This window comes from Halichoeres trimaculatus, unplaced genomic scaffold (genome assembly GCF_033239565.1).
Source record: "Halichoeres trimaculatus isolate MK-OKI-2021-1 unplaced genomic scaffold, fHalTri1.1 fHalTri1_scaffold_16, whole genome shotgun sequence".
Classification (NCBI taxonomy): domain Eukaryota; kingdom Metazoa; phylum Chordata; class Actinopteri; order Labriformes; family Labridae; genus Halichoeres; species Halichoeres trimaculatus.
The window spans coordinates 13,441,194-13,502,141 of record NW_027437194.1 but is presented as its reverse complement, the minus strand read 5'-3'; the positions used below and the strand labels follow the sequence as shown (position 1 = coordinate 13,502,141).

The 60,948-nt window shown below is 38.1% G+C and overlaps 3 protein-coding genes across 4 annotated transcripts; 1 reads left to right on the top strand and 2 right to left on the bottom strand.

Moving 5' to 3' along the window:
- Positions 1-302: 302 nt before the first annotated feature.
- On the bottom strand, positions 303-9,479 carry nars1 (asparaginyl-tRNA synthetase 1). Of its 2 annotated transcripts, none has more exons than XM_074691065.1 (15): positions 9,263-9,479; positions 7,964-8,046; positions 7,751-7,816; positions 6,939-7,031; positions 6,633-6,722; positions 6,165-6,243; positions 5,946-6,016; positions 5,252-5,338; positions 4,212-4,433; positions 3,764-3,963; positions 3,393-3,528; positions 3,023-3,136; positions 2,383-2,514; positions 1,953-2,084; positions 303-1,475 (listed from the first exon to the last, which is right to left on the bottom strand). In XM_074691065.1, exons 1-15 carry the CDS (start codon positions 9,303-9,305, stop codon positions 1,344-1,346), a joined length of 1,680 nt encoding a protein of 559 aa, XP_074547166.1. In that variant the 5' UTR covers positions 9,306-9,479; the 3' UTR covers positions 303-1,343. The 2 variants fall into 2 exon arrangements, with proteins under 2 accessions (XP_074547166.1, XP_074547167.1); XM_074691066.1 differs by having other exon boundaries at positions 9,284-9,479.
- A 759-nt stretch (positions 9,480-10,238) lies between these two features.
- Positions 10,239-14,864, bottom strand: txnl1 (thioredoxin-like 1). The gene is made up of 8 exons (XM_074690499.1): positions 14,566-14,864; positions 13,622-13,718; positions 12,705-12,875; positions 12,092-12,214; positions 11,730-11,799; positions 11,402-11,574; positions 10,619-10,723; positions 10,239-10,519 (listed from the first exon to the last, which is right to left on the bottom strand). The coding sequence occupies exons 1-8, from the start codon at positions 14,661-14,663 to the stop codon at positions 10,490-10,492; spliced, it is 867 nt and encodes a 288-aa protein (XP_074546600.1). The 5' UTR covers positions 14,664-14,864; the 3' UTR covers positions 10,239-10,489.
- Positions 14,865-17,264: 2,400 nt separating this feature from the next.
- Positions 17,265-45,490, top strand: atp8b1 (ATPase phospholipid transporting 8B1). The gene is made up of 30 exons (XM_074690425.1): positions 17,265-17,557; positions 28,076-28,248; positions 28,553-28,650; positions 31,335-31,448; positions 31,527-31,625; positions 31,822-31,883; positions 32,183-32,255; positions 32,633-32,703; positions 33,272-33,354; positions 34,188-34,346; positions 34,756-34,844; positions 35,056-35,246; positions 35,408-35,492; positions 36,086-36,209; positions 36,868-36,911; positions 37,023-37,179; positions 37,363-37,551; positions 38,395-38,507; positions 38,610-38,774; positions 38,973-39,084; positions 39,337-39,412; positions 39,529-39,661; positions 39,885-40,013; positions 40,097-40,253; positions 40,348-40,571; positions 41,832-41,915; positions 42,424-42,669; positions 42,846-42,984; positions 43,388-43,518; positions 44,060-45,490. The coding sequence occupies exons 2-30, from the start codon at positions 28,095-28,097 to the stop codon at positions 44,276-44,278; spliced, it is 3,720 nt and encodes a 1,239-aa protein (XP_074546526.1). The 5' UTR covers positions 17,265-17,557; positions 28,076-28,094; the 3' UTR covers positions 44,279-45,490.
- Positions 45,491-60,948: the final 15,458 nt, after the last annotated feature.

The following is a 60,948-nucleotide window of genomic DNA, read 5'->3' as shown; positions in this document are numbered from 1 at the left end:
ATAAATGTATATTTTTTCTTCAGTTTTACTTGAGCAGCATCCAGTGGTCAGTCAATAAACTGCAGATGAGTTCATTTTGACAGTTCAGCATCCAATTGCTGATTTCTGATACAACAAAAAAATGCCATTTAGATTCTCTTAGAAAAAAAAAAGAAGTTTCCAGGGCAGAGGTGGCCAAGTGGTCTTGGTCTCAACCCATGAGGTTCACCCTTGAGTATGTGACCTGTTTCCTGCATGTCATTCTTCTTTGGTCAAAGGCATAAAGGCGTGTGAAGGAAACTCTCATACAACCATGTGTTTGATTCAGGTTTTATTTAAGTGCAGTTTATTGAGTAGTCGTGTATTTTTACATGAAGAGGCAGAACACACAAACAAGATGATTTCTTAACCACCACAGACTGAAAGAGTTTTTTTTGTTGATGGAAAGGTGGCTCTCTGTGTTTCTTACCTCAGGTGACACCTCTGCATGCTTACAGTAAGAAGACAAAATCCTGCAGAGGTTTGAAAACAGTGGCTGTATTTAACGTCCCCAAACCGTGTGTGTGTGTGTAATTGTGTGGCAGCACTGCAGGTATCATGATTCAAATGTTACAGGCCTTTACTGTTTCTGCTTGTAACACACATTCACTCACCAAAGAAACAAAATGTAAACCTCATCTTTTAATAACTTCTTCTTGGTAAAAGGATAATTTCCTTCTCAGTGGTAGGTATTGAATAAGTCGGGGATATGACATGCGTCAGGTGATCTAAATTAATCCTTAAAATTTTAATACAAATTTGTGGTTTCTTTCTTTAACCCCATGACAGTTTTTGTAAAATTTATGTGAAATTTTTCTTTGTCTGCACTTTTCAATATTTTCTAAACTCTCTTGGCTTTTTTATGAACAGATGGCATTGTAGAAAACAGATTTAAAGTGGAACAAGCTGTTACTGAGTAGCAATCAAGACCACGTTTACAACATTTTGGCATTTTTATCTTGACGTGCAGACACAGTGTACAATTACTGGAAACTACTATTTACTGCTTTGTTACTTATTAAATAATCAGCCAAGAGCACGAGCAGAGGCAGAACACGATAAATGTTCAGGTTTTAGAACATGAAATTGTGACTGTAACATTTGCAGGTGAGATCTGAAGCTCTCTGTAAGAGACTCTAAGTTCAGTCAAGGATCTGAACTATTAAGAGCTTAAAACAGCTAAAGGTAAAACACGGATTCTTTGACTGGATAATGCTGACACAGAGCGCTGCCATATGCCAAGTCCAGACATACTACCAGAATGTGAATAACAGAATGTTTGTAGATGTTTTATTGCGCATGTAGGTTTGTGTGTGTGTGTGTGTTCATGGTCGGCAGCGCTGGATGAATCGAGGGTACAGGCAGACGTCCCGGATGTGATGTCTGTTCAGTAGCCAGGTGAGGAAACGCTCCAGCCCCAGACCGTAACCACCGTGAGGACATGTGCCATATTTCCTCTAAAACACAAACACAACATGTTAATACACACATGAACCAAAGATCAAAGTCACAACAAGAAACAGGAGATGACATCTAAGGTCAGTCAGCCTCTGTCCAAGTCTACACGGTCACAATTGTACAAGTCTTTAGTTGAATACTCTTCACATCTGTTGCTAAAACTTTTAATTTCCTTAAAGTTTCCTTTCAGTAATTTGTCAATAAGATGTTCATGAAAAATGGAAGGAGCTCTGTACACTCTGAATATTTAAGTGATGCCACTCTTACACAAGTGTCAACAGATACAGTAAAGGATTAATTCTTGCAGTAAATTTCACAGAAAAGTCAGACATTTAAATAGAGAAAGAAAAATCTATAACACAGAGGTTCAAAAAGCCTAAAAACATGGCTTTGCATTGTCTTTTTTGTGTATTAAATGTGAAAATAAATAAATAAAAAGATAATAGAGGGGAAAAACATGTACAAATTCTTGTTACCTGGTCAGTGTACCAGTAGTAAGGGGTTGGGTCAATTCCCTCTCTCTTGTAACCCTCCAGCAGCTCTTCGGCATCCCAGATACGCATCGAGCCTCCAACAATCTCCCCCACATTTGGCATCAACACGTCGACCTGATGCACACACACATAAGGGAAGATGTCATGACAGCTTATTAGTGAAGCTCTGATGATTTCAAAAAGTTTAATTTTTCTTTTGATGCCAAATAATGTATCCCGGAGGGGGTCAGCAGGGTTTCCTAAAATATAAATCCTGGGTGTGAATATTGCAATGGTTAGGCAATTTAAAAAACTTAGTGTGGATATTTTAATTTGCACAGGACAGCATTGCCAAGACATTTTGGTGGTTTGTCCCTTGACCTCTGCAATGTAATGCCGGTTTTGTGTACAAAGTTCAGACTTCTGTACGTACCGACTCAGTGAGGCGTCTGTCGTCAGCGCAGCGCTGCATGTAGAAGGATTTGATCTCAGCTGGAAAGCGGCAGAGCAGGATGGTCTCGTTGATGGTGTCGGTCATCAACCTCTCGGGAGCCTCTGGGATATCCTGAGATTAAGACAAAACAGAAAAGTCAACATTCAGCTAGCATTTTGATGTTCTGGGGAAAAACAAAATAGTATGATGTCATCGGGGTAAGACCTGGAGATATTTGTGTAAAAAAAAAAAAAAAAAAGAAAAATTGCCAAACTGAAAAGTGCGGAAAAGTTGCATTGTGGGAAATACAAGATTACTTGCTAAGGTCTGAAAATCCATATATTTCAGCCTCTTACTCAAACATTTTGAAGATTAAAGTCACACAGAGAAACTTAGTGTTACAAAGAGCAATAGACCAAAAAGTTCTTTTTAGCTGAGGCTAAAACGTTTTTTTTTTTCATAATCTGGTGATTTTGAAGAAAAGGTTTAAACCGTCTGTTTCTCCTGAACATTCAGAATTACAGGAAAGAGTTTATGAAGTGACTGCTAACAACACTGGAATTAATGATGTGAGTTCAGCAGACAGTGACTCATTTAGAAAGAGAAGAATGTGTTAGATATCCGGATGTGTAGTGGTCACCTCTCCAAACTCATAGTAGGTGCCATCATCCTTCTTGATGTCGTGCTCCTTGAGCCACTCGATGGCTTCAGTGTAGTTCATCCTCTTGAAGGGCCTCTTGGGTGGCTTGAAGTTCTAGAGACCAAAAAAACATCAGAAAACTGAATCAAAACTTTTATCTTCATTAGAATAAAAATGATGAACTTCATTTGCTCATGTGGATCATTGGATTACAAAGGTCCACTAAAACAAAAATCTACTGTTAGCTACAAAATTCCTCCCAAAAGGTGACAAAAAGGTGAAACCATTAATATTACATTTGATGGAGAATAAAGTTGATGAAAGATGAAATCTGTGATATTGCAGCGCAATTTCACAAAAAGGGACGTACGGGGTTGATGTCGTAGAGCAGCTGAGCAGCGGGGGATTTGAGTACTCGATCCACCACGTCACACACCAGATCCTCCAGTCTGTTCAGCAGGTCCTCGAAAGACATGAAAGGACACTCTGCCTCGATGTGAGTGTACCTGAACAGGGAAACATGTTCATCTCATTTTAATCTGCTAACAAGATTATTTTCCTGTGACTTTGTTGGTGATACATTGATAAATAAAGCAGACGAATTCAGTTGTCCTTACTCTCTTTGTTCAAAATAATGATTTAAATGATCAGTGATAAGCTGACAAAATATCACAAGCTAAAGCTGTATGATAAAAGCTGAGGATGACTTTTATTTCTCAACAGAAAACAAAGCTTTCTCACTCAGAAAGATGTCTGCGGGTGCGAGACTGCTCAGCTCTGTATGACTGGGCGATACAGAAGGTGTCCCCCAGAGCAGGTATGCAGGTCTCCAGGTAGAGCTGGGAGGACTGCGTCAGGTACGCCTGCTCACCAAAATAGTTGAGGTTGAACAGCGTGGAGCCACCCTCCACCTGAGTCTGCACCAGGGTCGGAGGAGTGATCTATTACAAGAAGAAAGAGCAAAATGGGTTAAAGAGCCCATAATGTGGCTGAGGCTTTTTCATTTGAAGTCATAGAATTTTGTATTCACTGACAGAAAATCTGCAGTTTCAGGGTTGTTAAGCTACACCAGAGTAAATTAGTTTTCATTGTATTCACGACTGGATCTGTTTCAGCTGATCCAGCAGTACGTCTGATCATACTACTAATATTACTTTGAGTCTCAAACTTTTCTCATTCCATTCTTCACCTCGTAGTATCCACGGCTGAAGAAGTGGTCTCTGAAGCACTGCGTGACAGTGGATCTCACTCGAAGAATCTTGGAGACGTTCTCTCCTCTGATCAGCATGTGTCGGTTGTTCAGCTGGATGTCTACGTCGGACTCTTCATTCAGCAAGTTGTCAGCACCACCTGCTGGAGCTAAACCAATCAGCTCCCAGAAGTCACAATGCAGCTCATGTCCTCCAGGTGCCTTTGAGATGAAGACAAAAACTCACTGAGCACCTTCTGCAAGTTTTAACCCTCTGCTCATCCTGCAGTGTTACTCTGTGCTTCTTTCAGAATGTCTTACTATGATTTCTATAGATGCTAAGATTTTATAGCAGGTAATGCTGTGGTGCTAAAAGAGAAGTTTTGGATCTCTGCTGCTACACTGCCTGTGTCATGACCCGTGCTATGACTGAAACTGTCGAGTGGCCAAGAGGAACCCCATTTAAGGAAATGCATCATATGACAGAACCAAACGACGACAGAAGAGAATTAGAGAAGAATGAAAGGTTCACAGAGATACACTGAGTACAGCCACTCCTTCTAGCAAGACATCTTCAGCCGGTAACGAGCAAGGTTTCCTGGAAAGTTTGAGGTTGATTCTAAATTAAATCTAACATGCTACTAACTCTTTAGGTTGAAATTTGTTCAGTGTCTCATGGTATTTTTAAAGAGGGACACATTTTCCACAGGTCTCTTTCTCAACAGGACATGAGAAGAAAGATTCACAAACGTAGACATAAAAATCTAGACCAAAATAGAGCAAATCAGTTTCGCAAAAAAAAAAAAAAAAGAAAAAAAAAATAATTACACCATGGTAATCTGTAAGGACCTATTAGGTTAAGTGATAGATGTGCTAAACAAACTGTTGACAGACATAGTAAAAACAGTGGGTACATTACCACTTCACATGTAAATTGCTGTCTGATTTCCTGTGTAACCTGATATCTTCCAGTAACCTGTTTTCTTTTATGCATGTTGACCTACTACATGATTAAAATGTTGTGCAGCAGGTGTGTTTACCTGTTTCCCCTCAGGAACTGGAGTGACAGTGCCGTAAAGAGCTACAGTACTCTCTGTGGACAACACCAAGCCGTTGTAGCACTGGCACTAAATGGAGACAAGAAAACAAGTTAGACTCAGGTAGTATTGGAAAGAAAAACACAGTTTAAGGATTGCTCCATCCTGATAACTTTTAAGCCTGAAAAGTTATTTCACACTGGTTCAAACAAGTCTTATTGCTAACATGTTGGACACTGTCAATGCATTCTGGGATGTGTACTTAAGAGAACTAACTCAAGCTCCATTATCACAGGTAATCAGTCTCACTAACAGGTTCTTATGTTTTGGCCCTGTTAGGATTAATAATCTTGTTTGGTTCAAACAGCCGTAGTTTCAAAAACTAGATTTCAGCAAATACGTTAAATAATTCTATCAAAATTATTGCAAAAAAACTCCAATCAGAGACAGGAGTGGATTTGTATACAATCATTCTTGTGCAACAAAACAAGACAATCCAAATTGAATTCTTCATCATCACTTAGTCACCTGTTTGGTTAACTTTCTACTTGTATCAGCTTTATTTATCTCAGAGGAAAAACCATCCATCTATCATTTTACTGTCTGTAAAAAACAAGGCCTTCACTTTGAATTAGTATTACATATGGCATCAAATAAATAAAGGCCAAAAATGAAATAATAAGTTTATCAGTTGTACCAGTTTATCAGAGAGGACACACTGTAGAAAACCAGACCCATCTCGTAGCACAATAAACATCAAGTTCTTCCCTGTAGGAGACAAAAATATAAACTTTTACCAAGTTTCACATTTCAATTTAAATATTTGGTTAATTCATTCAGTAAAAAAAAAAAAAAAAACAATTAGAAAATGGACAAAGCAGGACTTGGTACTACAATCCTGTTTCATGCTGCTCACCCTGCCTCCTGAGGCGATGCACCCATCCAAAAACTTTGACCCTCTGACTCCGTTTGGCCTCCAGAAGATGGATTTTTACCTAAGAAAATTACAAAATAAGGGTTTGAAACTTAAGGCAAAACTCCTGAATCTACTTCATGAGTCAAAGTAAAAATGAACCTCATTTAGACTGCTTCTTTACGGGCTCAATTTATGTTTAAAATAAAGTGCTAGTGCGAAATTAATTGAGCCAATGCTTGAGTTATTCATTCATTTTTACCAGTATAAATGAATGCGTGCATACTCAAGGACAGCTGCAGATTACCCTAACTTATACCCACAATTTCCTGCCCACTGGTGAAAGAATGACTATTTCAAGTAACTATCATTTTCTTCATTGCCCCCCAGTAACTGATTCATAAACATCAAATTATGACTGAGTAACACTGCATAACGTTGTAGCCACAATATAAGTTTTGACAGACTTACAGCATCAGGCTCAGGGAGGCTGGAGTCCTTCTCAATGATGATCTTCTTGGCTTCTTCCAGGTTCTTTTCTCTTCTCTCACTGTCTTCTGCCTGCACAGCAAAACAGATGAGACATTTACATCGGCTTCTTTTGATTCATTTAAGTCCAACTCAAACAAAAAGTAAACAAATGTACTGGGCTAAGTATATGACTTAATGAATATATAGAGAAAACAAAAACAAGCCATATTTTAACTATCAAGTCGGTCTTGGAGGTGTTAGGTAGGCAGAAGACACGCAGACACACAGACAAACACACAAACAGACCTCTTTCTTTTCTTTGGCATCACTCTTTGATTGTTCCCGGTTAAAGGCCTTCTTTGCATTTTTCATCTGCGTCTTGGAGATCACAGCCCAACGCTGAAAAGGATCAGGAAGAGAAATCAACATTCGGTATGTGAGAAAAATTAAAAGCCATATGAAGTCATTTTCGTCCTGGGAATGACCTGAGATGGGTTCCTTTCACGTTTGAAACAATAAGGTACCGATACCAATTGGTATTGAATCTCAATGGTACCAATTTTCTGTACTTTAATGTGTGTTTATATGGTAAAAAAATATTAATTTGTTTAATTCAACATATTTACTTTTCAATATATAAACTTGCAATGCTGTGTTCATGTCCAGCATGGAAAATCACCTACTTTTCCACTCCCTCACAGTCACAACAAAGCGTTTAGGGACTGAAAATGGTACTGGATGGAATTCGGTCAGTACTAATAAAAGTACCTAATTCAGAACCCATCCCTAGGAATGACAAAAGTTAAAATGACACAAAGGTGTGGTTTTAAGGGGGTCAAGCTTTGTTCCTCACTGTATTGGACTGAGTGAAGCTCTGAAGCATTCTAGTTGAACCTTGTATCTACAGTATCACAAAGTATTATGGTCTGACTTTTTGTCTCTTGGAGGAAGTACATCTATGTTACACATTAATGACAACAGACTCTGCAGCTCTGGTGAAATGACTGCTTCAAAGTGCAATTAAGTGTTGAAAATAGAGAACAGGGGATGTTGATATTTTCTTATGTTCAACAAGAATAGTATTTTGCGTATGTGATGTGTGGATAACAGGGACTAACCTCTCCTTCCTTCTGTGATTCTACGTAGATGGTGGGGAACGGCTCCTTCCCAACAGACATAAGAGCCTGTGAAGTTAATAAAACAAGTCTGATGACATGTTGACAGATACACTGATGAAACTGGATGAACTGGTGAAGATAATATTTACAACAACCACTTGCTTGAATTTGATGATACACATCTGAGGGATGTTGAGTTTAACGACGGCTTACCTTAAGGGGAGTTTTAAAAGGCTTCTGCTCAGTCCCATCTCCATCCTGATCACTGCCACATTTGTCCGACACATACAGCTCAACTGAGGATCAGAGGCAGAGTGAGAAATTGTGAGTTTTAAAATACTCTTGTGATGAATACATTTTCTTAGCATTAACTCCTGAATATGTCCTTAAAGCTTAATCTAAGGTTTATGGTCAGATTAGTATTTTCAGTAAGAGCAGTTGAACTAACAAAGATCAAGTGGATGGCCCAGTGACACTAGCAATATTTGGCTTGCAGTGTTCTTTTCCTCATAATCTCACTGGAGGTTGTTAACTGAGATGGACTTTTGTCAAGTTAAAGAAAAGGTCGGTGATCCACCCCTTTCAGGGACATGAAATAAAGAATGTAGGAAATGTTAGAAATTGGCCCTCTATGCACGGCCTGTTCAACAGAGGAATGTTATTTGGGTTTGTTAATCTGTAATAAAAGTACTGAGACAGACCACCACAGCATGTAAAACAGAGCTAAGATAACACCTTTGTAAGAGAGGAAGCCAGCATGATAGATTCTAACTTTTACACACATGAAGCTGTGGTTTACTTGTCACACCTCTTCTGCTCTCATCACTGCCTGTAAAATTACTCTGTGAGATAGCAAAGCCTGCTGTCTTCACAGCATTATGAAATTTGAAATAAATAAAAATCTGCATCTGAGAAATAGACTTTGGTCTGCACAATCTCTACCCAAACAAAAGTAAACGGGTGTGTTTATTAAGAATACCATATTGAAATGCATGGCATTATAGAAAACTGACACTAGCATCTTCAGGTGGATCCAGCCCACTTTGGCCTCTCCGGCATAAACAGTCAGGTGTCCAACAAAGACGAAAGCGAAAGCGTAAATAGTAAATTGAGAGGAAAATACCGAATATGCTTCAGAAGATGCTTGGATAACGACTGAAATAGTCACTGAACTGAAATATGACAAGCCAATGTCAGCGTCTAAGATCGGGTTAACTCAGCAACACCGCCTCTTAGCTGCTGTATTACAAACTGACAGCTGTCATGAATGAATTAACTGGGCTTTTTAAAATTTCCTCTGCGACACCAATACGTTTTTTTTTACTTGTTACATTTACTTATCAATTTACTGCATATAAGTTTAATGACTGTTAAGGCACGCACCTTCACATTTGGAAAAAATAGTTAGCTGGCATGCTAACTGCTAACATCACTGATGCAATATTCACCACACACATGTCTATGGCAGCTAGCTGACCTGGCTAGCTCCAGCTAAGCTCACTTCTTTCTTACCCACTGAGACCTGTTCCACACCTTTCGTTATCTCCGTCGCCATAGCAGACACCAGATGCAGCGACAGCCAGCTGGGGAAGGGAAGCTAGATATATCCTATGAGGGAAATAGAAATTTAAACCCCAGGAGCGATCGCCGGTGGCGTCTCTTTAGCTGAGAACATGCAACCTTACGTCAACCAAGCAAGCCGCTGCTCACAGTCGTCGAGACCGGAAGAGGCGAAGGCGGGTCGAAGCGCTGATTGGTTAATTCTCACACGTCACTACAATAATAGCAAATTGTATTCGTCGAGTCCCATGTCAGTCAAATTCAAGAATTAGAGTCAGGTTCATTACTAAGGAGGTTTTTTGCCGTGGTCTGATGGTGCAAACAATTAATAAAATAGCGTAAATATAAATATATTTAACAGAAGTCTTAGCCTATAAAATGCATTGGTTCTATTTTGTATTCCCTTTTATGCAAGCAATAATAAACTGTAAGAAGTCAAATATGCACTACAAGTAAAACATGCTCTTGTTTTCAAAAGAAGATGAGAAGGTTTAAGTGAGGAGAGCAGGAAGTGACTGCAGTGGATATAAAGTTGACTTTTGGCCCCATTGTCTGCAAATCAAAGAGGATTCCAGTCTTATTTGAATTATTATTCCTGCACACATTTTGTTGTGAGTTTATGGCCTCAATCATAGTTTCAAGTGGATGAACCAATGTATGACATCACTATTGTTACCTCGACAAAAGAATATCTCCACAAAAAGGAAACAGATTCAATGTAAATTGCCAACATACCAAGACATGTGTGTCTGACAACTCACTATTATAATTTCTTATATTTTTATTATAGATGCTTGTACTACATTATGGATGGGTTTTTAGAATGTCCATCATACATCTACTTGCACTTCATTATGTATCCCTGTACTGCCACTTCCTCTGAAATATTTCCCAAGATACAGTCTTGACGCACATGCCTTTGAAAAAGGATCAAGTTTTATTTACAGTGAAGCTCATCAGAATTACAATACAAACAATTTATAGACCAACTCTTCTCTGATGAAGAATTCATTCAGATTTAGAGAAGTGAGCGGGAGGCTTTGTGTGTGTCTGTGTGTGTTTGTGTAAGTGTGTGTGTGTGTAAAAGCAGTGTGTGGCAACTTTGGCTGAGGGAAAGTCCATGGGTGTATCTGCAGCCTCTTTTTCCTCTTCTTCTCATTCCCATTACCGTTTCCTTGCTCAGTGGCTCTCTCCTTTCTTTCCTGCAATCTGCATGGAAATGTGATGAAGACAGTTAAACATGACAGCAATGATCAAATAATCAACGCACATCATGCTTGAATTTTGAGGTGCGATGATGGTCTTTACCCTCTTGAAGTCATTCATATTGGTGGCCTGTACAGGGGTGCCTATGAATGTCAGATAGTTGATTTTTGTTGTCTCCTCATCACCTTGGTTTGACTTAACAAACAACTGGCAAGAAAAAAAGAATCACCAATAAATCATTTAAAATTCAATTTTATGAACTAATACATTACTTTTTCTATTTACAACAAATATTAATGGCATGAGAAAAAAATATATGCATATAATTTACATGTGCCAAGTGTACATCTGTGCAAAAACAAGATTGTTATACACCAGCGTACACATTAAAATGAAAATCTAAAAAATAAAATAAAGGACCTAAATGATAAGAAAAAAACATGTTGAACTCAAAAAACTTCTGCATGTTGTGTCACAAAATTAAACAGATTTCTGTTTTTATAATTTAACAACTCAAAAGGAAATATAATGTAATGTAATAGGTTTTACATTGTAATATATCACACCTGCATACTTTCTTACACTTTTTAATGAGTTTGTTTCAGATCCTCTACTTTCAAACCAAATATTGTGACAGGATGAAAACTACAGAATGCAAGCTCTCTGCAGCTTTGACTCTTTCTTGGGAAATATGAGACAGTTTCTGCAAATTAGAGGCAGGAAAATGGAATTTCTACAATTCCACAATTATAATATGATTTTTACTTGTTGATATTTAATGTATCGGCCATCTTTTTTGTGTACCCAAAAACATAACAGGATCACTTAATCCAGACCAAGTTCATGATTAATGTCTGATGCTTCAGCAGTGACGTTGGTCCTTACCGTAACACTTTGTACGTTCTGAAACTTGACATAGCGCAGGGGAATCAAACAGTCTTCTTTGTAATCTTCCTCTGAAAGCTCCAAAACCTGGGTGGCTTCACTCCGCTCAGCATCATCAAACCCCATCGATCGGGGGAGATTTATGAACACTTTCATCACCTTAGGGGCTTGGGCTAACACATATGAAAGAGAATGAAACAGAAAAGAAGGTAGAGGTAAGTATGGCGAAGAAAGATTGGAACAAAGTAGGAGGAGAAAAATGATATGACAACCATTGGTGTAAATATTTTCCCTCAACATCTAGTCGAGCTGTTTGATCAACACTCACCAAAGTCTGAGGACAGAAGCTTCATGGAGAAAAGCTTCACGGGCTGGTTGAAAGCCATGGTTATCAGCAACTAAACAAAATCAAAAGACAGAAACGTGTGTGAAAAAACCTACAAGCATGTGGTCAAACAAAAAAGCAAGGTTATAGTCATCACAGCAAAAAGCAAGCACTTTTTAGAGTTGGTGCTTACCAGGCAAGCCATTTCTGATTTGTTAAGCACTGCTTCATTTAAAATGTAATGGGTGCGAGTATTTGCTAACTAGTTTTATGTTCTTTTATATTTGACACAAGTTCATGAGAGAGTAAGCCACTGGAAGTAAAACTATAGTAACAGTAAGAGTAACAGTAACAGTATCTCATACCTGTTCATCACAGTCAGACTCCAGGTATGAAGAGTCTTTGGTTAGGCAGTTATCAAACCCACAGTCGTCACTCTCGTTGAGGCACTCACAGCCAGCTTTGTTGACAAAAGGCATGAGATCCATCTGAAAACAAACAGGACAAAAAAACACTTATATGTCTATTTGAACATCATCATGTCAGCATGTCTTTTAAAATCATCTGCTAGAGAGAAATTTTCCACAATCAGCATGAATTCTGTGTGCTTAATTCTTAAACATTGCATTCCAGGAGAGGATCATGCAGACAACTCTTAAAAATAAATACACAAGTTCACATGAAACAATCACAGAGTGCTTTATGATGCTGCTATTTTATTTTAGTGTCACTCAGAAATACAAAGATTTGGAAGGATTTATCAGGAACCTTAGTTGGCAAAATGAAATCAATTCCCTGTCAATTCAGGCAGATATTCCAAAAAAGTGCCAAGAATAATATGTCCACAAGAATGCGGGACAGGAAGGATGCCAACATAGTGCCTTTGGGAACTGGTAAAGTCACTCATGTGGAGATATTAAATGGGACTATATGTAAGCTATAACAAAGTGGACACAACAAGGAGAATTGTCCACTTACGTATCCCTTTGGAATGTCAGAGTCCTCATTTCCCGGGTCGTTCTCTGTGTGGTGTTTGATCCTCTCCTCTAGACCTGCAGGGTCTGCCCCCTGATACTGTTCCAGTCGGACCCGGTTCCTGAAGAACAAGAATGTTGGCGTGGCAGTGATGTTGTTGGCTGCTGCAGTTGCCTGGGAAAAACAGGAAGAGCGTAAATAAAATTTATTTCAGAATAATCAAAACGTCATCTTATATCAGTCAAAAGCTGGATGCAACAGCTTCAGGGTGATCTATTTCAGCTTTCTCTGCACATAAACCTCAGTCAAATTAACTTAGCCCCTCTTGGACCTCTCACCAGCTGTGACAAAACTCGAGTGATAAATGCAGCAGACCAGCCATATCGGTGTGTCAGACATCAGTTATCTGTGTGTTTTTGGGGTTCAAATTCCAGATGCTTCAATGTAAAAAATTGTTGCTCATTCCTGCTTAAAATAATGTTTAGGGGGCTAGCAGTGCAGTGAATCAGCCATACTCCCCTGGGGACTTTTGGTATTACTTCACATAAAACAGTAGTTAGAAAATAAGATGTAATAGGGTCCTAAACGTAAATCCTCCTTAGGTAATAATAAAGGATTTCTGAATCTGAAAATAGAATAAGTGATAGATATACAATGAAAGAAGCAAGAAGTCAACAGTAAGTATCACAATAGGCAATAGTTATTAAACCAGATAAAAACTATTAACACTCAGAAGTTAGAAAAGACAAGACAAACTGCATTAAAGAAAATACTGCATTCTGGAAATACCCACAGAAAATAAACTACTACCACAAATTCTTCTTTTACTACCACTAATCTATGCTTTCACTCAGTTTGGTTTCTGTGTTTTATCCTGCATGGAAGAAGTAGGCAGCAGCTTTGACAAGCCAAAGACTTACTGGACAGACATGAACATCCACATCGAGGAAGACGACCTGTGGGTACTTGGTGCTCAACATGTTGAAAACGGGAGCCATTCTGACACAAGGCTGACACCTGAAGAGGAAGCACAGAGTCTAATATGAGTGACACACATCAATTTCCTGTGTATTCTTTCGGGAAAATTCAAATTCCAGCTTCCTCAATGTAAAACATTCCTTCTCATTTCTGTTTAAAACAGTGTTGTTAAAGGGGTAACAGTGCCCTATTACTTTTGACTCATTGAAAACCAGATACAAGATTAGAATCAAACATAAATCTGACAATACACACTGTCATTTAATAAAAAGTATTTAGTTCTGATGGAACTGAGTAAAAAAACTCCGTATTAAAGAACAATGATATGACGCATTATCAATTTACTGTGTAATATAACTACATTCGTTGCAGTATTTTTGAATGTCATCATGAATAATAAAAAAATGAACTGCTTGGCCTTCATTTCATCTAAGTACTGGTCCGATCGGGAATAATGACAATAAAAAATCACAGGGAAACATAACTGGGGTTGGCCACATATCACAATACACTTCACTGTAAATACACTTTTGTTATATTTAAATGAGTCGTAATTTGGCAGCTCTCTCCTGGGAATGACATCAAAGACTATAAGATTGTCAATTCTCCATCTGTTTGTTCAAAAGTTTCATAAACTGCCTGACATCCCAGCAGCCAAAGAGCTGTAATAACTGCTATGTCATTCTAAGCACCATGGCTAGTTAGCTAACAGCAGCTAGCATGATAACCCAGCTCCAGAGAGGCAACAGTGGTATCTGGATCTGTCAACTTCAACAAACACCAAGACAAAGAGCTTTCGATGTTTTTAAATTATCTGTCACGATAAGAGTCTAAAGTGCTGACCCGGGACAGTAATATGTCCAAGAAGCCTGTTTATCGATCTTACCCAGCCATTGTGAACTTCACCACAGCTAGCCTGGAGCCGGCGGCCGCTAGCTCCGGCTGGAAATCTGGGTCGCTCCCGATCGCTTTTACGCCGACCATGGTACAGTCTGAAGCTGTGGTATGAGCTTCTTATCTTGCTGATGTTCAGGAGGGGACACTGGGTGGACGAATGGTTAAAAAGTCTTGTGTTTTTAGCCTTCTGTCAGAGTGTTAGCTAACTAGCTGTCCTATTTTGAAGCCTCACAGTTACAGTGAGCTGGCTCGGGACGTAAACGCTGATTGGTCAACACATCCCCGGAGAGGTGGAGCCAGCTCTTCTTCTTCTATGATAGATTTTTACCTTCTGTGCGCTCACTGCCCTCGGCTGGAAACAGCTAAACTATTCTACGAATGGAAATGTATTGCTGGTTCTGTTTCACAATTTACCCTTTTCAATTTCCATATTATCAGAATGTTTGAAAAAAAAAAAATCGCTCCATAGATTGATTCAAACTTTAAGAGTAAAGCTATTGAAAATATGTCACTGGTAGTGCATTGTATCGTGGAATATCAAAGTGGAAATGAAAAGCAGTGTGAACAGAACTCCAGGGTCATGTATTGATATATTAGAAAGATACTGTTGAGTATTACTGACACTTTAAATAGTAAGAAAATGCTTTTATCCGTCAGGTTTTCAATATTGATCTTTCAATTCAATCTGATTGGAACAGAAAAACTCCAGTGACCTCATAAAGTCAATGTATATTAAAGGCTTATATTCATCATCCCAAGACCAACCAAACTTTTGACACATAGCGCCACATTTAATATGTTTATAAATGTTAACAATGACTGGATCAAAGTTTATGATGAAGATGTAGATGAAGCACATGACATATTTCTGTCCACAATGACTGTTCTTTATGAAAACATTGTCTCTTGTGAATTAACAAAATAGTTAGTCAAGAAACAACATTAAAACATTAGTTAACTAAATCATTGTTGAACAAATGTAAGAAGAAAAAAATATATATATTGTGACTTTTACAGGAAAGAACAGCAAGGTGGAAAAGAAACATAAGAGACTTATGACACATTGGTTATTAAAAATCCATTATGGCATGACTTTTCATTCCTTTCATATTAGCTTCCTGTACAGGTACATTATTTTACATGAAAGTATTTGCTTAAAAGAATTCCCAATAGGTGGTGCTGTGGGTCAACAAACAGTTCAATTCTTCAGAACTAACCAAACAGAATCAGAAACAAGTTATCAATCTGGGGGGATATCTGACATTACAGTACAGTAGTTGAAAAAAAAAGAAGAAGATGTAATAGAGTCATAAAATAAAAGGTACAGATATACAATAAAAGAAGCAATAAAGTCAACCATAAGTACTATAATAAGCTACTTTTCCGGATAAAAAAAGGTAAATTCAGAAGTAAGACAAGGCAAGATTAACTGTATTAAAGAAAATATGGCACTTGGCGTACTTGGATTAAACAGGTATTGCACATAGTGAATTGTACTAAACAGATATTGTACTTGAAGACAGGTATTGCACATTAAAAACAGATATTGTAGTGTATTAACCAGTGTGCAGATGGATTTTCCAGTTTTAATTTGAATGAATAAGTAACATAAAAGTTATCAGTAAGGAGCAGAATTCATGCCTGTCCACAGCTGAGATGTGTTATCCTTAATCTGACATTGGAAACAGGTCACTTCCAGTCAGCAGATGAGGACACAGAGTGTTCTCTTTGTGGTGTGGAAGTTTGGCAGATAATAAAACTTTTTATTTCTATCTCTCGTTGATTTGTTTAGATACCAAAGAGCTCATATCTGAGGTTTTGTAATACGTTTTGGTCATTGTTTGACTTTGTGGTAATGAAGGTGGCTTTCATTTTTCTCTTTATGTCGCTGCTGTCATCCTTTTTTTGTCATATTTTGTAAGTCCATGCAGACTGGGCACCATTCTGGTGCATAACCCACTGGAAAATAAACTACAAACTACCAATAAACTACAACTTCTTTGTCAACTATACGCTTTTACTCACTTTGGTTTCTGTGTTTAATCCTGCATGAAAGAAGTAGGCATCAGCTTTGCTGTGCGAAAAAAACAACTTCAGATCTTAGCCAACCAGTTGTCAAGGGCTCTCATAGAAGAGTTCAGCTAACATGTAATTTTCTGATTGGTGGGAACCAAAACGCTAAAGAAAACATGCACAATTTGCATGCAACTCTATCATTAACTCTAGCTCAAGTCAATCTTTAAAACCTAAAAAGCGATCACATCTCATAATCTTTCATATGGCTTTTGTTTTCTTATGTCAGCACAGAGTGCAAAATTTCAAATCTCTGTTAAAAAGAGGCGATGAAGAAGAAGAAGAAGAAGAAGAAGAAGAAGAAGAAGAAGAAGAAGAAGAAGAAGAAGAAGGAGTAGAAGAAGGAGAAGAGTTGTAGGAGGAAGAAGGATAAATGGCAGAAGAAGGAAAGCTAGGCCTTATAGTTAAAAAGTGAAATTAAACTCATTTTGTTTTTCTCTTTAAAAGTTCATTATCAGTCTGGTTTTCATTGGAAACAGGGTTAAAAGGGGTTGGATTTACAAGCAAATGCAGGTAAAAGTGGGCATGTTTGAAAACCAACAGCCAATAGTAGCGCTCACTTTGTAAAGCTCACCTGGTTTAATTAAGAATTCAATTACGTCCCTTTACCTTTGCGTCACGTGACCAGAACACCTCGAGCCCGTTTCCGCAACTGCCCCCCTAAATGCCACGCGTTGTTTTTAGCCTGCTTTTTATTGTTGTTTTAAGGCCTCGACGTGTCGGACCGGTCCGACAGGTTTGTGCGGGGCAGAGCAGGTGAGGCAGCGGGGGCAGGAAGGGCGGGGAGCCGTGGAGGAGCGCTCAACAAGCAGGAAGAAGAGGAAAACATGGTGCGGTGACAAAACGTCCGGACACCGACCAAGAATAGGATTCACATCGTTAAAAAAAAAGACTACAAAGGAAACAGAGTAAGTTGAATAATGTTTTCATGTCCACGTAGGTGCCTGAATGTTTTCATTTTAGTTGTTTGACGTTTTCAAGGTGTAGAAATAGAGAGCAGGTAAATGTCTCACCTGGGCGGCTACTTCGAGCTCTCTTTAAGGAGTCTTGGCTGTTTGAAGTCAAAACGTTCACTATGTAGTGTTTGCTGTCAAATTGACAAATTCTCAGCCGCTGATTCTGTTTAAAACTTTAGTTCTTTTATCTGAAATTAGAATTAACTGGCCATCACGCTTTAAACTTCAGCTCCTCTCAACAAACATATGAAAAGTAATTGGAAACGCTGTCAAAATAAGCAATGAGGAAGTCCAGTGGTCAGAAGTCTTTGCAATGCTAAAAATGTTTTTTGGGTCTTGCCCAAATATGTTCTTCAGAATTCAAAACCCTTAGTTTTGAGTTGTAGGCAGGAATGATGACTTTTCACTACACAGGTGTCATATTTGAATTTGAAGAATATAATACAAACTCTTATTTACAAATAGCCTTTCTATCCAAGACATTCCCCTTTGGATTACCTATAGAATATTCTTTGGTAATTTGTCTTTATGTCAAGCAGCAGGAAGTCTGAAATCTGAAATACATTAAATAAACAACTTTAATCAGATAAATAGTTGCTGATATAGAAGTTATCCCTGAAATATGACACTAAGCCAGCACTATAAAAGTCTGTAAAAACTTATTACAAACAACATCCACATCATTCATCACTCAATTCAGGTCCCAGTACTGTTTACCGGATCCCTTTTTGTTTATCTTGTATTCTTCAATCACAGAAGTTCTAGAAAAAAGTTATATCATATATCAATGGGGTCAAATTGTAAATTTTACTTAGCTACTTTAAGACTTATTGACCCACACATGTGATATGTACAGCTATTAAACCCATGTGTTCTGTTTTTGATAATAAAAGATAAGTGAAGGTATTCTTAAAACTACTTGATGTACAAAGGAGTTATCTTTATATCCTTTGCAACTACAATCAGATGTAGCTAACTTAATTGTTTTTAAATGGAAAAAAGATCATATTTACTGGAAAATCAGTTGTAATTGGAATTGACTGCAAAAAGAATAAGAGTAAAAAGGTGTATAAAATTAGAGAGAGCACGTTTGAAATGATAGCTGGTTACTCCATGTTCTCACATTCATCATAGAGCATAATTAGCATGTGTGACATGTGAAAACTAGGCTACCTGTTAACATGCAGACAAGCTTTTAGAATTGAGTTCCAAAAATCATTCCAAAAACGTTTGATTAAAAAGTAAGCAGATAAATAAATACACAAACTAATGTTTGACAGTCCATAATACAGATATTTCTCATGTTTTTTTGGGTTACAGGTAGGTGTAATCATGTCTTGCTTGTGTAGACATAGAGATTACTCTTTTTTTATATTTGAGTGAAAGTGTAAATGTTTTTATAAGAAGTTTCAGATACAGGATCTGCTGAAGGAATGGTTTTCTGGAGTTTTTTCATGCGAGTTGCAAAAATTCAGGTCAGATGATGATGAGACAAATGGTCTTTACCAATATTTTCTTCTGCTCCAGAACAAACTCAGCACCTTTTATAGCTGCTCCACAAGAGAAACAATTCTTTGACAGTACAAAGACTTTGTCTATGAAACACCCGCACGCAGTGTGAGCTGGTGTTGTGCTTTAACACACCGACAACTCCTGCACGCATGTGTTACACCAGCCTGGGTATTTTTCCATAAACACAAACTGAAGCTCTCTTTCTACAGACGGAGCAGGTTCCTTTGATTATGGAAATGTCTGCCTTCTCATGGAAATATCTGACATTCACAACACAGACTTCAGATTTGAATCGCATCTTAAGACGCAAATCAATTGAAGGTGGAACTGAGATAAAGGAGATACTAAACTCCTTCTTTACAAAACCATCTCTGTGGATTACTCCATTAGTTCAGATACTGGATCTGTTTGGGACTTCATCTTCTGCTTACCTAAGGCTCTTCATTTTTGATATTGTTAAAGGATATTTGTTGGGTTTGGCACTCATTGACCAACAAATGGGCAACATTGTTATTTGACAGATTTCCAGATAATGAGCTTCATGGCTGCTTGACATAAAGGACAAACTAGCAAATTGAGTGCAATGAAAAAAATTCAAATTATGGTTAAGGACAAAGATAATAAATGTAAAATGACTAAAAGTTGCTTAAGGACTTAGTTTTGTTGTTTTAAACAAAGTCGGCATGCAGAAAAAACAAATGTCTGAACTCAAGATGTTGGGAGGGAGTGGATATCAGTAGCATTACAAACAAATTTGAGTTATTTGAATCTACCCTGCCCCAATTTTTCAGCTAGGGAATTTATGAAGGGAAATCCTTGAGGTTGAAAGGGTAAATTTGACCTCAATCAAAAGTGTGTACGAGAGGCCCAATGTCAAAATCAGGCTAGGACTGCACAATTTATCTTTTCAGTATCGTCATCACGATGTGTGCTTGCACAGTATTCATATCGCAAGGTTATGCAATGTATGCAATTTGTTAGTTTGTTCTAAAAATGTCTCTAAACATTACTTTTCATTGATTCACATCTCTGGTAAAATATTCAAGCCTACAAAAAAGGCAGAATGTGGGAGTAAGATAAATTTGGGAGCCATTGCGTGTCTGCTTATATTTATTGAATATTTGGTTGTGGAGGGAAACTTAAAAGATGGATCTTTGTGAGGAAGCAAGTTTGTAAAAAGCCTGACCTGATGTGAGGGGATTCACTTGCAGGAAATTTGATTAAAACTTTTTGCTGACATATAGCTTTTAGAGGCAAAAAGAGACAGAGGCAATTAGGTGAAAGTCTGTTATCATTTCAGGGGAAATTCAGCTGAACAGAGTGAAGCCGTAAACTTTAGAAAATATCGCAATATATATCACAGGAAACAAAACACAGATAACTCTCAGATACAGAATATCAATCATTATTTTATTGATACAATTTAATTGCCATCTTTAAAAATTAACGAACAACAGAAAGACTCATGCCAGGTGTAAGGTCCAGGGGACAGTATTAAGAGGGTAAAGTGACCTGTGGAGATGCTCTGAGAAAGTTTTATTTGTCAATAGAATTTGAGTCATTAAACAAAACTGTTCAAATAAACAAACAGCGGAAACACGTACGCCTTTGTCCAGTCACAAACACTGCTTTCAGAAATATTTTGCACCTGAGGCTCTGCTGAGTTTTAAGCACAATATAGGAAAACTACAATCAAGAAAAGAATTTGAGTACACAGGAGAGGGCAAGGATGTGTGTTTTTTGTTGGCAGAGGATGATGCTATTAGTGTTCCTGATAAATGTGTGAGATTCCTGTCCTGGTGAATCTTTATCTTTAGACTAGAAATAGAAGAGTCATTTAGAAAAAGTCTAACAACCTCCTCTTTTGGCAGTATTCGTGCCTTGCTTTAGTCCTCTGGCAGGTTGCAGTCAGTCAAATGTTGCAGTTAAGCTGCTGGTGTCTCTGTGGACTGACTGACTGTCTGTCTCTGGTTTCATTGTCTGGACTCCAGCTGTGTGGAGGACTCGACTCATTAGCTTTCATTAAACTGTGCTAACAGCCAGTGTACACACAGATGCACACACGCGCACACACACACTGCTAATAGAGAGAAGCTGATCAAGTTCAAGTATGTACAGATCCAAATACTGATTTGCTGCCATTGCTTCTTATTCTTATGTACAGTGAATGGACATTGTGAATAGTTTTGAGATAGCACTGTTGTTCCTCTGGAGTCAACAGTGACCAGATTCTGAGTGTTAAAAGGTTGTAAATGTTTTCTGCCTGTATCCTTATCTATTAGCTGATTAACATTGTATGTTTCCCTCAGGATGAGAATTTATTAGTTGTTTAATTGGCTCCAAGGAAAAGTACTTTGTTCTCTGTATCTGGCTTCTTGTATCTACTTTATTTTATTACTTTTTCACATATTTACTCTCAGTTAAACCAACTGACCAGTGGAGGTCACCTGGTTTATGTATCTTTACATACAGAGTTACGATATTAAGTGGGGATTCAGCAGAGAACAAACAGCCGTTGTTCCCCTTGTCTCCCACCTGTTGATTACAGACGGATCAGCTTGGAGGGATTCCCCTCGGGGGGCTGCAGAAACCCGACCCTGCATTAATCTACCTGATAGCATCTTTTCTCGCCAGGCCTAGGTCGTTCAGTAACTGACACCAGCATGTTCCCCTTAGCTGTGGTCCAGATCTCTGTCACATCAAGAACTCTTCCTGAAAAACAACGAATGCTTCAAATAACTCTCACAACTGAGCTCTTTTTCATACATGATCCCTTCAGAAATGCCATTGAGACTGTAACTTCTGCAAAGAAAGTTTTCACTTTGGTTTAAGGGTGCAGGTTGTTGGCAGGATATTTCTAAAGGTTTCACAGAGATGTATGCAGTTACATCTGGTAGGTAAACATTGCTGACATATCTGAATCTGAATTTGGTCAGATGGATTGAATACAAAGAATTTACCCTGGAGTTTTTGCAAAGAGTGACAATTTTCTGGTGGGAAAATGCCTCCTGGAACCCTGACATTTTTGACATGTGTCTGCTTGTGTTTCTGTTTGAGCTTTACCAGTTTGTGAGTCTGGAGACAGAGATTGTTACTTTAATTTACTACAGCTGAGGTCAAAGTTATTAGCCCCTCAGTGAAGTTTTAAGTTTTTTAACACAGCTTTTCTAAACGTCCTAGTTTTATTTTGGAATGTAAACATTATTTTACTTTCCACACAGAAAAAAAATTATATCATAAAAAACAAAATGTAGCCCCTTCAAAATACAGGGTGGGCCATAAGTTTCCATAAAAAGGAAAATTGAAAATTTTTTGTTGGACAACCATTTTTATTTACATAATGTGCTCTATATGATTACTATTGTTTCACGTATTGATTTGTGTTTTTGAAACAGTGGTAATCATATAGAGCACGTTATGTAAATAGAAACCGTTGTTCAAAATGAAGCGTTCATTTTTCTTATGGATGGAAAGTTATGGCCAATCCTGTTATTAGCCCCCATGATGCTAATGGTCAGCTGTGGATCCTTATTTGCTGGTCTACAACATGCTGTCATTTGTTGTTGTATGTAACAAGTCTCTGAAACATCTGAGAAATCCTGGACCATTCTTCTTTGGCAAATCTTTCAAGCTACTCCAGATTTGATAGTCTTCTTAATGTGTGTTTTGTCGTGTTGTCATGTTGGAAGACAAAGCCACGACCTAGACCCAGTTTAGCCCCTGAATGCTTGAGGTTTTCATTCAGAGCCTTGACACATCCGTCTTTCTTCATGATTCTTCAACCTTGTTAAAATCCCCAGTTCCAAAACAGGCACTGAACCATCCTCACAGCATGATTCTCCCACCACCGTGTTGAACTGTGAGGACTGTGTTCTTTGGGTCATACGCCTCTCCCTCCTTTCTTCAAACATGAGCAACGTCCCTATGGTCAAAGAGCTCCAGTTTGGTCCCATCAGACCAAAGAACACACTTCACGTATGCACAATCTTTCTCTGGGTTGTCCTTGGCGTACTTCAGTCTGCTAGCTTGAAGGTGTCTCTTCTGTAGAAGTGGAGTTTTTTTTAGCCTGCATCCTTGCGGTCCATTTCTCTGCAGGACTCTAGTGATGGTCTTCTTTGTCACTTTGATAACACAAACTTGTGTTCCAGTAGTTGTTCTCGGCTCTTTTCATGCATCTCTCACTAGTTTTCTTTCAAGAGTCTTTGAAATCTTTGGCTTCCTAAAGCAGCCAGACTTGTTATGTACTGTGTGGCTCTTTTTGAATTCCTAGATAATACTTCTCAATCCACTTCTTGACACTTGGAAATGCTGTGATAACTATGTAAACATCAACATTTTGTTTTCTAAGTCTAAGTTTTAGTTTGAACTTGACTGATTGGTTACAAGCTGTGAGCATTACAAAGTCAAGAACATATCTGTGGTTTGTGCTTTGGTTCAATAAAAAGGCCAACTCTTAAGGAAGCTAATGGTTTTGACCCTGGTATTTTTTTTTTTAAATATTATTATTTTTGCAAGGTGAAACAATAGCATCTGAAATTAACCAAGGATGATTGGAAAGGTGTTTAAAAGATCATTGACATGTTTGTCAGCACTTGGGATGAAAAAGAATAAAGCCAAATTCAGAATACATTTAATTTCTCTATTTTAAGTAAGCCAGACAAAGAAATGTAGTCAATATTTTTTCTTGTTCACACCTGAAAATTGTTCTTTTTAAATTTTGAGAATGTAACTGAAAATCAAAATGCTTATTCTTTCACCAAAATAGTGACACCGACCCACAAATCATTTTGGATGAGTTGTCAAAATTTTTAAAAAGTTAATGAAACAAACCACAGATCCAAAAAACTGATGAACAGCAAAAATGCAGATTTTTTTTTTTTTTTTGTTAACAAAGATGGATTACAAATTAAACTCTTCCATCTCATACACCCCAATAATAGCTTGAAAATCTGATGGTAGATTTCCACACAGTGTGTCAGAGCCAACAGCAGAAACGTTAGCACCCACACATGCAGGTGGGGTTTCAGTGTGTTGGTCAGCATCAGAGAAACAGTTTCTCTCTTTCTGAGTAGTTTTGTTTGTTTAAATCGTCCTCCACACCTGAGCAAGGCCTGAATGCTTGCCTTCCTCTCAGGTTTCACTGTCGTCGCTCAGGTATGTTTTCCCACCTCAACAACCCCTCCCCCTCCTGCTATCTACTCTTTTGTCACCATGACTACGCCCACGGGACAGACACCAAAACTGGTTTGTGAAGATAAGTGATCCTCGGGTGAAGTCTGATTGGTTGGTTTTGGAGGGTTGGGCAGGACATCTGGAGCTCTCTGGAGTGAATTAACTGAATTGCCTTTTTATATTGATGTTGTTTTAATTCTTGTTTGGCGTCTTTGGCTCAATCCATTTCAAGTTTTTTTTTTTTTTTTTTTTTTTTTTCGTAGCAGCTGATACCTTCTGTTCATACCACTTCAGGCTGCAGCTGGTTCTTCTGTTTTTCTTCACTGGGCTGTTTGTTGTGGCTCTTTTCATGCAGTCTAAATGCCAACTGCATTAATATTTTTATGTTTACATGAATTCACATTTTTTAAAGTCAATATTAAAAGCCATAGTTTGTATGAGGTTTAGGTTATAGTAGCACAGTGTTTCCCAGCCTTGGGGTCTTACCTCGCTGTAGGATACAATATCATTTTAGGGAAACACCATCACCTGATGATTGGAGTTGAACAAAATGACATAAAAAATGTGGAGCACATTTTAGAGTAGGTAATAGTGATGTCATCTGTAGTAGTGTTGTTTCAGTTTGGCAGTGTGTTACCTGCATGATTCATATCAGTGTGTGCATATAACACAGAATGTTGATACCTTGACAGTACACATGAGATAAAGACAAGAAGCAAAGGAGAGGAAAATAAATTCAGATGTGTTTTATTTTGAATCCCCCATAAATGGAATAAGGAATAATTATAACAGGATATAAGTGATGGCAATGTGGAATAAACCATGTTAAATCCAGGTGAAATGAGGTGCTGGTTTGGCCTGGTGTGTCGGATATAACAGACAACAGAATAGCCCAGGGCTTTCTGGTTGGACTCCTGTCTCGTGACCTTTTGTCGTATTTCTCTCTCTGTTCTCTACTCCTCATATGTCCTATTTTTTATCAGCTGTTAGATCCAACAAAGGTGGAAATACAGAATAAAACCAACTTCATATACAAAAGAATGTGAGAAATGGATCAAAATTATACAAAAACTAGTGAAAAGTTCAAGAAACCAAACCAGACAGGTTTGTGGATTGTTTGGTGTCCAAGTCTTTACTCTTAAATTATTAGAGATTTACAAGTTAACAAACTGATATGTAATAATTATTATCTGGGACTACATTTCTCAATACCACTTCCATCACTGGGTCATGTGTTTTTCTTGTATCTGTTTCACAATCGAGGAAACATTTCTTTCCTTCCAGGAGTGCATGCATTCTGTGATATCAAGTGTCTAGTTGAATGCAGGTGTGACGCAGTGCTTTTGTTTAGGTTGTGTTTTCTCTTGGTGTGGCACCTTGTTTGACAGCATGTTGACGACATAAGGTGCTCTCACCTGAAGATTAATACTCCTTCAAAGTGTTTTAAGTCGGCTTAACTCCACCTAGTTAACAATTGTGTGACTGGAAATCTGACTCAAGACTCTTGACTACTACTAAGTTCCCTCCTCAGACAAGAATATAATGTATTATTATCTCATATTTAGTACAATGTTCTGTAGTGTTCATGTCCTGTAAAGGACAACTTCATTGCCAGAACAAATAATGGAAGAGTAATTTCCTAAATTTATATAAGGAAGGAAAAGCAGGATTGTTTTTATTTTTTTTATAATGAATCATACCCTGAATTATTTAATTATAGGAGGTCTAAATTACAAACAGATATAAAAAATGTTTCAATTTTTCCATTTGATCAGACTGGCTGGCAACCACAGACATTTAGTTTTAATGCAGTAAAAAAAATCAGTTTACTTTTAACTTATGGAAGAAATGCACTCATGTTAAGTCATGATTTTTTATTTCCCAGTTCATGACCTTGTTATTCCTTTTGTTTACAAAAAACATGTTTCAATGTTCAGTGACAGGTGAAAATGTTATAGATGGATTTGTGAGTGTGATGCTGAAGCAAAATACTGCTTAGAGCATTGGGAGAGTAAAAAAAAAGAAATACAGTGTGTTTTCTGGATTTTTTTGGAGAACTCCGCCCCCCGCATTTTTCCAAGGTTGCTTGTTCACACACGCCCCTGCATTGTGAAGACTTCATTGTGGGATGAAGGGGGTAGTGTAATAGGTGGTAGAAGAGTCTCTGGAGGCATCAGACATCAGACATGACACAAGAAGCAGGCTTTGTAAGCCACAGTGTAATGTTTGCAACAAGACGACAGACAAAGCGACAAAGATCTACACCATAACGTCAGTGTTTACAATCAGATCACTGCATGCCAACAGATGGACGTTAGGATGTCTTAACTGTTCTCATTTAAAATGATTCTCCTTCAACCTTTGGTGGCTTACCCAACCTGATGTGCGACCTGTTGCATGCTGAAAATAGATCCACCCACTCTCTTGTGGTAAATTTCCCTGAATATTTTCTGCTTCATTCTCATATAACACCCCCCAGCCCTCTACCTGACATGTGACAAAATTTCCTGGAGGTCTTTCCAGATAAAAAGTCTTTTGCTGACTGAACATTTCAAGCAGTTTTCAGGAGTTTGGTTTGAGTACAGACCAGCAACAGAAATATTTTGCTCAGGACAGGGAGTGTCAGGATTCTCTTGAAAGAAAAAAGTATTACTGATGTAGGTGTGTGTAAATTTGGTGTGACAACGTGTCTATGTGTTTGTTTTAATGGTCATGAAGAAACCTGTAAGCTTTCATAATATATGACTCATTTAATTGTTATTTTTTCCCCTTTGGCACTGAAAAAAAGATATTAGAGCAGATACATTCATTAATTAATCAAAGACACTTCAGTTGTTCATCCAGCTTTTCTGGTCGTTCTCATGCAGAATAAAAAAATGCAGAGAAACCTGATTAAGTTTTTACATGCTGATAAGGTTCAGGTATTTAATTGTACAGTTGCTTTATCTTTTTAACTGAAAACAGGACACCAGGTTGAGTGTCCCAACATACGTGGTGTCAGGTTTCTTCTATAAATAGACGGCTCAGTTTTTCAGCTAAATAAAGCACGGGTGAAGCCTCTGATTGTGAAGAACCTTGTGTTAAGGGTGTGTTCACATTCCAGCCCATTCTGTCTTAACATGACACTTAAACACTCAAAGGCTACTGTAGCATACTGTACTGGAACGTCATCACACACACCTCATGTGACTTCTGATATGTTGTGCTTCAGCTGCTGTACAGAATATACTGAGTAGGATTCTCGAGCCATTTATTCCTTAACATTTAAAAACACCACATATTTCCATTTAGGAGTTTTACACATCAGTGTAAGCAGTTAAATTAGTGAAATGTAAAGCTACAGTTGATCTCCCACCTGTCTTGATTATTTGTTTTCCTGTTCCCTCTGTTCTCCTGTTTCATAAATGATTTCTCCTGATTGTACTGGGTGTTCTCTAAAGTTCAAAATCAGTCTGTTGATTTCAAACCTGACAGACTTGTTTCCAGCTAATTGCAGCCTTAAGGTTTCTCTGTGTATCTTTCCGTTGGTATTTAGTGTGCGGCTTATACGAATTTCAAATCATTTCTTTGGTTGGTGTTCAATCTTTACTCCTTCACACTGCTTGTTGATTTGGTTAAATGAATCAACATGAGAAGAGCAGGCACGATGATGATTTCAGTATTTTTACTGTTAAAACGGGAAGAGTTTGAATACCACAGAAATTTCTTCATTTCTGCTGAAAATGACGTAAAACACTCTAAAATTTCATCTTGAACTCACTGAACAACTCATTCTCTGCTTTTCAGAGGCACCTGAAGCATCAAGATGAACCGTCATCATGCAGGGTCCGTGGGCCCTGATGATGAGGTCATGCCATACAGTGATGATGAGACGGATGATGAACTGGATGTAAGCTCTGAAGACGAGCTGGAGGAGCCACCAGGAGCCCCACAACCCCCAGTGGAAGTGAGACCCAGTGGTGAGTAATTAATGATGGATGCATGTAATCCAAAGTTTTGGCCAGCCTTTACAGAATTTTATAAAAAAAAAGATCATATTCCTTATTTTAAGGGCATTACACAGGAGAAGACATGAAGAATGTTTTTACCTAGCTTTGCTCAAGGACAGGAAGTAGATTGAGGCTGCTATTATAAGTAGACAAAAAGGTGTTGCAACAGTCATGGATACTTCAGGTTTCACACGATGGATGAAGAAGAACTCTTGCGAGCGTCATAAATGTCCTCTCTGTCAAGTTTCTAAATAATGTTTTTGTTTTCTTTCAGAGTTGGGATGGAAGGTGAAAGCCAATGACAGACCTTATCACCACCTGCCAGAGTTTCAGAAAAAAACCTTCCTGTGCTTCAAGAAAAGCAGATATTCTGTGAGTTCAACTCTTAGCTGCTTTTAAAATACACCTTTATCCTCATCATATCCTGCACATATAAAACTGAGCATGACTGACACACCCTGAACAAACAACACTGGGTCAAAACCTGGCAGACTAAAATTTAAGGCCCTTTTCCAAACAAATAAAACTACATTTACACTCTTTGTGCTATCCCCTTTGTGAAATTGATGTTAGACCTTAGGTAATAGCTTAACGTCCATTAGGAGTGGGTATCTGACGTTCCTACTCAGCTCAGCTGTCTGCATCCTGTTTTCTACTGTTGTGTTTGTATTGTGTGTGAATCCTTTTACAGGATTGAAGGACATCAGCACCTGTCATCACAGCGCCTGAATGTCATGCAGTTATTTAAAATATGTCAGGAACTTTTTTTTTAAGCAGCCTGATCTGCAGCTTTTGACTTCAGGTTGTCTTCAGAGCTCTTAAATTTGCATCTAAGGAAACAGGACTCAATTTAGACTGCATTAACATGTAAATATGTCCTGTCATTCACATCGGGTGAGTTTTACTATTTCCATACAAATGAAGTGAACACAAATGGTGCTTAGAGAAATGAAAATCACTTTGAAACCTTGTTTATGATTTAGAAGCTGATAAGTGTCTGACATGAAGTAGGAAAACAAAACATTTATGTTTCTCCCATTTTTTTATAACAGTTTTCATCATTCATTTATTGCAAAATATCATTTTTTGACAGCAGTATAGAGTTGTATTACAAAAAATAATTAATGAAATTATAACAACAACACCTCCCCTCCCAAGAAAAAAAAGGAAAAAAATACTGGTTTAAAATTCATGTGAAGTACGGTTATGTACATCACTGTCAGGTTTACTGTGTTCAACAAAAAGCTTTCCTCGTGTCTCCGTCTCTCTGATGTCATATCTTTGTTTCTGCTGAGTCATTCCTGACTCTCTAGGACTTCTCTGAGCATTTTAAAGGTCTCTGTCATACAAGTTATTAACACTGTGTTAACACTGTCATGTTTTACACTTTGTTCTGAGATGTAGAGATGTAGATGAACGTTTAGATAAACCTGAAGCATGTAAACAAGTTGTACTTGATTTATTGTTGAGCTTGTTTGTTTTTGACCTATAATTCAGCTCAATTGTTTTGTTCCTCTGTTCTCTAAGTGTGAGACGATGATTCAACGTACCATTTCTATAATTCAGGCAATTACCTTAAAATGGAAATGCTGGGACTTGATGATTTGACTTTGGTGTGTAAGCAGCAGGTGAACAGAGGAGTGGTTTTTCATGTGGCTGAACGTTTGTGTCGACACTCTTTGTGGAGGCTGAAACCTGATCAACCAGCCGAGCCGACCTGTGTCTCTCTAACAGAGATATTAGACACTCAGAGACCTTGTGGGACTGAAAACAGAACATTTTAGAGACAACTTCAGGTAAACCTTCCCTTGGAAGGTTCTCCAGTCCAAAAGCAAACCGCAGAGTTGCGTTGAAAAGGTTTCAGATGCGTTTGATTGTGCCTGTTTTTATCCTCCAGCTGAGTCAGGGCTTTAAGTGATCAGATGGTTATCTGTAATGAAATGCTGCTCTGTCTCATTACTGGCGTGCCCACAAACTGGGTCACTGCCACCATGGTAAACTAGGACATCTAGGCCAACTGGTCCCGAGGCCAGAGGGAAGAAATTATAGTTAAGTGGTACTCGAAACACCTCTGCTATTCAACTACAGGATCTTTGGTGTTGAATGATATTCCCAGTTATATCCAGCCCCCTGTTAGTCACAGTAAAGGAACATTTTGTAAAAATTTAGTTTTCTGTTTTATCTTCAGTAGACAAATTCTGGTTCCCCAACAGATATCAGTGGGTTGTCCTCCCCTGAAACCCAGCACCACCACCCTCAAATCTATGACAGTCACTGACACTGACTAATTCAGGAAAAACTGACCCCTGTGCAGCTACTTCCTCTCTGGATGTTTATGAATTTTTTACTGAAAGAAACTGAATAGCAGCGGACAAACAGTAGGTTGCCATTTTATTGTCATCACATATTATCTACATATCCTGAAGACTTCTGTGGTGTCCTAAACAATAATTTTTTCAAACGATTAATCTAGCGACTATTTTTAAGATTAATCGATTAATCTAACGACTATTTTACGATTAATCTAGCAACTGTTTTTTTTTCATTCAGCAAATATTTAGCATTACTTAATCAGGGTAACTATTGACACAATAAGGATGTTACATTGTCCTTATCATGATGGATACTATGGACCACGTTGTAGCTACAGCTGCAATTAATGTTTACAGTTGATGTTGAATAATCTATCATTTATTTTGTGTTTTAACCTATTTTGGACTTTTACATCGGTGGCTTTCAAGTGCACACCTGTAAAATTCAACCTGTGTAGACACTAAAATGTTAGTTAATGTCTTTACTTGCACTTGAGTTTTCCTCAACTCCCTGTGTCCTACATTTCAGCTTCTCAGCTTCTTTTTGATGAGCTACCATTAGTTTCAGTTTCCAGGCCTCTAATCTGTAAAAGTGTGGGTTTTCTTTCAGTGTGTAGTCTCCGAAATGAGACTAAAATACCACAGAGAGGATCAAGCCCCTGTTCAAATGCACAAGTTGTGAGCACAAATGCAATACAACCAACTTTACGCTCACCGCTGTCTTCTCTCTGCCTTCTCTTTCAGGGAAATGCCATCAAGACGTACAAGTACAATTTCTTCACGTTCATCCCCCTTAACCTGTACGAACAGTTAAAGAGAGCTGCCAATCTCTACTTCTTGGCTTTGTTGATCTTACAGGTATGTTAAAAAAGAGAGAAACGGCTGGAGTACAGTCTACACTGAACTGTTTTCAAACCATATCTTTTTGTTTGTTAGGTAATTCCAGACATTAGCACTCTGCCATGGTACACCACTCTGATTCCTCTGGTCGTGGTGCTTGGAGTCACTGCCATCAAAGATCTGGTGGACGATCTGGTAGGAGAGACTCACTTTGATTTTACACCCTTCGGTTTTAGCAAGCTGTTAGAAATTACTGGGTTTTTTGACACTGAGACAAATAAAAAGTAACTGGTTCATTTAGAAAGTTTTTCAACGTTGAAAGTTACATGAATTGATTAAATTCTTTCCAAATCACGTTTAAGTCTCATGTTAAGTTGTGTCCTTCTTTTAGGCACGGCACAGGATGGACAAAGAGATCAACAATAGAAAGTGTGAAGTTCTGCTCGATGGCAGGTTAGTGGGTACTTTTTGCTTAGCTTTTTTATTGAACAGGATATCTTCAAGTTTTAAGATGAACAGAAGCTATTGGTTGACTAATTTCTAGGTACTGAAAGTTAGATCAATCAACATTTTTTACAGAATGTGTATCATATGTGTCTTGATTAACAGAATGGTGAACAATGTAAATGATCACATTTTAAAATGAATTTAGTTTTCCTATACAATCCTCTGTGATTTTTGTACACACTTCTTTTTCTTGAGTCATGACAAATTATATGTCCAAACTATGGTTGAATTTGTTTCTGCTCCAGATTTCAAGAGTCAAAGTGGAGGGACATTCAAGTTGGAGATGTGGTTCGTCTGCAGAAGAACAGCTTTATCCCGGTATGATCAAGAGTTACAGCACTTACTGAAATGAACCTCCTGTCTTTCTTACTGACTAGTGCAAGTACACTTACTGTTAAAAAGAGCTTTTTTGACCTCCAGATGATTGTGTAACACTGTAATACAAGCTCACTGTAACATGGCCAGCCACTGCTGTTGAAATTAACTGTCAGCATCTCTTTTGACTGCTGCATAAAGCAGTAATTCTAATAAACAGAAATATCAAATAATGTGAAATAGTTTGGATTTCAGATGAATTAAAGACATGAATCACAGAACAGTCTGTACATCATTATCTTTTTACTCTTGAAGCATGTTTGAACCCCTCAGAATGCTTGAATTTTTTTCATAATGATTGCTCTCCATTTTTTTTCCAGGCTGACATCCTGCTGTTATCCAGCTCCAATCCAAACAGCTTGTGCTATGTAGAAACAGCTGAGCTTGATGGGTAAGACACCTTCAAAATACTCCTTCCACCACCTCAGTACCCACCGTTAATGTATCCCTACTCTCACATTATGCAATGACTTTATCTTGTACAGAGTGTTTCAGGATATTTGTGCTATTTGCCCTGATAAGTTTGTTTGAACTTTTTCATTAGTTCAGTCAACATCTTATTCATTGATTAGCCGAGCAAATGTTTGAAAAGCTTTCGCCAGGAACTAATCAGCTGTGTGACCAGTGGTACTGTATATTTAGGGATTGAGGAACGCCTTTAAATCAAACAAAGTGGGGCGCCTCATTTCGCTGTAATTGACCTATTTATCACAGAAAAGGGACTAAACTGAAACAGACTGCATGATCACCTTATTTGACTTTCCACCCTCTGTGAAACTGAGATCAGAGTTCTTCAGGTTGTTTTTCTAAAAAGTGCAAGCCACATTAAATCCTGTCATATTTAGGATATTTGAGGGATCCTTTTTGAAGAAAGGTCCAGTCTGAATCTTTCAAGTTGTCACTGTGTTATACCTTAGGCTTTGCTTTAAGTCCCATGTGTGTTTCTTATTTCCCTGCAGAGAGACCAACCTGAAGTTCAAGATGGGACTGAGAGTGACTGATGAGAGACTGCAACATGAGCGTCAGCTGGCTGATTTTGATGGTGAGAATGGCTCTCAACTTACAAGGATTATCTGCAATTTAACAATGATTCTTCAGTTTAAACTCCCCATTAAAAAGGTCATGGAAACCAAAGTTTTATATTGAGAAAAAAATCATACACATCGCATTAAAATAAATATTTTTTTACAGAGGTTTAAATTATTGAAAGGAATAGCCATGACTAATAATATCTGCTCAGTTTTATTTGAGCAAACTAGGGTTCTGACTTAACACCTGCCAACCCACCACCACATGCGGGTGAAACTTCATTTTGGCATTTCATTTTCATTTAAAGCTTCAGTTAAGAAGATGATCAAATGAATTCAGTTTCTCTTGATATCTGTCTTTTTTGCATGGGTAAAAAAAGCTTGTGGAAGATCTATTTGGCTTGTAACTTCAGTAACTTACCAGCCACATTGGTGATTAAAACTGTTAATTTCGAGCCCTGGAGTAAACCAAAAGAAACATGTCATTTGCATTTTAATGCCAAATTATTACATTATAAAAAATGAGATCAGGGGTTTCAGATGAGAATAAAGATGCTGTACATTTGTAGCATTTTGTATACTGAATTGATGCTTCTTTATTTTTTTCTTGCAAATGGGAGAATCAAAGATAAAAAGAACAAGTAAACCTTATTTGAAGCATACCTCAAGGCAAACAAAATGTTTATACCAAACAAAAATACAGTCATACAAAATAACTTTGTACAAATCAAAGTTCATAAAAAAATGAAGTTATAAACACTGAAAGCATGTAGCAACTTTTCAATGCTTAAAGGTGTATAATTTGTGTAATAAAGAGTCTTAACACTCTTTTTCTCTTCTCCTGAAGCTCTGATCGAGTGTGAGGAGCCGAACAACCGTCTGGATAAGTTCACAGGGACGATGCTGTGGCAGAGGGAGCGGTACCCTCTGGACCTGGACAACATGATGCTCCGAGGCTGCAAAATCAGGAACACAGAGGAGTGTCACGGACTCGTCATCTTTGCAGGTATGAACCCTAAACAATCCAAGAAAACTGAGGTAAAGGCTGTTCTTGTATTTACAGTGCTGGCTGAAAATGTGGAATACCAATGTTTGATTTACTGATAACTCAAATGGAGTTGATTGCAGAGTGATTGCTTTTGAGCAAATTAAATTTCTTTTGTTTTAGCTTTTTTTCATCTAAGTGTTTCCTTAGAGTTTCTGTTGATGGTCTGACAAAGACCTCAAAACTTTTGTCTTTCAGCTTTTTTAACAGTTTTTCTACAATAAGTAATTTTAGAAAACTACAGTTACTCCTTCCGGTTAAACCTCATATTTGTTCTTTAATAATTACATTTTATTGGCAAAGGAAATGGAAGAGACTTCTCATAGATTATTAGATTTAATTTAATTCAATGTATTTGGGTTTTTTCCAGGAGCTGACACCAAAATCATGAGAAATGGTGGTAAGACTCGGTTCAAGAGGACCAAGATAGACGAGCTGATGAACTACATGGTTTACACTGTGAGTCTGACTCTGAGGTGGAATTCATCATGTTTTTCGAATGCATTTACAGTCACTTTCTGTTGTATAACAACTTTCCTCTGCACACTGATGTAACATCACTTTTTTCCAATCTTGCATGATGGGACTTCGACACATTGTGTTACACATAAATATCTCTGGAGTTTCTCTCTGTCACCCACTAACAGCCTCCCTTTGCCCCTCTGTGTAGATCTTCGTGCTGCTGATCCTGATTGCAGCAGGTCTTGCCATTGGTCACACTTTCTGGTATGAAGAGATTGGGTCGAAAGCCTGGTATCTGTATGACGGGAAAGACCAGAGCGCTTCGTACAGAGGCTTCCTCAGTTTCTGGGGATACATCATCGTCCTCAACACCATGGTGCCCATCTCACTCTATGTCAGGTCAGTGTAACCAAACTCAGGGATCTGGGCTGTGTTGTCATTGTCAGCCTCTATGGGAGAAAGTTTGATGTGTGGTTTACAGTCTGGATGTATCTTGATAGGATGTACTCATATTAAAAGGATGTCAAACCCCCCCTTGAGTTTTTTCTCTGTGTTCTCAGTGTGGAGGTGATCCGACTGGGCCAGAGCAAGTTCATCAACTGGGACCTACAGATGTATTTTGCAGAGAAAGACACACCAGCTAAGGTACATCACTATTTTTTTTTTACCATGATTCTACTTTTCTTGTATTTAATCAGTGTGAAGTGGCAATCACATTATGTTTGTCCTCACTCCACAGTTTGTTTCTCACAAACACAGTTGAGTTAATAAACATGTTACTAAAATTATAACGCTCTCATTACGTAAGGACCTCAGCTGTTGTGCTCTAGCCTGTTATTCATTTATTGATTCTTACCTCATTGCATGCACAGACTCAACTTCAGGTGATTTCCTGGTTGAAAGCAGTGAAGTGTTAAGAAAGAAAATAAAGAGGTCCTCTCCACCTGCTGCTGAGCCATGTCTCACCCTGTTGAAATTCTGTTTTGCAAAATGCCCTGTTCACTTTGCATTATCTCCTACTTAGTTTATTTGACATCTTGAATCAATGTAAATATCTGAAAAATGATGATTTGTGCATTACTAAACTTTTTAAATTCTGTAGAGACCTACTGAACTTCAAACTAAGTTTGCCTCTCATAGCAATGTAGAACTGGGCTACAACATCCTGTTACCAGCAGCAGATACGCAGTGACCCTCTGCATCTGTCTGCACCTTTTCATTAAATATCCTCTGTGCAGGCTCGAACCACCACCCTGAACGAGCAGCTCGGTCAGATCGAGTACATCTTTTCTGACAAGACGGGAACTCTGACTCAGAACATCATGCAGTTCAAGAAGTGCACCATCGCTGGACGCACCTACGGTATTGATCTTTGTTGTTTCATTTGAAAATAATGGTTTTGGAGGTAAATACTAAAAATAAAGCGAAGAAGCCAACTGCTGGGTTAATTGAGCAATGCCAGCCGTTCCCTTACTAATATCAAAACACAAAAAAAGAAGGAAAAAAAAACAACTAAAATCTGCAGGAGTTCTAAATAGAATTGACACTCTACAGATTAAAATGTCTGTGCCACAGGCTTTGTATTTTATCACTGAGGATGGAAAACAAGCCTTAATTAAGTATCTCTTATGGATAAAGAAGACACATAATAACAGCTGCTGTTGTTTCAGTAATAAGTGTAACCCTGTTAACTCGTGACTTATCAGCCAATCACTGATATGTTCAGCTGAGAGTCAACACTTAGCACAGTCACTCTTTGCTCCAAAAAAACTGTTGCTCTGCAAGGGTCAGACACTGATAGATATAGTTTCTGACAACTGACATTTTTATGATGCTTACAGCTTTACTTTAGTGTTTAATGAACAATTACTAGTCTAAATGAATGCAGCTAAACGCCTCTTCTGTCGCCAAAATGTGCACGCGTATTTTCGATGATGGCGCTTGTAAATTGGTCTATACCATAATCGATGTGTGTGGATCTCTTTATCTCTTTCATAAGAAATCTCACTGTTTTCTGCAGGTGAACCAACGACTGCTGAGGGAGTAACACTGGACAGAGGAAGGGTATATATTTACTCTTTACTAAACTAAACCGTAGATATAATTTTTTACATCAGACAAACTGACAATGTTTAACTGTTTTAATGTTTTGTTTTCCTGTTTTTTTCCCATTAGCCTGTGGACTGGAGCTGGAACCGTCATGCTGACAAAAAGTTTCAGTTCATGGATCACTCTCTGGTTTCCAGCGTGCGATCAAAGAAGGATAAAGATGCCACAGAATTCTTCAAACTGCTCTCCCTGTGCCACACCGTCATGGTGGAAAACAAAGATGGTAACCTTTAAATCTTAGCTCTAGTAAATAGGGGGAAGCCTGTGTGCTCTAAACTGTTTTGACTCTGAGGGCTTTTAGATTTATTTTTAATTCCATAAGTGAATATATTATTAAGAGACTATGAGAAGACCAAAAAGGCTGGGTTTCTGTTGAAGTTTTTACATGACCTCCCTCTCCTCTCAGGTGAATTGGTTTATCAGGCTGCGTCTCCTGATGAGGGTGCTCTGGTGACGGCAGCGAGGAACTTCGGCTATGTGTTTCTCTCTCGAACACAGGACACCATCACCATCAGTGAGATGAACCAGGAGAACACCTACGAAATGTTGGCGCTGCTTGACTTCAACTCTGACCGCAAACGCATGTCAATCATCTGTAAGAGCACACACCAGCTCAATACACACATTGTTGCTTTTCAAACAAGGGATGATGGCAAAGAGAAGTGGATGTAGGATCTTTGTTTTAAAAAGGAAGCCAGAATAAGAGTCTATTGATCTCATCCATCTTCTTTGGTTCAGTGGCACATTAAGTTCAAGACTAGAAGAAAAATATTAATTCCTTTCAGTTTGAGGGTTTTTTTGACTAATGAAATGATACACTGCAAAAATGTATATATATATATTTTATAATTATACTTGAAATAAGCCACTTTTAACAGATAAATGAAAAAAATGAAAAATGTCCTAACAGGTAAAAAAGTCTGTCAATGGAAATGGAAAATGGAAATTTGCTTGAAACTAGAATATGTCATAATACAAGTAACTTTTCTCTTGTTACATTGGCAGATTTTTTTTTTTTACTTGTTACAAGGAATTCAGACCTCATTTTTATCTTTAAACAGCTCAAAATAAGACATTTTTCTGGACTGGTAAGGTGAATGTGGCTTATATTAAATATTAAATGTCTAAAAAGACATTTTTAATTGAAAATAAGACAAAAACACTTGATTAGATTTCAGTTATTTGCAGTGTAATGCAAGATTTAATCAGCGTTATGTAAGAGTGGACTTGAGTCACAGAATTAAGACCAGACTTAATGTCTAAGTGTTGACAAAACCTAGTCCTGTCTGTAGGCATGAGGAGAAGGTTTGTTTGGTATCAGCGTACAGACGATAATAAAAAATCTTTAAAAGACAATAAATTAACTTAAAATATTTGACTTAAATATTTGATTAAAGCACAGACTTGAACTCTATTCCCCCTCTGCTTGATATTTCAGTGAGGTTTCCTGATGGTCGAATTCGTCTGTACTGTAAAGGAGCTGACACCGTCATCTATGAGCGTCTCTCCCCTGACTCCAGACACAAAGAAACCACCCAGGCAGCTCTGGATGTGAGTTTATGTGGCCTGTTTGCACACACACACAAATGTAAACCAAATACTTACATGTTTGCATATTTTGCCCTGGTTTCACTCAAATGTTTTGTACTACAGATCTTTGCCAACGCAACACTGCGGACGTTGTGCTTGTGTTACAAAGACATCAGCGCTGCAGAATGGGAAGACTGGTCCAGGAAACACAGAGATGCTCAGGTCAGCATGTCTGACAGGGACGCTGCCCTCGACCGAGTGTACGAGCAGATTGAGAACAACCTGTTGGTGAGTGGAGAAACAGTTTTAATGTAACAAAATCAAACAATCATGCTTGGGATGCTCATGGGATAACACACCAAGGATGTTCACAAGAACCAGATAGTGACCTGGTAGCTTGGGTCCAGTTTTTGATGAAAAATCCTGAAAACATGAAACAGTCAGACCAAGCTGTCTCTAAGGGCCTGTATCTCTTTACATCTTTAGCTGATTGGAGCAACAGCCATTGAGGACAAGCTGCAGGATGGAGTGCCGGAGACCATCGCCAAACTAGCCAAGGCTGACATCAAGATTTGGGTATTGACAGGCGATAAGAAAGGTACCATCAGCTTGGACTACAGAGAGGAGTCATGCTGTTTTAAACACATCATGAATGAAGCTGCTTGTCTTAAAAAAAAAAAAAAAAAACAAAAAAAAAAAACAAAGAACAGAATAAGGTGTAAGGTAAAATATTGATGCAGTTGCTGTTGAGGAGCTGTAAGATAGAAACTAGTTTCCGCAATAATCCCTGATGCTAAGAAAAGACACGTTTTCTCGCAACTATTAACCTTATGTTACATCTTGTCCCCAGAAACGGCAGAAAATATTGGGTTCTCCTGTTCCCTTTTGACCGATGACATGCAGATCCACTATGGAGAAGACGTCAAGTGAGTTCATTTGAAAAGCTTTATACAGTGACCCATATTGAGGATGGTGTTAAGATTTAGTGTCATGTCGAGATTCAAAAGACACCTTTCATTAACACTCATGACCCCGTCCCCAGTGAGAAGCTGAGGATCCGTCAGACCAACAGGAGAAACGAACCTCAAGCTGTTCGTCGTGGGAAAAAGAGACCCACGGAGCCGTTCTTCCCCATGCCCGGCAAAAATGCTCTCATCATCACAGGAGGATGGCTGGTTAGTGGTATTCAGTCTAATACAGAATGAGACTCAGAACATGAAACCAGCAAGCATACATGTCTGGAGGGTGATCAATCATACCATCGTGACAGATCATTCACTTTGCAGCTTAGTTTTTCTCATCAAGAAAAAATATCTACTTTTGAATTGTTGTTTTCTGACAAACAAAAATCCAACATGCTGGATTTGATTCTGATTTCATTATGTTTTTCATCATCAGAATGAGATTCTGTATGAAAAGAAGAAGAAACGCCGCCGCCTGCGTCTCCGTCGTCTTGGAAGGCGAGCTCCTCCCGCTACCCCTCAAGATGGACAGCCAATGGATGACTGGGAAAAGGAAATGAGACAGGTAGGACACAGTGAGATGTTAACTGTCAAAGTGAGTTATGCTTGTGTGATGCACAGTATAATATGGTGAAAATGTCTCAACAGATTGACTTTGTGGACATGGCCTGTGAGTGCGAGGCCGTCATTTGCTGCCGTGTCACACCCAAGCAAAAGGCGAACGTTGTAAGTCTGGTGAAGAAGTACAAGAAAGCTGTGACCCTGTCCATTGGAGATGGAGCCAATGACGTCAACATGATCAAGAGTAAGGCCATGAGCAAACTTTCCTTTCCTCAAAGAACACTGCCTCCATCTGATGTCTATAGAATCTACATTTCCTCTGCTCTTTGTCCTTCCAGCTGCAGACATCGGTGTTGGGATCAGCGGTCAGGAGGGGATGCAGGCAGTCATGTCAAGTGATTACGCCTTTGCTCAGTTCCGTTATTTGCAGCGCCTCCTGCTGGTGCATGGCCGCTGGTCTTACATCCGAATGTGCAAGTTTCTGCGATTCTTCTTCTTCAAGAACTTTGCCTTCACACTGGTTCACTTCTGGTACTCCTTCTTCAGCGGATACTCCTCTCAGGTGATGAGCACAGCTGTGTTAAAACTAAGATTAATACAATAAATAACTCACCTGCTTTCATTATATGAAAGCCGGGAGGTATTAGGGAGGGATCGATGATGCTTTGCAGCTGCCTACCAGACAACCAGGCTTTGTCTCCTTACTAAATTCTTTGTCATTTTATAGATTAGTGCGGAATAAGTCGGTAGTTGCACAAGATAAACGCCATTATTGGGTTTTATTAAGCCTCTTCAGGAATGGGGAGGGATGTCAATGAGACTATGTCAAGTTCAATACTGACTATATATTTGAAGAATAATTTAGTCATGTCATTTATTCAGTCATTGTCTGCTAAGGTCCAAACAATGTACAGTAATGGTACTACAAATAAAACACTGCAATAAAAAAACAAAAAACAAAATGATGAATGCACAATTAATATTAAATAGAAATAATGAGAATGAATAAAATACAATACAATTACTGTTAATATAATATTATGAAAATATAAGTAATAAAAAAGCAGCAGTTTCTTACCAGCTGCAAGTTCAGCCAACAATGTTCTTCTCTTGTCCAGGGTCAAGCTAAGCTTTGGCATGTCATTTAAGGCAACCTTCTTCCAAAACTTGGACACTAGTGTACACTCCCCGAACATAAGAACAAAAACAACCAATAACTTTGGAAGAACAAAAAGTAAACACAGGATTATTTATAATCTTCATCAAATGAAGCTTTCTAGGAGCTAAATATATCCAATGTATATAATTTTATTATATTTGCTGGTGATCAGGATATCTGGACACTAACCCCACATCAACCTATGCTTTGTCCCACTCAAATGTAGGATTCAGATCAGAGATATCTTTTCTCCACAACATGTCTAACGTCAGGGGTGTGTCAAGTGTGTCAAATGTCAAGGGTGCTGCAACAAGAACCTAAAGAGTCTAGAAACGAATTCTACTTTAATGTTTATCAGTCAACACAAGACATCATGGGGCTGTAAGTTGAGCTGCTACTATTGTTTTTATGTGCTCATCTTATTTTTAGGTCAGGAATTTTCCAGTGTTTATTTCATGCAGGAGTTTACAGTAAGCTAAATCATCCACAGAAGTTTGTATTTTTCAGTATTAACATTTTAGCATTTTACATTACATGTGCATAATTTAAAATGTTGGCGCAGGTGCTTTCATAACCATCAGACTTTATGCTTTGGGATTCAGAAAATCCACAGCTGATTTCATGAATAAAATGATTCATTTGGGATTGTTTCTCTTTCTTCAGGTCGCCTATGAAGACTGGTTCATCACTCTCTACAATCTCTGTTACAGCAGCTTACCGGTTCTTCTTGTTGGGCTTCTTGACCAGGTGAGAGGTAGTCTCAGAACAGGTCCAACCAAGTCTTATTAGTGAACTATGGGCTTTGTATTACGTTGGTTGGAACCAAATGAGTGAAAGGTATGGGACATTCTTTGTACTTGCGTTAGTGGTAAGGTCACGTTGAGGGATGATAATTGAAGGTCATTTTTCAAGAAACTCTTCACAACATCTGGTTAAGAGACTCTTAAGACCCACTTACATCCAAAATAAGCACAAAACACCATCAAACTAACCAGCAACTTCCCAGTTCCTTTAAGGGTGAATGACTGGTTTTGTCAGTGGTGTCTGGTAGTTTAAGAAAGCAGTGTTGGTAAAAGCTGCTTGTGGTCTTGGAGGGATACTATAAAAAAAACAAAATCTACAATCTGCATGTAAAAAAAATTGAAATATGTAAGTGCTGTGGTTTGAGGATACGGGATTTTGTCCTTTTCTTATCACTAAAATAAATCAGATGTTACCTAGGACTCTTGACTGATCCCTCTGTCTCCCCATGCAGGATGTTAATGATAAACTGAGCCTGAAATTCCCGAAGCTCTACTTACCGGGCCAGCAGGGGTTGTTGTTCAACTACAAGAACTTCTTCATCAGTTTATTCCACGGCATCTTCGTCTCGCTCATCATCTTCTTCATCCCATACGGAGCCTTTCTGCAGACCATGGGTCAAGACGGAGAAGCCCCCTCTGACTACCAGTCGTTCGCCGTCGTGACTGCCTCATCACTCATTTTCACAGTCAACCTGCAGGTTAGTCACGGTGTAGCTGCATCTGCAGGTCTAACACAGCTCAGTATTTTCCTTGGAAGATTGGATAAAAAAAAAACATTAACACATGTTCTGAAGTCCCTTTTAAAGTCTACATATGAAACGTTATTAAGATGATCTTTCCAGCTGATCTTTGTCCTCTCCTCCATTTTTTTTAGATTTCGTTGGATACGTCCTACTGGACCTTCGTCAACTGTTTTGCGGTTTTGGGCAGCATAGCAATCTACTTTGGCATCATGTTTGACATCCACAGTGCTGGGATCCATGTCATCTTCCCATCAGTGTTCAAGTTCACTGGTCAGTTGTCACCCAGTATCTCCAGTTCGAAATGGTTATCCAGTAGCCCCTCTTTTCTCTGAAACACCAAATACACAAACCTGTCTGAACCTGCTGGAAGCACCTTTTTCTTCTGAGAATCTCCCACACTTCCTCAAATGTTTCTGACAATTGCAGAAACAGGTGTTGTCAGAATTTGGGTTCTCAACTGTGTGAATGAAAAGGGAATCCTTCATCAAGTTTTACGCTTTTACGTTTAATATTTTTGCCTTTTCTTTAATTTTTAATTTTCTGTTTTTATGAAACTGTAGCACTTTGAGATTTTCTGATGAAAGGGCTTCATCTATAAAATGTACCATGATTTTTATGTACATAGACACTTGCCCTCCCCCGGCTCTCCTAATGCTAATATCCTGTTCTGTAGGCGCTGCATCCAACGCCCTGCGTCAGCCCTACCTGTGGTTAACCATCATCCTGACTGTGGGTATCAGTCTGCTGCCCGTCATCTGCATTCAGTTTCTTCATAAAACCATCTGGCCCTCTGTAGGAGACAAGGTGAGGCCTGAGAGAGTCAAACTCACAACCTGCAGTTAGCTTTTTCTGTTTTTTTTAAAAAAAAACAAGAGAATAATAAGAATTCGAGCAGATCTGCTGGGTTTATTTCAGAGGCAACAGCAGTTAAGGGTTAAAGAGTTGGAAAAAGCATGTGTCTAAACAATGTGGTACTGTAAGATTTTACGAAGCTCAACTGAGACTTGATTCTATTTCCTCTAAGGATTTTTTGTCTTAACTACCAGTTCCTGTATAGAGTTAATAGTTAATGCTACTAATGATGCCACTTTGAAAATGAGGATTCACCAATCCTATTTATCTGGTCCCAATATGATACTTATCCGTTACCAGTGTTAAAGTTAGAACCAGCATGCCCCATTGTTGGATAAGACTGGTAAAGTTTTGAATAAAGGATGAAAAATGAGTACATACAGAATTACTGGATTTAATATTTATGTAAACTAGAAAATATTCAAATGTTTACCAGCAGTTTGGTAAAAACATGATGTTACAATGTTACTTTCTGCTCCCCATCGTCCTCCAGGTCCAGAAAAACAGGAAAAAGTACGAGATGGAGTTGGAAGAGGAGGAAAAGAAAAAGCCTTCGGCCTTCCAGCGTGGGCGCCGTTCACGACGCTCTGCCTACGCTTTCTCTCACTCTCGGGGTTACGCAGACCTCATTGCATCAGGGAGGAGCATTCGGCGGCGCCCACCAACTCGTGGAGGACCACAGGACAGCATCAGAGAGGCTGAGAATATCTAGGTGTTCTCCTGAATGTGTTTGTGCTCGGGTCAATGACCCTGACTTCTCTGTCTCCTGTGCCTTCAGTGCCCTCTCTGTGCACAGACTCTTGAAAAAGAAAAGCTCACCGAAGAGATGACCACCGTTACTGGGGTTTGAGTGTCATGCAGCGAATGTGTGACAAACTATGTTATTTAACTCAGGATCTTTTAAAACAATGAACGCCTTAATATGAATCCCTGCCCAACATTACTGAAGCTAGACATGGAATTTTTTTTTTTTTTTTGCAGGGGGGACACTCACACTTTTAGCCTGAAGCGAGCAGAGCACTTCAAGTGTTAATATACACCCCCTCTGATCTGTCCGTTAGCTAAATGACATCAGGCTGTAGCTTCTGTTAAATTAATTCAGTCTCTAAAATCCCAACACTCTCCTGCAGGTTAAAACACTGGGCCTTGAACTCATCATATCTATCTGTCCTCTTTTAAAGTTTTATTGTAAATGCTGTGATGTAATTTTACCAGACTATGCAAGCGGATCAGACGTTCTAAAATGTGTCTTAATTTAAGAGTAAGTTGTGAATAGTCATGTTATCTTTTTTGCTGTACCAAATGTTGCTAATGTCCTTGTGGATGGGTGTCGATGAAGGGACTAAGACTTTGTTTTTGTCTTCAGATCCTTGCAAAGCTACATTTTTTGTTCTATACCTCACTTTTTCCATATTGATAGACACTTCATGAAACTTGCAAAGGGCCTTTCCATCATCTTCTCTCTGCTGTAGCTTTTTTTTGTGATCACAGTTAACCAAAAGTGCTCCTTCCTTCCAAAAAGAGCCAGCAATAAGGTTTTGGTTTATCCTTACTTAACTTTCAGTTGCTTAATCTTCTCTAACATTTTTTAACTTTGCTTAAGTTGATTCACATGCCTCTGACAGAAATATAATGGAGAAAAAGTGTGTGTCAGTGACTGTTTACAACAAACCCAAAGAAGATGTGTGTTTTAAGACCTACAATCAGCTTTATGATGTCTGCACAGAAATAAGCCAAAGTGACACACTCCTGTTCTGACTGTTACTGTATCTCCTCCATGTGAGCGTTACTGAATGCAGATAATGTCTTTTTATTACTGAATGAATGAAGACAGGAGCTGGAGACTACCGCTGAATGTTTCAGCTGCAGTTTGCTCTCTGTCTTATGATGGTGTTTTATCATGTGGTTGTTAATAAAAGCCATGGGCACATTTAGCAATCTGAAACGTGCTTCATTCACTGTAGTTACTTTTCTCAATGAATGTGAGAATGAGGTATTTCTTATTTGGATGATAGAATTAAATATACGCTACCAGGTAATATTATGTAACCCATGTCTGTGGGGTGTTTTAATGAAGCCTCTCAGCAGGGTCTTGTTTGCTTTTGGGTGGAGCCACAGGATGCTTGAGAAACTACAGCTTTTTTCACTCCATAGTCTTATTTTGAGAAATTACCCTTTACAGGTATGTCTGCAAAGTTTCAGCTGTCATTTTGTGGTTTCACTGAGTTTCACTGTAAGTACAAATTAATACAGCGGCTTTGACTTTCTTCATTGTTATAACCCAAACTGCAGGTTTTGATTGACCTGCAGTAACAAGTCAGTTTGATGAATTGAGATCTTGTTGTAAATTTGTGAATAAGGAAGTTTTTTTGAGGTTAGTCCTCTGTCCTTAAAATGATGGTTGAATTAGAAGTTAAATGATGCATTCAAGGAACATGGGGAATGTCAACACTGACAAGCTTCCGTGTTTTAGTGTCAAGCAGTTTTGTCCCAGAAGCTAAAATGTTGATCTAAAACAGATTTTTATCTGCACGTGCATGCGGAGATCTGTTTATACAGATAAAAGGAGTGATGTCAGTTTGCTGCAAATGGGAGCTGAGTGTCAAAGCAGTGGACTGTTTTCCTATGTGACTAACATCATTGGACTTCTGACACACAACAAATGGAAACTGGAACACTAAAATCTCTTATGATACCTTCTAAGTTAAATAATTAAGATAAAATAGAGATTAAATAACTTTCTTAAGATCCTTTAAACATCTTCATTTAAACATTTAACAGTGTTGATATTGAAATGGTAACTTGGTATCCCGTTTGATTTGAGCTGCTCTAAAAGTATACAACTAAATTTGTTGAATTTGTGACTTATTACTTCCTTATTGCAACATCTATAAGTTTCTTTGTGCAATATCCCCATCAAGTGGGCAAATTTGTAAAGGCAGATAAGCCTGTCTTATCTCGGAAGCTTTAACAGGCCACGATGTGAGATTTCTCTGATGATTTTTCTCAGTTTTCTCAAGATAACAAGTTGATTTCAGTTGTTTTCTTGAGATCTCTCAAGAACCAAAACAATTGGTTAAAAGACACATTTCCTGTCATTTAATCAATGTTGGTGTCATCAACCTCTGAATGGAGCCTACTTCCTGCAGGCTTCTTCTTTGACCTGATACATTTAGCCATATGTCTTTTGTGTATTCCTAAACATTAGTTTTATTCGGCTTCATGCTTTTTTTTTTTTTTGCATGCTTCATGTATCAATGTCCCTGGCTACCTGCCCATTCCAACACTATGTTATCTTTATATGTAGTTTGTAGTATGCACTCAGTTACACTGTGTCCCCCTGCTTTGCCTTTTTATTTGGTTCTTTTTATGCAGCTTATATAATCTAATGTGATAAAACATGACTTTGATGCTGAAGACAAAATATATTTCAGGAGATCTTAATCAAGCAGTACTTCTTGTGGCCTCTGGGTGTCACTGCAGGACTGTTTCTGTCTTTTGGCTCCTCTACTTCACATCCGGACTCCAGTGAGTTTGTAGCTCCGCAGCAGGAAGAGATGACGGCCAGTAACATGACATTAAACATCTCAAGAAGCATCACTTTGAATAATTTGGTCCTTCATGCGCTTTCACGTATGTCTTTTAAGGATCAGCTTAAACGTACATTTTAATTTGATGTAAAGAGCCAACACAGAAAATGTCTTAAGAATTTGATTTTACACCTAATAATTTCATTATATGTAAAAAAAAAACAAAAACAAAAACAAAAAAAAAACATGCATACTCCTCCTCAGGGAGCTCTAATTGAGGCAGCATATATTACATGTGTGATACACACAAAACACACATTCACATGCAATAAAACTGACACAAGATAAAGTTTCAACCAATAATTTCATAGTGGGTTTACATTTCGATGCAGATTTTTCTTGAACTCTCACTCTGTGTTTGCTCTAGCACTTGTACAGAAACAAAAGTGACTGAAAGAGACACAGATGTGCAAAATACATGGACAGTAAAGCAGAATAGATAAAGGGAAAATAAGAATAAGAACACACACAAACAGATGAGAATATATCGCAAACCAAAGATCTTTTGTACATACAGTTACTAAAAGGATGCATAGAAAGAGGTCTGAAAAATACAACACACACATACATGATAACAAGTTTTCAAAGTTTGAATCCTGTTAAATACAAAATACTCAAAGGGACGTGAGTCAGGCACAGTGAAACAGAGAGATGCTGGCATTTAAACAAAGATCATTTTAAAGTGAAAATCAGACACTGTCCACCTAAAACAAACAGTCTATTAAGAATCCAACTCTCACCTCCTGTAAATGTGAAAAGTCTGCACCAGCTGTGATCATTTTGTGTGTTTGTGCTGTGCTTTGTTCTGCTCTTCAGCGGTGTCAAAAAAATAAACAAAACAAAAAGACACAGCTCATGTTTTTCAGGAGTTAAAACACAATCCTGCCTGCTGCAGTCCAAAGGCTTTAACACTGACTTTAGCCTCTTGTAAAATGAATCGGAGGTTGAAAAACAGACTGACAGCAACAATCTGTCACACACATAATAACTTTACTTGTTATGTTCATGTTGGGCGTTAGAACAACTTTATTTCTGACAAACAGACCCATCACTTATGAAGCTGTTTGCACCCCACAGGCCTTGGGCTCCTCTGCCATGAATTCTTCCTTTGCACCTAGTTCCTGGTTTTGTGTCTTTGTGTATGCTAACTACAGTGGGTTTATACTTTATTAATGCAGTTGTTTCAGCTTTTTCACCATATTGTATGTTTAGACTTATGCACGTTTTTTTTAGTTTGCATCATTTAAGCATTTGCAGCATGTTTTTCCTGATTAAGATTGGTCTGGCCGTTATAAATCATCTGCCCTTCAGCTACAGTAGCAATATCCTTAGAAAAAGCTGTGTGCTGTGGCTAACAGTGATGCTGATAGAGCCATGTGGGTGAACCAGGGCAGAAAAGTTGTGTATTAAACAGCTGAAAAATAAGCTGTGAGACAATAGAGAATGAAGTATAATGTCAGACAATTGTGAAATTAAGCTAACAGATGAAAATTCAAAAGAAGAAGAAGAAGAAGAGGAAGAAAGATGTTTTAGCGGAAAAAGGTGGCAAAGCAGTCCAGTTAAAGAGTCTAGTTTTACTCACCTGTGATGAAAAGATTTCATGGATCACAGCATGCTATGTGAGAAATATGGCATGCCTAATTATATATGAAGATAAATTGCATTTTTAAATGCTATATTATGTAGCATATATGGCCTGCACATGTGTCTTCCACCAGTGTTCAGTGGAAAGTGATAGAAATGCTTTCTGTAGTTACTGACAAATACAATCAAAAGGACTGTAGTCTATAAGTGCAGGTATCAGGATAAATTGTTTTGTTGTCTTATGCAAGTGTACGGGGTGACAAACAGTCTACAGTGCATGTCTTTTAGCACATGTAAAGAAATTACAGCCTAAATTAAAGAAGCATCTCACCATCACTAAAGTCCCAGCTCTGGCTCTGAAAGGATCCAAAAATACAGAATTAGAAGATTTCAGTTACTTTCATCGTACCTCCCTCCAAACTGTTTATATTACAATCCTGCATGAATGACTCCATCAGGGTTTTTCTAAAAAGTTGAAACTGCACTGGGTTCATCCCTACAACCAATAAAATTACTGCTGTAACACTGCTAACAGCATGCTAAATCACCTTTTTTTTGGCTGCTATCTCTCAGTCTCTCTGTCAAATCTGCATCAGTTCCACATCGAAGGCCTCCGGGCAGACTCAGATAATGCTCTCCATATTTACAGAGGCAGGAGGATTGGGAGGTTTTTGACTAGATCCCATTTGTGTGAACCTATTAGTACCGAGCGCTCTGAGCTCCCTCTGATACGCCTCTGAGATTAGGCAATGGTATTACTGTAAGAGGATCGACTCGCCTCGAGGTGAGGGCCGAATATACAGGCAGAGAGAGACAGACAGGCAGAGAGAAAGAGAGGAACACACACAAAGACGAGAACATGCTCACACAGATAGGACCACACACTCCTTGGGAAAAAAACAGGTCCTGGCAGTGAGAGCAGAAAGGATAGAGGAAGCAGGAACACACACACACACACACACACACAAACACACTATTCAAAATCAAAAACTACAACTGAGGATTCGCAATGATAAAGATGTTTGGTTGAATAAATGAATGAGAAAATGTAACTTTTTAAAACCTTTTTCACATTCAACCTTTTTTTTTTCAAAGGAATAAAACTTAGTATGTCAAGACAAGAGAATTGACTTTCACTTCATCCAACATTAAATTCCACATTACTTCTGTTAGCTTTATTTAGATACGTGTCCCAGTTGTGGAGAATAGCACGCTAAATACTGTTTAAGAATAAAGATACCAGAGTGTCTGGAATACAGTTTTGGTTTTTTTTTTCCATTCTTACTCTGGTTCAGCTGCTGAAAGAAAGAATGGCCAATAAAAAGGCAAAAACAGAATAAACTGAACAAGTTTCATCACTTTTGTTTAATTAAACTTTTATGCATCTTCAGATAGGAGCAGTCAAAGTCTGAAGTCCTGCAACTACTTTACCATCTAAACTACAAATACCTAATCAATATTGCACCTGTAGGGTTACATCAAAACAATGCAAAACTTAGCAAGTTTCTGTTTTCTTTTTTTCATGTCTCTGGTTAGATTTAACACATTGAACTTAACTCAGACCATGTTTGTGGGAAAAGTCCAGATAAAAAAAATCAAGGTATTTCAAACAAAACGAGAGACCTGAATCAATTAGATTCATATACAACAGTAAAGGGCCAATGGGATAAACAAAATTTACTCATGTTTCTTGAAGTAAGGGCAGAATTTAATTTGTTTTTTACATTTATTTGTTTATTTAATAAAAAAAAAAAAAAAAAAAGACCATTTGGTTCTTACTTTTAGTCTTGGTTATATTGAAACAACATGTTTATCTGAACTTGTAGTTGAGTTTCGAGTTTTTGAAGTGTATGGCCAGTTGATTATTTCTTAATATCACTCTTGTTTGACATTTAAATATGTAGCAGACAGTACATAAATGGGAGAAACCAATTAGTTTTGTTTTTTAAGATATTCAACTACATCAATCAAACTGTTAAGAGGAGGATAGTGCACAGCGAGTGGTAAAAAGGACACTAAGATACCACAGTGTCAAAATGTTGCTGAACTCTCTTCAATGGATTGGTTTGATTTGACATGGGAGATCAGGTTGTTCCTGGTGTCACTTTCCTTGTCAAGACTTTTGTCCTGTTAACTAAACAGACCCTGCTGCAGACTTTGAGGCCTTTGAGTAAGTGACAAGCTAAAAGAACAAGCTACAGGAGGATGTGTGGAAACAAATTTGAAGGGAACAAAGGCTTTCATATTGTAGGTATGCAGTCAGTAGAGTGAATTCACTTAAATACATTCACATTGGGTTTTTTCTCAGCTTTAAAAACTCAGTGATTCATGAATGTTTCTTCTCTTCCACACGTAAACAAATTAACATAAAATTAAATCAGAAAAATACAAATCAACTTTTTCAAACTGTTACATACTTGCTAGATGGACTCCATTTTCGTCAGTATTGTCAGAGATAAAAGTTAACCTTGTGTAATGTGTGTATATATTTTTGTTAGTGCGTTTGTGTCTGTGTGTTGGTGTGTTCATGTGCAACAGTGATCTTCTCCTCAGCAAGACGAAGGTTGTCATGGTGGAAATCACAGCCCCCCCTCCCTCCTCTCACTCAGCCGTGTCATAATTTATGCCTTAAAAAGCATGAATTTTTCAGCGCACAGTGGCAGGGATGGCACTTCATGTTTACGACAATCATTTCCTTAGTGAATGATTCATGTGGATGTGGCTCTTATGAATCTTTCAGGGAACAAACAGAAACACTGATGCTCAGAGCTTTAAACTCCATTGCTGGTTGCTGCTCTGACAACCAAACTGAGAGTCTGTGATCTGAACAAACAGGAGAGTGAGGGTGGGAATAATAAACCTACCTGCCTTCTCCTCACTTTAATAATGTCTCTGATTGACTTTTAAAGTATGTCTGAAAATGCAACGATTTGTGTGCTCACACAGTTCAGATATGTAACTATGTCATTAATCTGCAATCTTGATCTGTAACCGTTATTTTTGTGATATGCAGAATCTTCAGACCACAGAGAGTTTAGTGTCTGAGTGGATTTGTCCATTCATTGTCCTGACATGACCACTTCTCCTCTTTGTCTGGCCAAAATCCAAAGTATGTCTTCTTTAAAATAATTTTACTGTATAATACAGAGAGCACCCTCAATAGATTTAAGAATTACACCTGTCTTTCTTGGTTTGAGTACCGTTGACTTTGTATATTCTCTGTTTGCCATTATTGTTTGAGCATTTATCTTAATTTTTTGCAGGGAAGGTTTTCAATTACAGTCTGCATTTTTTCTGAATTTACAGCTCATTCCTTACAGAAATCGGTTTTAGCCTTTGCGGCTTGGTTGCCAAAGCTTGACACTAGATTTATCCCAGAATGGTGACACTTGCTTCAAGGAGGATAAATCAAGTTTTATCTTGCCGGTTGCTAAAGCTTGCTCATGGTAGATGCAGTCTACTTGTACTCCTTATAAAGTGTTCTAAGATCAATTTGGATGTGATCCAGAGCTGATTTTTTGAGATTTAAGGAAACAAACAAACAAAAAAACTATTTACTGACTGATGTCGAGGTTGAGCTTCAGGTTTCATCAATACTTGCCAATGTCATTTATTTTCATAGAAGCGGTAATTCTTTCTAAAGCTGAATTTGAGAGATTTATGCATGCTGTTTCCTTCCTGGAAGTACCGAACCCATAAACATTACAAAGGCCTGACAAATTTACTGTTGTTAAAAGAGCTTCTTTTCATTACAGATCCAATTGTAAAACAATAAAAGTGCAGCTTTTGCTCCTATGCTCTTCACATCTAAGCTGATAGAGAAGCAAAGACACTACTGACAAACCTAAGATGAGTAGGACTGAGCTGAACGGAAGTTACTGAAAGATCCTTATCTTCTTTTACCACGTCATAAACTTTTTCATACCAAAGGCCATAACCCTTTACAACAGATCACCTCTTGTGTGTAGAGAACCGTCGTTGTTTTTATAGCGTTAATATCTGTCTCTTTGTTCGTTATCTGCTCATACTACTGCAGGACTGATATGTCAAAGTATATTTAAGTGAAAAACTTTGGCTGACTGCTCAGCCTTTATACCAGTGTTACATAATTTCCTCTGCAAACCTACATGTTTCAGTTAAAGCAACTATAACATTTTACATTCAGCTGACATGTCTACTTTAATGTTGTATCTAATTTTTCATTTTTAAATTCTAGAGGTATGTTGATTTAAATCATGGTTTATATAGCTCGTCTGTTTCTATTTTCCATATTTTCAGTGCTTAAGTATCTGTTTGATATTGTTCTACAGACTTATGACAACTGCTGTTGTAAACCCACAAATTCCCAGTTTGGGATCAACCAAATTATTCTATTCTATTCTATTCTATTCTATTCTATTCTATTCTATTCTATTCTATTCTATTCTATCACTTTACTAACATGCTCTGAAAAGGTCTGAAAAGTCTAGTAATGGATCACTACGTAGATTTGCAAATATTTTAGTTATTTGCAATGAAAGTAGCATTTTGGTTGAATAACTAGCAATTAAAAGCCACTTTGTAAAGACTGTATCTGGGAGGACAAAGATTCACCATTCTTTATTATAGTGTATAGCATTTTTTGCCCATCATGAGTTTCATGACATGCACTCACTTCTCAGAAACACAGAATTGTTGATACAGACGTCGAGCTTTGGCAGCAGCTGTGTGACATTTCATGTGCTGCTGCGAGTCAGCCTCACCGACTGTCTTTCCAATCTTCAAGAATTGATTGATAAGCGTGCCAGTAAGTATAGAAGTGGGTTATTATTAGTAAAATTGAAAACGTTAGATGGGCCACTGTCACCCTGATATTCACTGTTGCTCCTCTTCTCAGTGGAAGCATGTCCTCCTTTAAAAATCACATTTATCTGTTGCCTGGAAGCTGCAGTCGCCTGGTGGAAATCTTTCATCTTGTGTGTGTAGTGCCCTTCAGAGGGCCCTGCCGGCTGTTTGGATTTTAGCCAAGGTTACTATAGAAACACACAGAGGGAGAAGTGCAGGGGAACAGGAAAGGCTTGCTCATGCTAACGGAGAACACGTTAACTGGATCCCATCACAAACACACACATTTCGAAATGTTAACACAATAGCGACACAAATGGCTTGGCTTTCTTGGCGATTAAGCTGTTTGTATAACCTCTCCTCTAGTAGTAGGACTGATTAAATAATCTGAAGTTATTAAAGCAAATAGATTCACAGATTCATAGTTTAATTGGCTAAGACTCCCGTCCACAGATTCTAATGTGTGTTTGTGTGCAGACTCTTTTCCTCCTGTTTTTTTTATGGTCCAGTCTCGTCTATGGAAATGGGAATGATTAAGTGACTTCTTCCATTTACAGGCTGACACTTAGGGTGGTGTGTGTGTGTCTGTGTGTGTTCGGAGGAGTGTAATTCTCTTTGAGGTGAGTGTGATCGTCATGGCAGACACCTGCACAGATCACAGCTGAAAAATTTAAATCACGTTGACTGGGAGAGTATGGAACCAAAGAGCGTACCACCGAGATGATGAATTCATTAAACTGCTGATCAAACATATTAATTAAAATGTATGTCTGATTGAAGTCTACCACACTGAATGCATATAAAGTATAGAGGAAGCATTAACATGAAGAAATTTACTCACAAGTTAAAATCCCCTAGAGATGTAATGAGTGTATTAAAAGGCAGCATAAGATGGTTTTGCAGTCACACTTGGGGGTGATGAAGAAGAAAAACCAATAAAGTTGCTGGAGTGGCTGTTGGCAGTAGCAAAAAAGCTGATGTGTTAGAGGAAGAAAAAAGATAGCACCTGTTAAAAACACACCAAAGGTACCTGAATACACACAAAGCCAGGTGTTACTGAGAAAATATGGCTGAAAACTGTTTCTCAGGGCAGTTTTACCATGTTTTAATAAGGACAATGATCTTTAAACAAATAAACTTTAAAGAAGATACTGAGGGTTCAATTTACGAGAGCCAAAAGGTACATAAAAAACATGCAGTTAGTGGTGTCTTGAAATGGACTTAAATGATACCATTAAAAAGAGAACAACCTGTGCTTGAAAAGAGTAAGTGGGACAGTTGATACCAATTAAAACAACATGTAAGATGTTTGTTTAGATGTGTAGTTTGCATTTCTGTTGATTTCATAGTATTTAAATGACATTTCGACCATTTTTAACCAATCAGTTAATTTAAAGAACCAGTTCCATTAAACTGTCAAATGGTGTTACCACAAAAGCATGACAAGCAGTAAATAATACATCCTGCTATAAGTTATGTGAGTGTAGTGATGAAATAAGCTGTTTGTTATGAAATCATTTTAAAGTTTATCTAAAACTAATTTCTATAATTGGTAATATGGGCTTTGTTGCACTGATCAAGTCAGTAGGTAGACATCTTTTTTTTTTCTCTATTTTAGTAGCCGTTGGTATACAAAAATTCAGAATTTCATTTTTTTTACAGTGTAATAGACTGATAAAATCATATTCATAGTAACTTTTTTGCAGGTTTATGAGAAAAAATGTTTACAATAACTGACGTGTATCAGTTTTACCAAGTGACTATGTCTTGCAATCCAAACACAGTTGAATCTAATCCTGAAAATGCTTCTAAAGTAGACCTCTAAAGAGACAGTGGGAATTAGGGCACGGTCAGACTGGCCATTTGAAATGGGGCGTACTCAAGCATGATTGCCCCCTGCAGCACCGTCCCCCCGGTAACAGTACTCCAATATGATCCAGACTTCAGCAGGTATCACACATATGCATGGCCTGCTGACATCATTGCGAAGTGTCTGTTTACACAAAGCGCGATCTCATCAGACTCAGCACAATGAGACACAGAGAACACTGCTACAACTTTAGTGACTTTTTGGCTCATGCTAAGTTGTTTTGGTCCCTCTAACACCACCACTATTGTTCTAAATGACTGCCAAGAGGAACGGTCGCAGTGATCACATGTCATGGGTCATACCTCATGTCCGTGTGCTTGTGTTTGAGCATGAAGGCAAACGCACCGAAGCCCACCTCTCCAAAGCGCACAGAGAAGTGAACCATGCTCAAGCACGGCACACTTGAAGTCACACTGGCCAAATGACCTGGGTTTTGGGACTGAAGCGTGCTTAAGCAAAGTACAGTCTGCCAGTGTGACCGTGTCCTTGGTGCAACAAATGCAAGGGGGTATTTGAATTGACATAAAGGGAACATTTAAGCAGATACAGTATGATAGAAGCTTAAAGGAAAAGCAGATAATGAAGAGTGAGTTACGTTCGTACTGGTAGATGAGCACTAGTAGGATATAACCAGGATTCACTGACTTAAAAGTGCAGGGCATCGGGCTAAGGGTAGAGCTACATACAGCTGGCTAGTAAACTATGGTACAAACTTACAAAATTTGCTTGATGTCACGTTTCAATCTGTAGCGCTATATAACTGTACTAATTAACCACCTTACCTCAGCACGTTGTATCTGGTAAAAAGTTGTCGCGGACAAAGAAAATTTGTTTCAATTTCATCTCCATAAAGATTCCAAAATAAACACACACCTTTTTAAAAGTCACATCTTCGCAACAGTGTTTGTGAGACTCCAGGCCGAAAGGTGGCGCTGCAGTCCAATTAACTCAGATCCTCCTCACAGCATCTTTAAGGGTATCCTAAAACCAGCTTTCAAATGGTACATTGAAACGAAGGCATCATGATAATGCTGAAACATAGATCAACAAACTTAAACAGCCAACAAATGAAATAGTAGCTGACAGTGAATCAGGCTTTCACACGTACTCAGGTTAAAATCAGAAGAAAAAAAATTCAACTGTTGCATAATCGGAACTTTTTAGTAAAAAAAAACTCGATAGTGAATATCTTTCCAATATAAAGTGAGTACTGGGTGTTTGTATGTCTAAAGATGCTCCATTTTAAATGCTTCCTTTTTTGTGTTTAGCCTATTTCCTCACAACATTTAAACTCCCATGGTGCATTTCTTCCCTGGAGACTTCCAATTTGACTCTGAATAGCTTTATTTAAAATACTTTTTCATTATCATATATACATGCATAATTGTGTCTCATTTAGCTGGACAAAGTTAGCGCTCATTATTAGCACATGTGGCCCCAAAGAGATTCTAACTCTCACCCCGTTTGTATTAGTGCCTTGCTCTGCTGATTTGAAACAGCAGAGCAGCAAATCGCTTCACCCGAGGGACCAAAACATAAAAACATAAATAAAAAGAAAAAAAAGGTGTGGATCTGAACCGATAAATCAAGGTGATACAGAATCATTATGTAAATCCTGACCTCATAGGGCAGTTTCACTTAGCACTGATGTGTTTGTGCTTTTTGTGTTTGTATGTGTGCACACACTTCTGCATCTCACAGATACACACACTCATACAGAAGACATTGTGCCTTGTGCCAGCTGAGACCCAAACAATGAAAAAACAACAAATTATAAAACTCCTCTCTCTTCCTCATCCCTCGAGGACACACTTTCTCTCTGTCTCTCTTTTTCTCACTCTCTGTGGTCCACTCTTTCTCTTAAATCCCACAGTCTTAGATAATTCTCCCTTTTGCACCATAAAATCAAACCATATTTCATTGTTTTGTTCAGTGGCCCAGATAAATACCCTTGTTTGAAACTCATAGCTCATTTTTGAAGTCTTTAGAGAGCAGTTTACAGAGCAAATATAAATTAATACCACATTTCAGTCTTTTTTGTGCTGAAAAAGGTTGACTTTGAATTTTCATTCTTGTCAAGGCTTATCAAATGAGAGGGATTAGGGGGGACAATTACATTTCAGAAAAAAGGAATGATATTGTTTTTATATGAAGAACAAAGCCACATGGAGCGAGACAGGATGGCTTCAAAGACTTTGATATTTCATTCTCTCATTTCGCAGAGTTATATGATGCTGATTTTTAATTTTGGCTTCATAATGAAGTCTGATGTTGAAAACTGTTAGAAACGGAGAAAAATATGAACATGAGATAAGTGTCAAATTTATTTTTATATCCTCAAAGTACCCACATGTTGACTGCTGATCATTCTTTTGTTGTCATCTTGCTGTCAGCAAAGACGAAGACATGTTTAATCTTATAATGTACAAAAACATGAATCTATCAGTTCTCCAAAATTGACAGTGAATTCGTTGAAACATGTCCAATGGCGAGACAGTTTTCAACAGAACCCTTCTGCTTCCTATCAAGCAGTTTCTGTATTTACTGAGATTTCATTGGTGAAATCAGGTCTGAACATCCAAGAGTTTGACAGACAGGAATTTCCCAAAAGACATTAACATGAAATATGGTCTTTGCAATAACACATATTTTTTCTCCCTTTCTTTAAGTAATTTTCTGGGTGAAAAAGGGCAAGAGTGGGGAGTGATAAGCAGGACAGGTGCCACAGGTTGGATGTGAACCAGGGCCGTCTGCTCGAGGGCTTGTTTAGGGGGCCATGCAACCTAGACCCCTCAGCCACACTGGCCCCCATGATTTTGTTTTCAAATTAAAATTCAAAGGAAAGGCAAAGATTATACAAATTCTAGAAACATGGACATGGTCTCACTGAAGTCAGTCTTTAGTTTATGAAGAGGCAATTTGAAGCTGCTGGCGCTGGTTATTCATATTAGAAATGCCTGACGCAAACAAGAGCTGGCGCTGCGTTCACCTTTTATCCACTGACAAACAGCTACATTGAGTAAATTCAGCCACACCCTTTGTTACACAACTCTATGCAAAAAAGATCACTCCCTGTCAGTGTGTACAAACAAAGCTGTTCAGACCAACACTGTATCTTTTCATTAACCGAGAGATAAACATGCTTAATGTCGCTGTAGAAACACTCAACATGCTGAGGAAGGCGTGGGCTTTGGGGGCCAGCCTCAGATGGTCACAAAGGAACCTAAGAACTTAATTTATCAACATAAGAGGTTGGAACTTAATGCAAATAATGCAATTGATGCCCAATAAAACATAACCCATAGTAGAACCCCAGTGATTGACAGTAACCACTGCTTGATCAGGTTTTGAAACAGCTTATTGATGTCCTTTGACTGGTGTGAATGTGACGCACTACTCACTTAAAAAATCTTCATAACATTGAAATTGAAGTATTAAGTGGTGTAAACCTGACAACTTGTGACTGAGGTAGATTTTTGTGGTAAATCTAGTCTTGACATGGACTCCAAGTCAATGTCTCAAGATGGTCAGGGAAAAGCTTTCACTTTAGCACTAGTTTCAAATGTCCATTGTGTTTTTAATAATGTCATTACAGTGGAAACTTTTGGGGAAGACTGTATAAGACTCAAATTAATTACATTACAACAAATGCAGCTTCAACTAAAACTGGACAACTTTCTTCCACATTTGCTACTTTAAATTGTACCAGAATGTTACCAGCTGGGGCACAGCTTTTTCTAAACCAAAATGTTTTTCTGCTTAAAATTTTTGCTTTGTTTGATGCATTTGAGAGATGACAGAAGAGATGCAGAGAGAGGCGGGATATTGCTGTCAAAGTAACCCAATAAAGGGCGAATAATAATCCAAAGATTTATGGTTCTCATCAAAGATATCACATCAAAACTAGCAGAAGAGGAAAACATTCATTTAGCAGCATCTGTTTTGTCTGCACTCATCTCTTGTTTTCCCCTCCTGCCTCCGCTTTGAGCGAATGTGTAAATCTTGATGAGTGCTTGATATTTGTTTTTGATGTTTTTGCTCTTTGCTGATGGAAAATACAATATTCGTTCAACCATACATTCTTCTGATGGCTTGTGGGTTGGTTAGTTAAACACAGTTATTGAAAGATTTAAAATACAGGAATTCAGAACCATTGTTCTGAGAGCCCTCCAACCTTTCCAGGTCACCTGGACATTTTCTTTAGTTTCTGTCTTGCACTTCTGTTCTTCTATTCTGTTCTTCTTACTTTAGGTCCAAAGAGTTCGTTATAATTTTTTTATGTCCACTGCTTTGCTGGATTGGAAAACACACAAAAAATAGAAAAAATTAAACAAAATTGTTGAATTCCAAGTTTGATTATATTGTGTTAAGTGCATAGTGTTTGTGTTAAGTGTTGGCATAATAGAGGGCATTGTTCTGCCAATGATGTGTCAATTGTACTGCCTTTGTACCTCATGCATGACTGCACTTGCATTTAATGAATTGTCAAACAGATTAAGCAGCTTAAAACAAAAGTTTATTAACTCAACCTTTGCCTTAAACTTAATGTCAACCTACCACAGGTATGTGCTTGTTGTTTTCATGAGCAGGAAGTGACCAAGAGATACACTTCCCCCTTGTAACACTGCTTACACACTTGACTGTTGATACATTCTGCTTTATTAATGTAATACTACAAAACACACTTAACTACAAAGTTCTTGGCTACCACAACAAGATCACGTTATTTGGAAACAACTAGACTTTCCAAGTATGAGCTCTACTTGTACATTGATGTAACAGACCCATGAATTACTTGAACACACACTTTGTCTACTAATTCAGCACCCTAATGCAACCAAACTGTGAACACTCTTCTCCCTATGGTTTTGTGACAGTCACAGTTTGGTCAGGCTAAAAAAAAGAACTTCACAAAGAAATACAAATGAATAAATAATAGTAACAACAACAAAAACAACATCTTTTGAATGTTCATTACTCCCCATTGACAAAAAGACAGTTGATGACAATTGGAGTATTAATTCAGAGCAAAATTTGTGGTTTCTGTCTGACAAGGAGTTGTTCAAGCTATTATTCAAGAAAACTTTATTTTTTATTCATTTATTGAGGTTTATTCTTGATGTTCAGATGACCTTATTCCAAATAACCTGCAAAGTTTGTTAGTTAAATTAAGCTCCACATTAGTTTGTGCAGGACAAAGAAGTTATACACCCCAGCTGTATCTGCTCACAACCTGCTGACTGAATCATCATGTTACATGAATAGTTATATCATTTTTGGAGGGTTTTTTCCTTTTATTGGATAGGACAGTTGAAGAGAGAGACAGATTGTGGGGAGAAGAAAGTGAATCAATATAATGCAGCAAAAAGTTGAACCATCAATCATCAACCACTGCAATGAGGACCAAAGTCTCTGTATGAGGGGTGCTTGCTTAAACAACAAGGCCAACGGCGCCCGTCCATCATGATTTCTAAAAAGTGATGCACCAACTGCAACATAATCACACAGGGTGTT

Bases quoted from the DNA above. Each gene is read 5' to 3' on its own strand.
- atp8b1 (XM_074690425.1), top strand. From the start codon at position 28,095: ATGAACCGTCATCATGCAGGGTCCGTGGGCCCTGATGATGAGGTCATG. The intron at 32,256-32,632 runs GTATGATCAAGA...TTTTTTTTCCAG, and splicing joins AGAAGAACAGCTTTATCCCG to GCTGACATCCTGCTGTTATC. The intron at 42,670-42,845 runs GTTAGTCACGGT...CATTTTTTTTAG, and splicing joins TTTTCACAGTCAACCTGCAG to ATTTCGTTGGATACGTCCTA.
- nars1 (XM_074691065.1), bottom strand. From the start codon at position 9,305: ATGGCGACGGAGATAACGAAAGGTGTGGAACAGGTCTCAGTGG. The intron at 5,339-5,945 runs GTACAACTGATA...GTCTCCATTTAG, and splicing joins GTGTCCTCTCTGATAAACTG to TGCCAGTGCTACAACGGCTT. The intron at 4,434-5,251 runs GTAAACACACCT...TTCATCTCAAAG, and splicing joins CAGTTCCTGAGGGGAAACAG to GCACCTGGAGGACATGAGCT.
- txnl1 (XM_074690499.1), bottom strand. From the start codon at position 14,663: ATGGTCGGCGTAAAAGCGATCGGGAGCGACCCAGATTTCCAGCCGGAG. The intron at 12,876-13,621 runs GTAAGTCTTTGG...TGTTTTTCCCAG, and splicing joins TGGATGTTCATGTCTGTCCA to GCAACTGCAGCAGCCAACAA. The intron at 12,215-12,704 runs GTAAGTGGACAA...GTTTGTTTTCAG, and splicing joins CTGACATTCCAAAGGGATAC to ATGGATCTCATGCCTTTTGT.